Source organism: Coenobita brevimanus, unplaced genomic scaffold (assembly GCF_032717465.1).
Source record: "Coenobita brevimanus isolate Jiangsu-jjx unplaced genomic scaffold, ASM3271746v2 jjx.HiC_scaffold_1976, whole genome shotgun sequence".
Classification (NCBI taxonomy): Eukaryota; Metazoa; Arthropoda; class Malacostraca; order Decapoda; family Coenobitidae; genus Coenobita; species Coenobita brevimanus.
Window position 1 is genome coordinate 1 of NW_027642860.1, and position 70,000 is coordinate 70,000.

At 46.0% G+C, this 70,000-nt stretch overlaps 1 protein-coding gene across 1 annotated transcript; it reads right to left on the reverse strand.

Annotated features, from left to right (window-relative positions):
- Nucleotides 1–23,512: 23,512 nt before the first annotated feature.
- LOC145389718 (high affinity cGMP-specific 3',5'-cyclic phosphodiesterase 9A-like) lies at nt 23,513–42,805 on the reverse strand. The gene is made up of 4 exons (XM_080264918.1): nt 42,776–42,805; nt 42,350–42,439; nt 41,182–41,343; nt 23,513–23,555 (listed from the first exon to the last, which is right to left on the reverse strand). Exons 1-4 carry the CDS (start codon nt 42,803–42,805, stop codon nt 23,535–23,537), a joined length of 303 nt encoding a protein of 100 aa, XP_080121044.1. The 3' UTR covers nt 23,513–23,534.
- Nucleotides 42,806–70,000: the final 27,195 nt, after the last annotated feature.

Below are 70,000 nucleotides of genomic sequence, written 5' to 3' on the forward strand. Positions count from 1 at the left end.
CCCGGAGGGTACAGGCTCCTTCGCCATCTGCAGCCCTGGACGAGAGCAGACTCCTCTGTGAGTGATCCCATGCCCCCATGGAACGGCCCCTGGCGGTGCCTGAGCCCTGGCAGAAGTAAAGCAGGGTTGCCCCTCCACCGCACCCTTGCTGCCCCACGACCCATAGTGACAGTGACTGTGCCATTATAGTAGTAAAACAGTGACGAGGCAGAACAGTAAATTAATAGTAATAGACCTAAGTGTTAGTGAGCAGAATAGACAGAGTGGAATGATAATGGTCTAACAGTGATGAGGCAGAACAGTGAATTGTTTATCATGAACCTAAGTGCTAGTAAGAGATACCGACACAGTGTAACCATCATACAGAAATAAGAGAAACACCGAAGCCATGGAGTTTGTAATAATAATTAACCAAAGTCCCTTGCAAGTTGAAAATAACAAAGTGAACACACTACCAGTAACCTCCACCTCACACTACCATAATCACAATTAGACCCCGGTGACTTACACCCTCCCCTAGTGAAAACTATGTCAAACCTCTCCACGTGCTTACAAACCTTGGACTGTACTAATTCAGAATGCTCCACCTTGAGTGTTGTTTCCCTGTATTATCTAACAGTATCCTGCGAGATACTATTTATATTATCTAGATATAAGTGTTGATAATCACACAGTATATTGTGTTTATAAAATCTGCAGTTTCACCTGCCTGACTGAGTAATACATGTGTATGGTTATTGCCTGGAGTTTTTGCGAACTGCCTCTCTCTTCTTTGCCAAAAGCCCCTGTCTCGAAAGAGAACCCCACTACACGTTAAGCATTTAAGGAATGGGAAGCTGAACCTTAAACACCTAGAATTACAGTATGTACCGGGAAAGGGACGGCCACTGTACGCCCTTCTGGTGCAGCCACACCTGGAGTTAGCTCCGGCGTGAAAGCCACTGTACACACGCTGGCTGGCGAGTTAAGGAGAGGTGGAACCACGGAAACGGCCACTGTACACGCTGGGGAGGGAACGGCCACTGTATGTCCCTCATCCATCTCCTCCTGCAGGAGTAGCACCGTCGTAACGGCCACTGTACGTACCGGGGACGGAACGGCCACTGTACATCCCTCAACTACTTCCCGTCGGGCAGGCAGATCCGTGGCAATGGCTACTGTACGTGCCAGGGAGGGAACAACTGTATGTCCCTCATCTGTCTCTGCCTCCTTCGGGAGCATCACCACGGTAATGGCCACTGTATGTACCGGGGAAAGAATGACCACTGGACATCCTTCTGTTGCTACCTTTAGGATCTGTAGAACCACAGTGACGGCCACTGTATGCTCCGGGGAAGGGATGGCCACTGAAGCCCTTCATCCATACCCCCTAGGGTCCTCCCATCAGAGGAGGTCCCTGGCACGGTCCACTCACCATCCACAGGCCGTGTGGGACACCATTCTGTCTCTCCCTCCAGGTGTTGTTCACTGGAGAAGCTGCCATTTGAGGAGTGGTGGCAGGTCCCAATAGCCGAGGAGAGCATCCATGGCCTTCAGCCTGCCCCTAGACGATGCTCGGCCCTGATGGATACCCCACGGATGAGACGCCGCAGCCAACCCCCGATGGAGCCCCGGTCTAGAAGCAACCACAGTCCCCGTCTAGCCAGGGACACTCCCTAGGCCCCAGGGCAGAACCTCCCTGACTCCTCTCACAGACGGCCCTCCGCCCAGAGCAAGAAGCTGCAGGCCCGGCTTCTGACGCTGTTTGGCCCCAGCCCCAAGGGCCACTCACCAGGTCGAGGCCCCACCAGGAGAGTGCCTCCCTGCAACCCCGGCCAGAAATGCGAGCGGGCAGTGACACACCCAGTAGCAGTTCCATGCCTCCTACAGGAGAAGACACTCCTTCAGGCTTCCCTCCTACACCTGGGCACCCCTATGATTAAGCCCAGACTTCAGCAGCCCAAGAAGACGCCAGAGTGTAATATCAGTGTCATGTCAATGAACAGAACTGACAGTCCTCGTTCAGACTCAAAGTAGAGATACAGTGACAACTGATAGTGAATATAGCCAAGAACTGTGAGACTTTATGATACTGTGCGATGTACCACAATTGTAGAAGGAGAGGGCTGTATGGACTGTACATACCTGAAACTGTATATCAATTATTTAAGATGTTTGCCCTTGTATGTGTAGTGGCATATTCATACAATCCTCAAAGTCTGTCATTGTACCTATGTCTTGGTCTGTATACTATCATATGTATATTGTAGGGAAGTGGAATTGAGACAATTAATAGATGTATTAAGGTAGCCTGTCCAGTGCTTGTTCCTCGCTTAAGATGCTCTAGTTCCGGTCTCGAAAGAGGACCGCACGCAGTAGCTGGTGTCTTTAGGACGAGAAGTCGACCCAAAAAACACCCAGCATAACAGTTTCCTCCCGAAACTTCAACCTACAGCTGTTCAAGTCTAACTGTTGCAGATGTTTTATGAATGGAGGACGCCAGTAATCTGGTGCATGGATTATTTTTTTTTAATTTATTTGTTTTTCCTTCCTCTCTTCTGTAATTTTAAAAAGGTCACGAAGAAGTGCTGTAGAAAGAATGAAGTCTTGTCTTTCTACTACTGAGCAACCTGAAATAAACTGCACAACAGACGAAACTTTGGACCAAGTAGTATAAAACCAGTCGAGTTACCAAGCTTGTAGCTACGTTTTGTTCTAACTGGAGCATATTACCTGCTTAAGACTATAGTAACTGTCCATCAGCAGCCAAAATGTTGATAGCTGAAAACACCTGAGATCGCAAGTGTCGGGACACACTAGCGCAGTTATGATCAATTACCTGCCGTAACACTGGTTTTGATTTGCATGGAGGAGAAGTGGGCTGTCAGCTCCTCCTCTGTCTTCTTTTTCGGCTTCATAAATAAATCTAAGTTATGGAACGAATAAACACCAGGATGTCTTTTCAGAAGGAAGATCAGGGAAAGCAGTGCAAAATCTTCCCTTGTCTAGTTCTTCCTGTTAAAAAACCAAATTACTACGAGGAATCGATGAAAGGAATGAAAGGAAGGCAATGATTGATTATGTGTGTGTTGATGAAAGGATGCGAAGAGGTGTAAAGGATGCAAGAGTGTATATAGGTTGGGGGAGTGGACTTTCTGACCACTACTTGGTGGTGGCCGGAATTAGAATTCAAGTAAGATGGAGGAATAAAAGAAGGGAAAGACGAGAGGAAGGAGTAGTTGCAAGGAGAGTGGAAAGGTTACAAGAGGATGAGAAAAAAGCAGAGTATAAGAGAGAAGTGGAGGAACGATCGGGCAAATATGAATTGGAGCAGATGGGAGACGTGGAAGGTGTGTGTAGGATATTTACAGAAGAAATATGTGCAGGATGTGATGTGGTGTGTGGAACCAAGAGAAGACAGAGGTGGGTTCAAGGAACAGCGTGGTGGACTGAAGAGGTCAAACAGGCTGTGGCACAAAATAAGAAAGCATACGATGAATGGATGAGAAATAGGGGCATGGAAGAAGTTGAGAGGCGGAAGAGAGAGTTATATGTAGAAAGAAAGAGAGAGGTGAAAAGATTAGTAAGAGAGATTAAGAAGAGAGTGGATGAGGAATTTGGAAGGAATTTGAGTGTAAAGTGGAGGGACTGTAAGAAAATGTTCTGGAGAGAGGTGAAAAGAGTAAGACAGGGTGGAAGTGAAGTTAGCAGGGGAGTGAAAGATAAAATGGTAGATTACTAGTGGAGAAGGGAGAAAAAGTGAGCAGATGGAGAGAACACTTTAAGGAATTGTTGAACGTAGAGGATGGAAGTAATGCGAGTATAAGTGGCTGGGGAATGGCTGGGAGGAGGAGGGAGGTGAGAAGACAGGAAGAAATCAGTAGGATAGAAGTTGTGAAAGCAATGAAAAAAGTTAAATCGGGGAAAGACCCAGGAATTGATGGAGTGTGTGGTGAAATGCTGAAGCATGGGGGAGAGATAGTAGTAGAATGGATGTGGAAGATGTGCAGATTGGCCTGGGAGGAAGGGAGAGTCCCGGAGGATTGGAAGTCAGGTATAATTATTCCCTTGTACAAAGGAAAAGGGGAAAAAGAAGTGTGTGGTAATCATAGGGGCATTTGTCATCTTCTTATAATAGAAAAAGTGTATGGTAGGATACCTATTGACAGAGTTAGAGAAAGAACAGAGAAATTAGTTGGAGAAGAACAGGGAGGCTTTAGGAAGGGAAGAGGTTGTGTAGATCAGTTATTCATTCTTAGATCTTTAGTGGAAAAGTTTCTAGAGAAGGGAAAGAAGTTGTATGCGGATTTCATGGATTTGGAGAAAGCATATGACAGGGTGGATAGACAAGGATTTTGGAAAGTGTTAAGAATATATGCAGTAGATGGGAAGTTGTTGAATGCTGTGAAGAGTATGTACGATGGTGCGAAGGCTGCAGTGCGTGTGGATGGTGAACTAAGTGAATTTTTCTCTTTGAAAGTTGGGCTGAAACAGGGATGTGTCATGTCTCCATGGTTGTTCAATCTGTACATGGATGGGGTAATAAAAGAGGTACAAGGTAGGGTAGTGGATGTTGGAGTGGCCCTGGTGAGAGAGGATAGTGTTTGGAAATTCCCTGCAATGTTGTTTGCAGATGATACTGTGTTGTTGAGTGAAGACGAAGGGGAGCTGCAAGGCTTGGTGGATGAGTTTGAGAGAGTGTGTAAGAAACGGAATCTAAAGGTGAATGTAGGGAAGAGTAAAGTGATGGTCTTTGTGAGAGGTGAAGTCAGTGAATGTACACCGAGGTTGGATGGTGAGGAATTGGAAAATGTGAGCACGTTTAAGTACTTGGGTAGTGTGATGAGTAAGGATGGAGGTTTGGAGGGTGAAGTGCTTGAAAGGGTACAGCAGGGAAGAAAGGTTGCTGGTTCTTTGAAAGCAGTGATAAAAAACAGGGAAGTGAGCATGGAAGTGAAAAAGTTACTACTTGACAGTATTGTGATACCAACTCTAACGTACGGAAGTGAAGCTTGGACGTTGCTGGAAGGACACAAGTCAAGAGTGAGAGCAGTGGAAATGAGTTATTTAAGAGGAGCCTGCGGAGTCACATGGAGAGACAGGCTGACGAATGAGGATATAAAGGAGCGTTGTGGTGTTGATGTGGATGTGATAGGAAGCGTTATGAGGAACACACTGAGGTGGTTTGGCCATGTGGAGAGGAAAAGGGTGAAAAACTGACGAAGAGAGTGTATGTGAGTGAGGTGGAGGGGGGAAGAGGGAGGGGGAGGCCGAGGATGAGATGGAGGGATGGGATGGAGAGGTATATGAGAGAGGGGGGTATGAGTTGGGAGCAGGGCAGTGAAATGGCGGGGGACAGGGCGACTTGGAGGCGATATGTTTATGGCCACCCCAAACGGGATTGAGGCGTCTCGCAATAGATAGATAGATAGATAGAATCGTTCGTGGATATGTTTCAGTATCCCATCACGCTTACGTACTTTATCCTCGTAAGGAAATATTACAATTATTGTATTTTATTTTTTCTTCCTCTGTCTATCTTCTGTTAAGAAGAAAATTGATATAAACATAATGCAGCAGTTATACTTTTGACCCTGAACAAAGAAAAAACACAGGGACGCGAATATATAAATTTGTATGTATGTCATGTCAAGTAACACCATCATTGCATAAACATCTCATTCATACAATGAAACCTGAAACTGAAAGGAATGAAAAAAATAATAAAAGCTGTTATAAATTACCAAATACGAATTCAAAGAAGCAACTTCCATGCGTACTGAAATAATTCCACCATTGCATAAGGCTTTGAAAAAAACCCGGAGAGTGCAGGCAGATGGGTATGGTGTGGGTTAACTTATTACAGTGTTTGATGTAGTGCTGTTTTTCGGGTTATTTTTGTTGGTCTCTGCGGGGGGATGTCCTGGCACATTTCCTCCCTGGGACTCTATTATCGTTGAAGTTATGTATGGGATTTTACTACACCGCATAACACTAAATTATTTAGCATACAACTTAAATTATATACTTTAACAATCACAAATAAAATATCATAGAGGGAAGGAGCACAAAAAATAATGCATAACGTACACGATAACTATGCTAATAAACAGCAGGCTCACTGGCAACTCTGACTCGTACCAGAACTACGACAAACTTCGGAAATTCTCCAAAACAGTCTAGCTAGCAATCCAGCTCCTCAACAACTGGAATATTAAACAGCCATATTCCAGAACTTCTATCAGAATTATTTTATATTCGGAACTGCATCTCTGGAACTCACTTCCTGGAGTTGTTTATCAGAGAAGGTACGGCCACTGTACGACCTTCTACTGTTTCTCACCGCAGCACCGCGGTAATGGCCACTGTATGTAAAATACAGCATAGTGTCCCCTGGAATATTCAGCCACCTCCACAAGGAGTACAGCATAGTGCCCCTGTGAACTCCCGAACATCCTCACAAGGAGTCCACGGAGGAGCAGCAGCAGTGCACAGAGACTCGGTGCGACAACGGCCTAAGTCAGCCCAGGCCGCACGCCCCTATGACCCTGAGCCCGCCCGCCATCGCCATACCAGGAATACTGCACTACCTTCCGAGCGAGCCTCCACCAACCAATTTAGTGATAGAGCTGTCTGTCCAGCTCCTGCCAGCACCTCAAAGGAGTCGGCCTGTAGCCGCACCCACCTTCGTCAGGAGACGGCCGGTAGCCTCTCTGAAGGTTTCTTCCTCTTTGAGACGGCCTGCAGCCTCGCCCCTCGCTAAGGAAACGGCCTGTAACCGTCCTGAGAGTAATCAGATGGCCGGTAGCTTCTCCCGCCTTCGTCAGAAGGTGTTCTTCCAGAGACGGCCAGTAGCCGCTTCAAACGCCTTCCTGAAGGAGTCGGCCGAAAGCCGCTCCCGCCTTTGTCAGATGGCCAGAAGCCGCTCTGAAGGTGTTCCCACTGAGTCGGCCTGTAGCCGCTGTACACCCCTCCAAAGGGAGTCGGCCAAAAGCCGCTCCCGCCTTCATCAGACGGTCGGAAGCCGCTCTGAAGGTGTTCCCACTGAGTCGGCCTGTAGCTGCTCTAGACCCCTCCAAAAAGAGTCGGCCTGTAGCCGCTATACACCTCTCCAAAAGGAGCCGGCCTGTAGCCGCTCTACACCCCTCCAAAAGGAGTCGCCCTGTAGCTGTTCCCACCTTCGTCAGACAGCCGGTAGCCCCTCAGAAGGTGTTTCCCCTGAGTCGGCCTGTAGCCACTCTACACCCCTCCTACAGGAGTCGGCCTGTAGCCGCTCCCGTCATTGTCAGACGGCCGGGAGCCGCTCCGAAGGTGTTGCACCTGAGTCGGCCTATAGCCGCTCCCGTCTTCATCAGACGGCCGGTAACCACTTTGAAGGTGCCCCTGGGTTTGCTGGCAGTTACTCACCCTCTCAGGCCACGGCCAGTAACCAGGTCTTGGTGCCTTGTAGCCGTGCCCCTGGGAAGCCATGGCCAGTACATGGTCCCTACGGACGCGTGCGGCAGAGAGCCGCCCTGCCGCACCAGCTTGACACCAGTTCCCTGACCCCTGATGCAGAGGGCATAGAGGAGTGTTGGAGAAGCCCTATAGCTTCCCCCAGCCTCTGCTCCCTACAACTGGCTCTGGAGGAGACCCACCTGATGGACCCTGACGCAGACCAGTGCCGCAGCCCCTCCCTGTCGGCACTGCCCAGCCCTGGGGACCGCAGCCCTTGGGAACCCCGGACCCTCTCTAGAATGCCTGGGCAGGAACTCCCTACGCCTCGACGGTAGAGGAACTCCACCTCCATCAGGAGCTGGAACGAATGGTTCTGGCAGTTGTTCGGCCCCAGTCCTGAGGGCCACACTCCTGTCCCCAGCCCGGAGGGTGAGGGCCCCTTCACCATCTGCAGCCCTGGACGAGAGCAGACTCCTCTGCGAGTGATACCATGCCCCCATGGAACGGCTTCCCCTGGCGGTGCCTGGGCCCTGGCAGAAGTAAAGCTGGGTTGCCCCTCCACCGCACCCTTGCTGCCCCACGACCCATAGTAACAGTGACTGTGCCATTATAGTAGTAAAACAGTGACGAGGCGGAACAGTGAATTAATTGTGATAAACCTAAGTGTTAGTAACCAAATAGACACAGTGGAATGATAATGGTCTAAAAGCGATGAGGCAGAACAGTGAATTGTTTATCACGAACCTAAGTGCTAGTAAGAGATACTGACAGAGTGTAACCATATATACAGAAATAAGAGAAACACCGAAGCCATGGAATTTGTAATAATAATTAACCAAAAGTCCCTTGCAAGTAGAAAATAACAAAGTGAACACACTACCAGTAACCTCCACCTCACACTACCTTAATCACAATTAGACCCCAGTGACTTACACTCTCCCCTAATGAAAACCATGTCAAACCTCTCCACGTGCTTACAAACCTTGGACTGTACTAATTCAGAATGCTCCGCCTCGAGTGTTCTTTCCCTGTATTATCTAACAGTATCCTGCGAGATACTATTTATATTATCTAGATATAAGTGTTGATAATCGAACTGTATTTTGTGTTTATAACATCTGCAGTTTCCCCTGCCTGACTGAGTAATACATGTGTAAGGTTGTTGCCTGGAGTTTTTGCGAACTGCCTCTATCTTCTTTGCCCAAAGCCCCGGTCTTGAAAGAGAACCCCGCTACACGTTAGGTGTTTAAGGAATGGGAAGCCGAACTTTAAACGCCTAGAATTAAAGTATGTACCGGGAAAGGGACGGCCACTGTACGCCCTTCTGGTGGAGCCACACCTGGAGTTAGCCCTGGCGTGAAAGCCACTGTACACACGCTGACTGGCGAGTTAAGGAGAGGTGGAACAGCGGCGATGGCCACTGTACACGCTGGGGAGGGAACGACCACTGTATGTCCCTCATCGGTCTCCTCCTGCAGGAGTAGCACCGTGGTAACGGCCACTGTACGTACCGGGGAGGGAACGGCCACTGAACGTACCTCAACTACTTCCCGTCGGGCAGACAGATCCTTGGAAACGGCCACTGTACATCCCAGGGAGGGAACAACAACTGCATGTCCCTCATCTGCCTCTGCCTCCTTCGGGAGCATCACCACGATAATGGCCACCATATGTACCGGGGAAAGAACGACCATTGGACATCCTTCTGTTGCTACCTTAAGGATCTGTGGAACCATGGTGACGGCCACTGTATGCTCCGGGGAAGGGATGGCCACTGACGCCCTTCATCCATACCCCCTAGGGTCCTCCCATCGGAGGAGGTCCCTGGCATGGTCCACTCACCATCCACAGGCCGCGTGGGACGCCATTCTGTTTCTCCCTCCAGATGTGGTTCCCTGGAGGAGCTGCCATTTGAGGGATAGTGGTAGGTCCCAATAGCCGAGGAGAGCATCCATGGCCTTCAGCCTGCCCCTAGACGACGCTTGGCCCTGATGGATGCCCCACAGATGAGATGCCGCAGCCAACCCCTGATGAAGCCCCGGTCTAGAAGCAACCACAGTCCCCGTCTACCCAGGGACACTCCCTAGGCCCCAGGGCAGAACCTCCCTGACCCCTCTCACCAACGGCCCTCCGCTCAGAGTAAGAAGCTGCAGGCCCAGCTTCTGACACTGTTTGGGCCCAGCCCCGAGGGCCTCTCACCAGGTCGAGGCCCCACCAGGAGAGGGTCTCCCTGCACCCCCGGCCAGAAATGCAAGCGGGCAGTGACATCCCCCAGTAGCAGTCCCATGCTTCCTACAGGAAGACACTCCTTCAGGCTTCCCTCCTACACCTGGGCACCCCTATGATTAAGCCCAGACTTCAGCAGCCCAAGAAGACGCCAGAGTGTAATATCAGTGTTGTGTCAATGAACTAGAACTGACAGTCCTCGTTCAGACTCAAAGTAGAGATACAGCGACAACTGATAGTGAATATAGCCAAGAACTGTGAGACTTTATGATACTGTGCGATGTACCACAATTGTAAAAGGAGAGGGCTGTATGGACTGTACATACCTGTAACTCTGTATATCAATTATTTAAGATGTTTGCCTTTGTATGTGTAGTGGCATATTCATACAATCCTCAAAGTCTGTCATTGTACTTATGTCTTGGTCTGTATACTATCATATGTATATTGTAGGGAAGTGGAATTGAGACAATTAATACATGTATTAAGGTAGCCTGCCCAGTGCTTGTTCCTCGCTTAAGATGTTCTAGTTCCGGTCTCGAAAGAGGACCGCACGCAGTAGCTCGTGTCTTTAGGACGAGAAGTCGACCCAAAAAACACCCAGCATAACAGTTTCCTCCCAAAACTTCAACCTACAGCTGTTCAAGTCTAACTGTTGCAGATGTTTTATGAATGGAGGACGCCAGTAATCTGGTGCATGGTTTATTTTTTTAAATATATTTGTTCTTCCTTCCTCTCTTCTGTAATTTTAAAAAGGTCACGAAGAAGTGCTGTAGAAAGAATGAAGTCTTGTCCTTCTGCTACTGAGCTACCTGAAATAAACTGCACAACAGATGAAACTTTGGACCAAGTAATATAAAACCAGTCGAGTTATCAAGCTTGTAACTACGTTTTGTTCTAACTGGAGCATATTACCTGCTTAAGACTATAGTAACTGTCCATCAGCAGCCAAAATGTTGATAGCTGAAAACACCTGAGATCGCAAGTGTTGGGACACACAAGCGCAGTTATGATCAATTCCCTGCCGTAACACTGGTTTTGATTTGCAGGGAGGACAAGTGGGCTGTCAGCTCCTCCTCTGTCTTCTTTTTCGGCTTCATAAATAAATCTAAGTTATGGAACGAAAAAACACCAGGATGTCTTCAGAAGGAAGACCAGGGAAAGCAGTGCAAAATCTTCCCTTGTCTAGTTCTTCCTGTTAAAACACCAAATTACTACGAGGAATCGATCATGGATATGTTTGCGTATCCCATCACGCTTACATACTTTATCCTCGTAAGGAAATATTATAATTATTGTATTTTATTTTTTCTTCCTCTGTCTATCTTCTGTTAAGAAGAAAATTGATATAAACATAATGCAGCAGTTATACTCTTGACCCTGAACAAAGAAAAAGCACAGGGACGCAAATATATAAATTTATATGTATGTCATGTCAAGTAACACAATCATTGCATAAACATCTCATTCATACTAAAATGCGTGACTTACAAAGCGGTGCCCCCGAAATGGAAAAAGAAGAATACCGTAGTGCCCCCGACAATGGGGCAAATGAGATACAGCCCAGTATGCCCGGGAACGTGCCGACACCCCCACACGGATGCCCCAGGGTAGCCGCCACCACTCGGAGCAACCCCCGGCAACAACGACATATGTCAGCCCGGGCCGTGCACCCCTATGTCACGCAGCCACCATGCTGTCGCTGTCGCAGGAGAAGAACACTACCTTCACGAAGTGGGATTGTTGAACCAGGTAGGGGTGGAGTTGTTCTAGACACTCCAGACGGCGCCCCTCCTCGTGAGACGGCCTATTGTCGCTCCGAAAGTGTCCTGGTAAAGACGGCCTATTGTCGCTCCGAAAGTGTCCTGGTAAAGACGGCCTATTGTCGCTCCCGCCCTCGTGAGACGGCCTATTGTCGCTCTCCTCCTCGTGAGACGGCCTATTGTCGCTCCCCTCCTCGTGAGATGGCCTATTGTCGCTCCCCTCCTCGTGAGACGGCCTATTGTCGCTCCCGCCCTCGTGAGATGGCCCACTGTCGCTCCGAAGGTGCACGGAAGGAGGCAAGGAGTGAGACATCACCCCGGCAGGAGACAAGACCCTAGACCTCCCGTACCAGAGTGGCCCAGACAGGGCCTCACAGCCTCCCCTGGCCTCCGCTCCCTATGCCTGGCTCTGGAACAGATGCACCTGACGGGCCCCAGCGTAAGCCGATGCCGCAGCCCTCCCCTGTCGGCGCCCCTAGACGCTGGAGACCGCAGTCTGCAGTCTCTCCCAATCCTCCCCAGGACACCCGGGCGCGATCTCCATACGCCCCCACGACGACGTAGGGCTCCCACCTCCGGCCGAGACTTACGCCAGAGGTTCCTGAAGCTATTCGGCCCCAGTCCCGAGGGCCATACCCCTGAGCCCAGCCCAGAAGCCACGGGTAGCACGGGATGCGAGAGGATGCCCCTACGAGTTGTCCCGTGCCCTCTTGGCATGCCTCCCCTTGGCGGTGCCCCTAGCCCGGCAGGATTGCCGACGGCATGTTCCCGCCCCTGCCCCCACGATGAATACGTGTGATACTGCCCAGAAACAGTGCAAGTGATTTAGGTTAAGTGTGACTTTGCCTAGTGTAGTATGTGCAGTGACTTAATATAGTGAATATCGGGGCAAGTAAGATCACAATGAGAGAATAAAGAACGAGTGTGCGAACCAAGATCTGATGAACTGTATTTATGAGTGACGTCCCTTATATACAATTAGTAAGACTGTGCCGCCTGGAAATTCCTCCGTAGTAATACACCCCTACTGCTGTGAGCTCTAAAGAAGTAATACGAGAAGGTGTTGGTGATATTCCACCACTCACGCTACCCGTAAATCCTGTACGACACTCTCTCGTCCCAGTATCTAGTGTAAGTGTAAACCAAGAATAAAATGTTAATACTTGCCTCTCTCCAGTATTACCATAACTCCCTCCTAGCCGTCACAAGTCACTCCCCGCACCCCCCCCTTTCTCCCCCCCCCCTTGTGAGACTCACTCCCCGCGCCTCACGAACGCGCCTATATTCACTATACCCTAAATACACTAGGATTCATTGTGTTGGCATTAATATCAGATAAGCAAGTATCCTACATGATACTAATGTCCTAGATATGGTTTTATATTGCCATATACTATGTTGTGATATCTACTGATTTGTCCTGTGTCTGATTGTGGTAATATACGTGTAAAGGTGATTGCCTAGAGTTTTTGTGTCCTGCCTCTATTTATTGCACTAAGCTCCGGTCTCGAAAGAGGACCCTGCTCCACGTTAGGTGTTTTAGGAACGAGAAGTCGGGCCTACTTACACCTAGCATTACACATACAAAGAAACCTGAAACTGAAAGAAATGAAATAAATAATAAAAGCTGTCATAAATTACCAAATACGAATTCAAAGCAGCAACTTCCATGCGTACTTAAATAATTCCACCATTGCATAAGGCTTTGAAAAAACCCCGGAGAGTGCAGGCAGATGGGTATGGTGTGGGTTAACTTAGTGCAGTGCTTGATGTAGTGCTGTTTTTCGGGTTATTTTTGTTGGTCTCTGCGATGGGATGTCCTGGCACATTTCCTCCCTGTGACTTTGTTATCCTTGAAATTATGTATGGGACTTTACTACACTGCATAACACTAAATTATTTAGCATACAACTTAAATTATATACTTTAACAATCACAAATAAAATATCATAGAGGGAAGGAGCACAAAAAGTAATGCATAACGTACACGATAACTATGCTAATAAACAGCAGGCTAACTGGCAACTCTGACTCGTACCAGAACTACGACAAACTTCGGAAATTCTCCAAAACAGTCTAGCTAGCAATCCAGCTCCTCAACAACTGGAATATTAAACAGCCATATTCCAGAACTTCTATCAGAATTATTTTATATTCGGAACTGCATCTCTGGAACTCGCTTCCTGGAGTTGTTTATCGGGGAAGGTACGGCCACTGTACGATATTCTGCTGTTTCTCACTGCACCATCGCGGTAATGGCCTCTGTATATAAAATACAGCATAGTGTCCCCTGGAATATTCAGCCACCTCCACAAGGAGTACAGCATAGTACCCCTGTGAACTCCCGGACATCCCCACAAGGAGCCCACGGAGGAGCAGCAGCAGTGCACTGAGACTCAGTGCGACAACGGCCTAAGTCAGCCCAGGGCACACGCCCCTATGACCCTGAGCCCGCCCGCCATCGCCATAGCAGGAATACTGCACTACCTTCAGAGCGAGCCTCCACCAACCAATCTAGTGGTAGAGCTGTCTGTCCAGCTCCTGCCAGCACCTCAAAGGAGTTGGCCTGTAGCCGCTCCCACCTTTGTCAGGAGACGGCTGGTAGCCCCTCTGAAGGTTTCTTCCTCTCTGAGACAGCCTGAAGCTGCTCGCCCCTCGCTAAGGAAACGGCCTGTAACCGTCCTGAGAGTAATCAGGAGATGGCCGGTAGCCTCTCCTGTCTTCGTCAGAAGGTGTTCTTCTGGAGACAGCCAGTAGCCGCTCCAAACCCCTTCCTGAAGTAGTCAGCCAAAAGCCACTCCCGCCTTCATCAGATGGCCGGAAGCCGCTCTGAAGGTGTTCCCACTGAGTCGGCCTGTAGCCGCTCTACACCTCTCCAAAAGGAGTCGGCCTGTAGCCGCTCTACACCCCTCCAAAAGGAGTCGGCCTGTAGCCGTTCCCACCTTCGTCAGACAACCGGTAGCCCCTCCGAAGGTGTTTCCCCTGAGTCGGCCTGTAGCCGCTCTACACCCCTCCTACAGGAGTCGGCCTGTAGCCGCTCCCGCCTTCGTCAGATGGCCGGTAGCTGCTCCAAAGGTGTTGCACCTGAGTTGGCCTATAGCAGCTCCCACCTTCATCAGACGGCCGGTAACCACTCCGAAGGTGCCCCTGAGTTTGCTAGCAGTTACTCACCCTCTCAGGCCACGGCCAGTAGCCAGGTCTTGGCGCCGCGCCCCTGGGAAGCCATGGCCAGTACCTGATCCCTACGGACGCATGTGGCAGAGAGCCGCCCTGCCGCACCAGCTTGACACCAGTTCTCCGACCCTCGACGCAGAGGGCATAGTGGAGTATTGGAGAGGCCCTAGAGCTTCCCCCAGCCTCTGCTCCCTACAACTGGCTCTGGAGGAGACCCACCTGATGGACCCTGACTCAGACCGGTGCCGCAGCCCCCCCCTGTCGGTGCTGCCCAGCCCTGGGGACTGCAGCCCTTGGGAACCCCAGACCCTCTCTAGAATGCCTGGGCAGGAACTCCCTACGCCTCGACGGTAGAGGACCTCCACCTCCATCAGGAGCTGGAACGAACGGTTCTGGCAGTTGTTCGGCCCCAGTCCTGAGGGCCACATTCCTGCCCCCAGCCCGGAGGGTACGGGCCCCTTCGCCATCTGCAGCCCTGGAGGAGAGCAGACTCCTCTGCGAGTGATACCATGCCCCCATGGAACGGCTTCCCTGGCGGTGCCTGAGCCCTGGCAGAAGTAAAGCCGGGTTGCCCCTCCACCACACCCTTGTTGCTCCACGACCCATAGTGACAGTGACTGTGCCATTATAGTAGTAAAACAGTGACGAGGCGGAACAGTGAATTAATAGTAATAGACCTAAGTGTTAGTAAGCAGAATAGACACAGTGGAATGATAATGGTCTGACAGTGATGAGGCAGAACAGTGAATTGTTTATCACGAACCTAAGTGCTAGTAAGAGATACCGACAGAGTGTAACCATCATACAGAAATAAGAGAAACACCGAAGCCATGGAGTTTGTAATAATAATTAACCAAAAGTCTCTTGGAAGTAGAAAATAACAAAGTGAACACACTGCCAGTAACCTCCACCTCACACGACCATAATCACAATTAGACCCCAGTGACTTACACCCTCCCCTAGTGAAAACCATGTCAAACCTCTCCACGTGCTTACAAACCTTGGACTGTACTAATTCAGAATGCTCTGCCTCAAATGTTGTTTCCTGTATTATCTAACAGTATCCTGCGAGATACTATTTATATTATCTAGATATAAGTGTTGATAATCGCACAGTATATTGTGTTTATAACATCTGCAGTTTCCCCTGCCTGACTGAGTAATACATGTGTAAGGTTATTCCCTGGAGTTTTTGCGAACTGCCTCTCTCTTCTTTGCCCAAAGCCCCGGTCTCAAAAGAGAACCCCGCTACATGTTAGGCGTTTAAGGAATGGGAAGCCGAACCTTAAACACCTAGAATTACAGTATATACCGGGAAAGGGACGGCCACTGTACGAGCCTTCTGGTGCAGCCACACCTGGAGTTAGCCCCGGCGTGAAAGCCACTGTACACACACTGGCTGGCTAGTTAAGGAGAGGTGGAACCGCGGCAATGGCCACTGTACACGCTGGGGAGGGAACGACCACTGTATGTCCCTCATCGGTCTCCTCCTCCTGCAGGAGTAGCACCGTGGTAACGGCCACTATACATACCAAGGAGGGAACGTCCACTGTACATCCCTCAACTACTTCCCGTCAGGCAGGCAAATCCATGGCAACGGCCATTGTACTGCCAGGGAGGGAACAACAACTGTATGTCCCTCATCTGCCTCTGCCTCTTTCGGGAGCATCACCACAATAATGGCCACCGTATGTACTGGGGAAAGAACGACCACAGGACATCCTTCTGTTGCTACCTTTAGGATCTGTGGAACCACGGTGACGGCCACTGTATGCTCCAGGGAAGGGATGGCCATTGACGCCCTTCATCCATACCCCCTAGGGTCCTCCCATGGAGGAGGTCCCTGGCACGGTCCACTCACCATCCACAGGCCGTGTGGGACGCCATTCTGTCTCTCCCTCCAGGTGTGATTCCCTGGAGGAGCTGCCATTTGAGGGGTAGTGGCAGGTCCCAATAGCCGAGGAGAGCATCCATGGCCTTCAGCCTGCCGCTAGACGACGCTCGGCCCTGATCGATGCCCCATGGATGAGATGCCACAGCCAACCCCTGATGAAGCCCCGGTCTAGAAGCAACCACAGTCCCCGTCTACCCAGGGACACTCCCTAGGCCCCAGGGCAGAACCTCCCTGACCCCTCTCACCGCCAGCCCTCCACCCAGAGTAAGAGGCTGCAGGCCCGGCTTCTGACGCTGTTTGGGCCCAGCCCCGAGGGCCACTCATCAGGTCGAGGCCCCACCAGGAGAGGGCCTCCCTGCAACCACGGCCAGAAATGCGAGCAGGCAGTGACACCCCCAGTAGCAGTCCCATGCCTCCTACAGGAAGACACTCCTTCAGGCTTCCCTCCTACACCTGGGCACCCCTATGATTAAGCCCAGACTTCAGCAGCCTCTTTTATTACCCCATCCATGTACAGATTGAACAACCATGGAGATATGACACATCCCTGTTTCAACCCAACTTTCAATGAGCAAAACTCACTTAGTTCACCATCCACACGCACTGCAGCCTTCACACCATCGTACATACTCTTCACAGCATTCAACAACTTCCCATCTACTCCATATATTCTTAACACTTTCCACAATCCTTGTCTATCCACCCTGTCATATGCTTTCTCCAAATCCATGAAAGCCGCATACAACTTCTTTCCCTTCTCTAGAAACTTTTCCACTCAAGATCTAAGAATGAATATCTGATCTACACAACCTCTTCCCTTCCTAAAGCCTCCCTGTTCTTCTCCAACTAATTTCTCTGTTCTTTCTCTAACTCTGTCTATAAGTATTCTACCATACACTTTTCCTATTATACTAAGAAGACAAATGCCTCTTTGATTACCACACACTTCTTTTTCCCCTTTTCCTTTGGACAAGGGAATAATTATACCTGACTTCCAATCCTCCGGGACTCTACCTTCCTCCCAGGCCAATCTGCACATCTTCCACATCCATTCTGCTACTATCTCTCCCCCATGCTTCAGCATTTCACCACACACTCCATCAATTCCTGGGGCTTTCCCAGATTTAACTTTCTTCATTGCTTCCACAACTTCTATCCTACTGATTTCTTCCTGTCTTCTCACCTCCCTCCTCCTCCCAGCCATTCCCCAGCCTCTTATACTCGCATTACTTCCATCCTCTATGTTCAACAGTTCCTTAAAGTGTTCTCTCCATCTGCTCACTTTTTCTCCCTTCTCCACTAGTAATCTACCATTTTTATCTTTCACTCCCCTGCTAACTTCATTTCCACCCTGTCTTACTCTTTTCACCTCTTTCCAGAACATTTTCTTACAGTCCCTCCACTTTACACTCAAATTCCTTCCAAATTCCTCATCCACTCTCTTCTTACTCTCTCTTACTAATCTTTTAACCTCTTTCTTTCCTTCTACATATAACTCTCTCTTCCGCCTCTCAACTTCTTCCACGCCCCTATTTCTCATCCATTCATTGTATGCTTTCTTATTTTGTGCCACAGCCTGTCTCACCTCTTCAGTCCACCACGCTGTTCATTGCACCACCCTCCGTCTTCTCTTCCTTCCACACACCACATCACATGCTGCACATATTTCTTCTGTAAATATCCTACACACACCTTCCACGTCTCCCATCTGCTCCAATTCATATTTGCCCAATCGTTCCTCCACTTCTCTCTTATACTCCGCCTTTTTCTCATCCTCTTGTAACCTTTCCACTCTCCTTGCAACTACTCCTTCCTCTCGTCTTTCCCTTCTTCTATTCCTCCATCTTACTTGAATCCTAATTTTGGCCACCACCAAGTAGTGGTCAGAAAGTCCACTCCCACAACCTCTATACATTCTTGCATCCATTACACATCTTCGCATCCTTTCATCCACGCACACATAATCAATCATTGCCTTCCTTTCATTCAGTTCACTGCCCACCCTTCTCATCACTCGCCATGTATACCTGTGGATCATTTTATGCCTGAAGACGGTATTGGCTATCACCAACCCCCTCCCAGCACAAATGTCCACTAACGCACTCCCATTCTCATCTATCTCAGCAGGCACACCCCGCTCACCAACTATTCCATCCACCTTCACATTCCCAACTTTACCATTCATATCACCAATCAAAAACACTCTGTCATTCCTTCCAGACTTTTCCATGCACACTTCTACATTTGTCCAGAACTCTTCTCTCACTCTTCTAGCACGATCTTGCGTTGGTGCATACACACACACAATCGCCCACATTTGTATTCCAACTTTCAACTTTACCCACACAATCCTTGACCCAACTGATCCATACTGTCTTATGCTCCTCTTCCATCTTTTACTCACAACTATATATACTCCTTCCTTTGCCCTCTCATTCTCACCTACTCCTGCACATATACCCCATCCATACTCCCATTCTCACACTTTCTCCTCTCCATTTTGTTTCAGTTATTCCACATACATCCACTTTCGCACCCTCAAGCACCTGGACAATCTCTCTCTCTTTCACCTCATCATTCGCTCCCCTTACATTCCAAGTTCCAATTACCATGTCCTTTATTATAATGTATTATTATTATAATTATTATCGGGAGCAGGCTGTAGTATGGTACCAGCCTGTGAGGGCAGTACTGTACTCTCAAGGAAGGTGGAAAAGCTGGTGATAGGGAGAGCTGGAGCTCCCCCTTGACATTTTTCAGTGTCACTAACATAGAGGGTAGGCCAGCATACTCTGCCATACATTTTTATAACTACCTGCTCTTCACTACCATACATGCACTTTATGCATCATACCCCATACCCTACAATGACACAGGTTGGTGCCAGTAAGGGCATGCGGCCGGAAAAGAACATCTAGGGGTTAGAACGCCCAGTCAGAATGACATCCATGCATGGCTTTGTCCCCGAGAAGCAACTAGATTTTTTTTTTTTTTTAAACACCACCAAGGGATGTAGACAGGTCATCTACCCTTACATGTATTGGACTAGGTTAGCCTAGCCACAGGATCCTACACCGTGAAAGAAGTATGATGAGACTGTATTTTTTATCTATCTATCTATCGCCAGACGCCACAATCCCGCAAGGGGTGGCCATTTGACTTTGAGTTATTTGTTTTACGGGGAGGGGCACTAAGCCTCCACCAACCCACTTGTTGACACGTGGGGAGCACGTATGGTTTGGTTATATGGTTACCACCCAGCGTTGTAAATGGTTTCCTGGCTTACAGGAAACCATTTGGCTTGTCACTCAATGTAAAGCCACCTGTAAAGGAAAGAAAAGCAATTAGAAGTGACAGGAAAGATGGGAGAAATAGGAAGAGAGGAGGGCAGGCACAGAAAAAGAATGATAAAGACTAAGGAAGGAGTAGCCAGCACTACATCAAGAAAGTGGATGATGGTCGCCACCACCTACCACAATGATAATGATAATAGATATGTAAACTATTGTATCCATCTAAGAAGAACAGTAGTAGTAGATGTACAGTACAACCTTTCAGATCCAAAATGCCTAGGTCCAAAGGCTTTATGCGAAATGGAACATTTTGGAAAGTGGAATCATAATGGCAGCTGTGAGAAATGACTTGTGAAACAAATACTGTAGCCAAGGCAATTGAGAACAATAAGTAAACTGAAGCACTTGCATTAGTAACTTATTATCTGCTCTTAAACATGGCCACAAAAGAACTCAGTCTTCAGTTATACCTTGAATGTGTGAGGACATGATATCAACACCCCTCTATATCATGAAAAAATATTTTGGAAATTGGATGTTCGGATTTGGCAGGTTGTACTGAACCAGCAGTAGTAACCGTAGGCTTACCTGAATGTGAATTTGGTGGACTGCTGGCGCCAAAACTGGTCTGGGGGGAAAAGAGGGTGGTGAGGGACATAATTTTGTATTACCTTGTACTGTAGTTAAGCCACATGATTATATCAGTCCCACCACACGAAGGAGTCCCTCTTAGCACCATGTGTACAGTACGAAAGACTCCTTAGGCAGACTTGTGTTAAAGCGAACAAGTAATGATCAGAATACACTTGCAGAGCTACTAAACAGTGGACACCAAACATAGCCCAAAGTCCTACCCCTTCTTATTACAGCACCGATACAATACTCTTCAGTCCTGTTCTTCCTCCATTAATCCCTTTAATACAGTACTATATGTCTGTCTCAAGTTAGATATGATGGTCTGGTGGTAGAAATAGATAGTAAAATGAGAATATAACTACATCTTTTGGATTACAGGGCACAAACTGCTCCAGTGATTAGCCTTTATTCTTGCTAATTTAAGACTGTTATTCAGCTTGGGTAAGACTTTTCAAACTGGAAGGATCACATTACAACCTTCAGGAACCTGTTCAGTAGGAAAGTAATTAAAGGTTGCTAGGAGAGCTTTTGGACTGAAGGGGTTAGGGACAGGCTTCATTAAGCCATTCTTGTTACCTTTAAACTATGTTAATCAGCATAGGAGAGACTTTTCAAACTTAGAGTCCCATATGACATTCTTTAACATGTGTAGGAGAGACACTGGATAAAGCCTGATTGGAGATATAGTATATTGAACTGGAAGGACTGTTATACCTTACATCCTTCATTAGCCATTGCTGCTACCTTTAAATAAGAATTATCATACTGAAGGTAATTACTAGCAGCCTTCATTAACATATTACTGTACTGTAATTAGGAGAGAGGTTTCATAAGTTGATTGGAAGTCAGGAGTTAGCAGGAATATACCATTACTGTTCAGGGGGATGAATTTGTGTGTAGGCTATGATATAGGAAGCATATCTCAGAATATGGATGTACAAGGTTAATCATATCTTGTATAGTACTTACACTTTCAGATTTGATAGCTTTTCCTTTTGTAATCTTTACTGAATGATGCAATCAGTTCATGATTACACATTATATAATCTCAGACTTCATCTGTGTCATTGTAGTTGGCTCACCTTGACAAATTTTAGTCCTTCTGCTGCTTAGTTCCTGTATCTAAGTGGCAGAATAAGACAGTATTATGGTTTTGCATCCTCCCCATAGATCTTCATTGTGATTTGCATGATAATCTAGTCTTATCTCTAGAAACAGCTCAGCATTCAAGGTGGAGAGATGCCAGGTTTTTGTCAGTTTAGGGTGGACATGTAGTCTATATGGTTTGTCTTTATTGTTTTATATATTCATCATTATTATTATTATTTTTTTTACTGTGGATCAAATTTAGCGATTCATCTCTTCCGTTTATAAATCGGTACAACAGATAGGCTTTCATTCTCTCACAGAAGGTATGACCACTGAGTACTGTACTGTCTTCCTGTGCAGTGTATATTTTGTCATTTGTACTCTCATTATAAGTTTCATTAAAGAATTTGTATCATATGTTTAGTTTCTGTGTCACTCAGTGTGTTAAGTTTATGTAATATATGGTTAATCGTTTAAGTCCTGCCGTTAGATAGCAGACTAAGTTGCAGTTTTTACTTTCTCCCTTTATATAAGTAGCAACTGCTCTATATTCTTTCCATTGCACTTGTTCATGATTAGCATTAAACTGCAGGCTTAGGTATTCCAAGTAGCTCAGGAAATTTCGAAATATCTCCTCCTAAAGCGACATTAATAGGTACATGACAATTTAGCTTAGTCTGTGCATGATAGTTCAACTTCCCATTTTTTGTAACGTAAAGAAATAAAATACAGTAGAAGTTTTAGCCGGTATGCTAATGGGGGTGCGGTGGCATGGTCAGTATGGTGCTGGCCTGTTGATCAGGAGGACCCGGGTTCAACTCCCGGTGTGATAGAGGTTTCTTTAAAATGTGGCAGAGTGAAGTTTGCGTAGCAGGCTTTCCTTAAAACCACAAGGCCCCATACTTACACTTCAGCTCACACACACCAAGACACTTACACACACGCTACTACATACATACACACATCAAGACACACACACTACTACACACACCAAGACACGTACATAGCCACAGCCACCTTCACACAGTAGACACACCACACACACACACAGAGGGTGGGACAGACACACCACAGGCAGACAGAGAGGGACATATACAAAACACAGGGAGTGAGAGAGGAGGGGGTTTTATTAAAAAGTCCAATTTTGGTATACCTCCTGTGGCAAAATTGATATAGCCCCCCCCTTTAATATTTTTTGGATATTTTCATTTAGTGCCCCCCAGGCCCCAGACCCACTCGGCTGAACCAAATTGTCTGGCGTCAGCTGGAACATGATATACCAGAGTTATGCCGGTCATGTGGGGGTTAATGGTGACAGTGTAGTAACTGTCAGGCTCCTATGACTCACTCAGCCGAACAAAATCGTCTGTCAGCTGGAATGGAATACTAGAGTTGTCCCAAGCACCAGAGGGTTAAGAATCTTAACCCCCTGAGTGATGCTCGGGACAACTCTAGTACCCCATTTCAGCTGACTCAGACGATTTTATTCGACTGAGTGAGTCATAGGAGCCTGACAGTGTCAATACCGTCACCATTAACCCCCTCACGACCGACATAACTCTAGCATCATGTTCCAGCTGACGCCAGACAATTTGGTTCAGCCGAGAGAGGATCCTAGGATCCTGAGAGACACTATAACATCACAAACAAAATACAAAATGCCTTCCCTCCATCTTGAACGTACTATAATTCATTTACATTAAGTAAGCTCGTATTTTCGTATTTTTGCAGCTTATTTCATGTACCTTAGTTAAAAGAAAAAAATACTACGAGCTCTGTATCTTTTCATAGCCCTTCTTCGTGACTAGCATCGTATTCTAGTTATCTATAGTTACAACTGAGCATTCAAGTTGGAGGGATCACAACTTTAAGCAATTACAGTAAACAAACAAACAAAAAGCAAGTGTCGTCCTCTTGACCTCTCGTCTTCGCAGGAATGCAGCGGTGACGCCATCTTGTGCGTGGAATGCGTGAAGTGCAGGCTCTTGAGTGGAAGAAGCACGGAGCCACGAGAGACATAATAATATTCGCTAGTCAGCCAGTCTAGAAGTCTGGGACATTTGCCTGAAATAATAATAATAATAATAATAATAATAATAATAATAGAAATAACAACAAAACCAGTCATATACATAATTCAATATCTTAGTCACTCGATCTGTCCATTCCGCCCCTTCAGTACGAGGACGCATTTCTGTAAGCTATTTTTTCTAACATGGGAGGTTCGATACGTTTGATTGAGCCTATCCATAAGACTCCTAAAGCTGAGTAAATGCCTCTGAAAGTTGCAAAATATAAAATATAAAACGTCTATATGATATAAAAACCTTTGTTCACCTGCGGGACTCGATCTGTGGCGCCTAGACCAAGTGCTGACGTCATGTTTACACTTTGCTACCTTTAGACGATTTCCTGGAGCTTAAAGAAACCCTCTCGGGATGATGGGACAGACACAATAACCCCTTCAGACAGAGAATGACTTAGTTACTTTGTTCTAGGTAACCGGACGAATTTTATTCAGCTTAGTATATCCCCTCGTAGTGAAGGGGTTGATGGTGACTGTATCTAACCCCTCCAGTAGGAAATTTCCAGAGTTGAAGAAAATCGTCTGGAGGAAGAAAGATGAATATGGAAAATAGTGTTAATGTGGACAATGAGTTAGGTAAGACTGGTTTGGTTAAGGTAGGGTAGGGATGGGACGGTTGTGGCAGGGTGGGGTAGCGTTGGGTCGGTTATGGCCGGGTGGGGTAAGGTTGGGTTAGTTTTGACAGGGCGGCGTAGGATTGGGTCGGTTTTGGCAGGGTGGGGTAGGACTGGGTCGGTTTTGGCAGGGTGGGGTAGGAATGGGTCGGTTTTGGCAGGGTGTGGTAGGAATGGTTCGGTTTTGGCAGGGTGGGGTAGCGTTGGGTCGGTTTTGGCAGGGTGGGGTAGGATTGAGTTTTTTTGGGCAGGGTGGGGTAAGGTTGGATCGGTTTTGGCAGGGTGGGGTAGGGTTGGGTCGGTTTTGGCAGGGTGGGGTAGGACTGGGTCAGTTTTGTCAGGGTGAGGTAGGGTTGTGTCGGTTATGACAGAGTATAGAATAGGTTTTGGTTGGTTTTGGCAGCATGGGTTAGGATTTGGTCGGTTTTGGCAGAGTGGGGTTTGATTGGGTCGGTTTTGGCAGGGTGGGGTAGGATTGGGTCGGGTTTTGCAGGGTGAGGTAGGATTGGGTGGGTTTGGACAGGGTGTTAGGACTCCATATCATAATTACAAATCATAATGGTTCCGCCATAGCCAATGCCTATTTCACTCAGTTATACTACACTGTCTCATCAAATTTGGGGCGATCTTCTCTACGATTTTTGTTCTTCCCCGCTTAGTTCAGTCCTTTAGTTCATTCATGACCCTTGGCTTTCCTTTTTATTTTTATTTTTTTTTTTATGAGGTGGAGCGCAGGGGCACGAGGCTTGACCACCATTAGTCCAGAATATTTAATGGTAGGCCACCAAGCTACGCCCTGGTAACGTCTACACTTCAAAACATCTGTCCACCTCTGGGACTTGAACCGCGGAGCGCTGGACGCAGAATTCTCGGTTTGCGGATGTCACTTTTACACTTTGTTAGCTTCTGACGATATCCTACAGCTTCAGAAAACCCTCTTAGGATGACGGGACAGAATCATTTAACCCTTCAGACCAAGAACGATTTATTTACTTTGTCCTAGCTGACCGCACGATTTTATTCAACTTAGGAGATCCCCTGACAGAGAAGGGGTTGATGCTGGCTGTATCTAACCCCTCAAATTCAAAATTCCTCTCCAGAGCTGAAGAAAATCGTCTGGAGGAAGAATGAAGAAAACTGAAGAAAGTGTTAGAGTGAAAAATGAGTTAGATAAGATTGGTTTGGTTAGGGCAGGGTAGGGTTGGGTCGGTTATGGCAGGGTGGGGTAGGGTTGGGTCGGTTTTGGCAGGGTGAGGTAGGACTGGGATAGTTTTGGCAGGGTGGGGTAGGACTTGGATGGTTTTGGCAGGTGGGGTAGGGATGGGTCGGTCTTGGCAGGATGGGGTAGGATTGGGTCGGATATGGCAGGGTGGGGTAGGGTAGGGTCGGTTTTGGCAGGGTGAGGTAGGACTGGGATAGTTTTGGCAGGGGGGGGGTAGGACTTGGATGGTTTTTGCAGGGTGGGGTAAGATTGGGTCGGTTATGGCAGGGTGGGGTAGGGATGGATCGGTCTTGGCAGGGTGGGGAAGGGACGGGTCGGTCTTGGCAGGGTGGGGTAGGGACGGGTCGGTCTTGGCAGGGTGGGGTTGGAATGGGTGGGGTAAGATCGGGTCGGTTTTGGCAGGGTGGGGTAGGATTGGGTCGGATATGACAGGGTGGGGTAAGATCGGGTCGGTTTTGGCAGGGTGGGGGTAGGATTGGGTCGGTTTTGGCAGGGTGGGGTAGGGATGGGTCGGTCTTGGCAGGGTGGGGTAGGATTGGGTCGGATATGACAGGGTAGGGTAGGATCGGGTCGGTTTTGGCAGGGTGGGGTAGGATCGGGTCGGTTTTGGCAGGGTGGGGTAGGGATGGGTCGGTCTTGGCAGGGTGGGGTAGAGATGGGTCGGTTTTGGCAGGGTGGGGTAGGATTGGGTCAGAGTTGGCAGGGTGGGATAGGAATGGCTCAGTTTTGGCTGGGTGGGATAGGTATGGATCGGTTTTGTCAGGGTGGGGAAGGGTTGGGTCGGTTTGGCAGAGTATTGGTTAGGTTTCGGTTGGTTTTGGCAGGGTGGGGCAGGATTGGGTCGGTTTTGGCAGGGTGGGGTATGATTAGGTCAGTTTTGGCAGACTGGAGTAGAATTGAGTTGGTTTTGGTAGGGTGGGGTAGGGTTTGCTCGGTTTTGGTAGAGTGGGGTAGGATTGGATCGGTTTTGGCAGGGTGGGGTAGGATTGGGTCGGTTTTGGAAGGGTAAGGTAGGATTGGGTCGGTTTGGACAGGGTAGGGTAGGTGTGGGTCGGGTTTGGCAGGGTGGGCAAGGATTGGGTCGCATTTGGCAAGGTGGGGTAGAATTGGGTTGGTTTTGGCAGAGTAGGGTAGGGATGGGTCGGTTATGGCAGGGTATGGTAGGATTGGGTCGGTTTTGGCCGGGTGAAGTAGGATGGGGTCGGTTTTGGCAGGGTGGGGTAAGATTGGGTCGGTTTTTGGCAGGGTGGGAAAGGATTGGTCGGGTTTGGCAGGGTGGAATAGGACTGGGTTGGTTTTGGCAGGGTGGGGTAGGATTGTGTCGGTCTTGACAGGGTGCGGTAAGGTTGGGTTGGTTTTGGCAGTATGGGGAAGGGATGGGTCGAGTCGCGTTTGGGAGGGTAGGATAGGTTATGGCAGGGTAAGATAGGGCTGGGTGGTGGTGGACTGGGTAGGGTAGGGCTGGGTAGGGTAGTGTAGGGCTGGGTAGGGTAGTGTAGGGCTGGGTAGGGTAGGGTAGGCTGAATCAGGGTAGTGTAGGGTACAGAAGAGAGGTGGGTATAACTGCCGTTTAGTTCCGTCATATACAACGCCTATTTCACTCAGTTATACTACACTGTCTCATCAAATTTGGGGCGATCTTCTCTACGATTTTTGTTCTTCTCCGCTTAGTTCAGTCCTTTAGTTCATTCATGACCCTTGGCTTTCCTTGTTTTTTTTTTTTATGAGGTGCAGCGCAGGGGCACGAGGCTAGACCACCATTAGTCCAGAATATTTAAGGGTAGGCCACCAAGCTACGCCCTGGTAACGTCTACACGTCAAAACATCTGTCCACCTCTGGGACTTGAACTGCGGAGCGCTGGACGCAGAGCTCTCGGTTTGCGGATGTCACTTTTACTCTTTGCTAGCTTCTGACGATATCCTACAGCTTCAGAAAACCCTCTTAGGATGACGGGACAGAATCATTTAATCTTTCAAGCCGAGAACAACTTATTTACATTGTCCTACCTGACCGCATGATTTTATTCAGCTTAGGAGATCCCCTGATAGAGACGGGGTTGATGATGGCAGTATTTAACCCTTCCAGTTCGAAATTTCTCTCTACTGTAGAGGTGAAGAAAATCATCCGAAGGTAGAGAGAAGAAAACAGGAAAAGTAATGTAGTGGTGAAAGGGCTGTACAGGGGAGGGTAGGTTAAAGTAGGGTAGACTTGGGTCGGCAATGGCAGGGTAGGGTAGGGTAGGCTGAGGTAAACTAGTGTAGGGTTGAGAAGAGTAGGGTAGGGTAAATTGAACTGAATAAGTATATACAATAAAATCTGGCGATACAACAACCAGGGTCATATGCCGCCGGACGACAACGAGAATAAAAGCACTCGAAAAGATGAAATACACACACACACACACACACACACACACACACACACACACACACACACACAAAATACAATTCATAATTAAAACAAGAAAAACACTAAAACACTAAGAACACTAAAACCACTGTATACTAAATTTTACACGGTAGTGCAGCTGCCTACACCAAGCAAAGGTTTCCCCTCCACCACAACAAGCATCCTCTCCAAGTACCAACAGAAGACTACAATCCCTCTCCTGCCCGGTGCTCAGAGAGGTAACGATGGCGCAATTCCCCAACAGTGGACACCATCAGCAAAAGCCGAAGAGTCAGGGGGACGAAGCATTCCACACAGAAAGTAGGGGGAGAGTCCTCCATTAAAAATCAATGAGAGAACCAGGAAGGGCCCATTCGGAGCCAGCATAAAGCCGTCTCCCACCTGCATTCAGACCTCGGCAAATGAAGGGGCCCGTTTACCCACAAATATCACACATTTTGTTGGCCCCCACCGCATCCCACCTACTCTGCCAGTGGGAGCAAACAGTGAGTGGTTAGATGAATATCACTGAGCGAGGCAGGGGAGAGGTGAGGATGGGCGAGAGGCAGCAGCCTTTGCCAGAGCGTCAGCATGCTCATTGCCCACAATGGTACAAAACCACAAAGCAGTCCCTAGCAAGCACAGCCATTCTAAAACACTGTAGACAACAAAAGAGGATTGGACGGGAAAACACAAAATGGAGATCGGCAGTCGCTAAAAACTGTATAACAAACAGGAGGGAAGCTAAATATCAATTTGACTGCGAGTAAAATAGCAGTAAGTTCTGCGATAAAAGTAGATACGATGGGGAAGACTCCTACCACGAATGAAATCGGGAAATATAACACCCAAGCCTGTCCCCTCACGGGATTTCAATCCATCAGTACATACGAGAATCGAGACACTGTGAGAGGAAGCATGTTCTAAAAAAATAGCAAAGAGCCGCCTGTGAGGAAAGAAAGGCCCCTCTCTCAGGAAAGTAAACACACGGTTGCACCCCTGAGAGGAGCCAGGGAGCCATCCTTGGTACACGCACAGGACAAACAAGAAAGGTTGGAACATCCACATCCCCCATGGCAGCCTTCACCCTGTACCCAAACGGATGTGGATAGCGAGGATACGGCGAGGCAGACACTCCCTCCGGAACAGAGCCAACAAAATCTTCCTGAACTTTAGAAAAGACGGTGACACTAAGGACACTAGTTTGAGGCACTCCCTCCTCTTGAGGATATGAGGGAAACAAGGTGGCACCAATACGGAAAAATTCCATAATCAGTAAAGGCAACCTACTACGCAAACCAAGATGGTGACCTGCAATACCTGGCTTGTGAAACGGTAGGACAACAGCCCCCCGCCAAGAAGCAGCAGTGGACGAATCTCTCCAAATTCTATTTATAAGACTCAGGAGGAAGGACACTGCTTCATCATCCAGGTACCTCAGCACTGCATGGGGAATATTATCGACTCCGGAGAAGTGTCATGACAGGGAAAGGGTAGACCAAAGTTTACAACAAGACAAAGGGATGTCGTAAGTCTCTCCGCCCCCAGAACGGATGTCCAACACCTTAATCTCCTCCACCTCCCTAAGCCTGGCAAAAACCGAAGAACGAGTATCCCTACAGGAGACCTCAGCGGTAGGATAGGGTAGGGAACGCTAGGGCAGGGTAGGCTGGGGTAGGGTAGTGTAGGGCAGAGAAAAGTAGGTTAGGATGGGTTGGTTTAGGCTAAAGTAGGACAGAATAGGAGATGGGTAAAATGTGCCTAGTCCAGGAACGAAAAATATATCAGTTATCCATGTAACTAGCGTTTTCTATTTCGGTAGATTATTTTCTTGTCTGCCTAAAGTATCGTGATGTACGAACAATGAGATTAGATATCGAAACTGTAAGATGCGAATTAGTTACAAAGACGGTATTTTGTTTTGGCTAACGTTACATCGATACGTTCAGCTAAGAGCAACTCGGCAGAACTGAACAGTATATGACGTGCTAGATGAACGCTGTGACCGGAAAATAAATATATATGTATATATACTTCAGCATACAGTAAGCGATTTTATGTTAACTGAAGAGAAGCCACCACAGCTAATGGGTTAAGTTTACACACACACACACACACACACACACACATACACTCACACACACACACACACACACACACACACGTTGCGAAAAGTTTCACTGACGAAGTGGGTGGTTACTGTCCCCCTTGAGCAAGGGGACTGGTGTGTGCGTGTGTGGTCACAGCCTTGCCCTTAGATCGGACTATATGAGCTCTCAGCTCCCTTCCGGGAGGGTAAAAGCTGACGATCACGACCATCAAGTGATCCTGACCGACCCGGTGAATTACACACACACACACACACACACACACACACACACACACACCATTACTTGCAACTGGCTGGCCTATCATACAGCCATATCCTATATTCATGAAGTACAACACATCTTACATTTATGTAGTATGTAAAAAAAAAAAAAAAAAAAAAAAAAAAAAGATGGTTATATAATACAGAACTGGGAAATATGATGATGATGATGATGATGATGATGAGAGGGGAGTAAACAGGGTGAGATGTGGAGAATGAGAGAGATGGATGGACATAACAGTGAATGTATTATGTACATTAACCTGACAACTGCCGAAGTAAGCTGGTAAGGGTGAGGTAATATGTAGCCTGACCCTACCGTGACACCATATAATTACTGATTTATCCACTGATAGATCTATCTATCTATAGCCCGACGCCCTAATCCCGCAAAGTGTGGCCGCAGACAAAACGCCTCCAAGTCGCTCTGTCACCCACCATTTGCCTACCCTCCCCCCAACTCACCCCCCCCCTCATATACCTCTCAACTCCATCCCTTCACCTCATCCTCGGTCTACCCCTCCCTCTCCCTCCCTCCACTTCACCTACATACACCCTCTTCATTCTGTCCTTGACCTCCGCGGCAGGCAGACGTGCTTCCCAGAGCGCTTCATCACACAGTAATTTAACAACTGAGTTGAAACTGATCGGATGCACTACAAAACCAACGTGCCCTGAAATGGCTAGTGCCATGGCCATGAACGAGGGAAGGGAGGCCTCCTTGGGTGACAACGAGGAAGAAATAGATATGGATACCGGGTTTACGGAGGTCATCAGTACAAGAGAGAAGAGAAAGAGGATGATACGCGGCAGCGAGAGGGAAGCGAGTGATGAAGAAGAGGACAGAGACAACAAAAAGGTAAAGAATAAGTCGTGTGGGGTAGATGGAGGTGTTACTATACAATGTGATACGGGGAAGGCAGCTGGAGTGCAGCCGACTACACCACGTGGGTCAGGAGCAATGCCTAGCCAGGACCGTGACGAGGCCACCCCAAGGAATAGAGTGAGGCTTCTCTTCCCCACCAACACTGACCTAAATTATCGCCAAAAACTACTCTGGACGGTGAAGCTTGGACTTGCATATCGACGGTTCGAGGCCCTGTTTAAGGAAGGTAGGCAGAGACCTTACGTCACAGTAGGAAGTCAGGAGGCAGTGGAGATGCTGACCACGACTGGTTTTGAGGGTGTGACACTGCAGGTTCCGGAGAAGAGGGAGAGATGCACCAAGGTTATCGTGTTTAGATATCCCATAATACTACTGCGTGAGCAATAGATCATCTAAAGTAATAATGAAACTTTATCTAGCATTAGTAAGGCCACATTTAGACTACGCAGTACAATTTTGGTGTCCTTACTATGGAATGGATATTAATTCGTTAGAAAATGTACAGAGAAGAATGACAAAAATGATACATGACGTCCGGAACCTGTCACATGAAGACAGACTGAAAAGACTGAGTCTGCATTCGCTAGAGAGGCGTAGAGTAAGGGGAGACTTAATTGAGGTGTTTAAGTGGATGAAGGGTATAAATAAGGGAGATATTAGCAAGGTACTTAAAGTGAGCATACAGGATAGAACTAGAAATAATGGTTTCAAACTTGAAAAATTCCGTTTCAGAAAGGAAATAGGTAGAAATTGGTTTGGTAATAGAGTAGTAGACGAATGGAATAAGCTACCTAGTAAAGTAGTTGCTGCCTCTTTCATTGAGAGTTTCAAGCATAGGCTAGATACGCATATGACTAATAAGGGGTGGATATAGAAAAAAGAAAATCTTATAACTAATACTAATTCATAATTTTTCCTTTTCAGGTTACACTATGATAGTCTCTATTCTCCTTTCACACTTTCCTGTAAAATGTCCACGCCAGTTTTTCTATACGGCGTAGTGTTCTTTCTGACTTTTTCCTGCCGGCTTCGGCTGGAGGGTTTGGAGGGTGGGGGAGAGCCTTCTTCTTTGCTATCCTTATCTCATTCTAGAAGTTCAGTTACTCTTCTAGGAGCTGCCTAGCATGGGCTAACCGGCCTACTGCAGTTATCCTCTCTTCTTATGTTCTAGACCCAGAATTCCTCCTGAACGACCCTAGGTTTATCTGGGCCAAGCGACACATGAACAAGGGACAGGAGAAGAACCAAGTGATTGCCCTAATGAAAGGGGACATCCCAAGGCAAGTTTTTATTCCGGGTGCTGGATACAGAAGCTTACGGCCCTACATTGAGGAACCAGCATTTTGCCTTCGCTGCAGCAGGTGGGGACACAGGGCCTGGCGCTGCCAAGAGGACACACGCTGCAGATTCTGCGCTAGGAAGCACGAGTCCAGCGAATGCGGAGAAAAAAATCAAGATGGGGACACGTGTCGAACCTCGGTGCTGTAACTGTGGTGGAAACCACAATGCAAGGTCTCCTCTGTGTCCAAAAAGACCAAATTATCTGGCGCGAGGGTCCGAGGGGCAGGAAGAAAGGACAGCAGAGCAGAGGACAAGGGGAGGGAGAGAATCAACGGATGGAAATGGTGAGTTAATCATATACATAAAAGAACTGGGCAGAAAACTAGAAGCACTAGAAAAGAAAGTTAATAAACTTATGAACCCGACAGAAAATGCTGAATACAATAGTGAGAGCACAGACAACATAGTAAACAGCAACAGTGAGAGTAAACACGCCAAAAAGTCTCCAGAGCGTAAAATTGTAATAAGGGGAAAAGAGAAAACGCTCAAAACTCACAAGGTTCTGACCAGTGGTGTTGCAGGTATAGGAAGGGTTTTGGAAACGTGCCAGGATGATGAGAAAAAGTGTAAAGTGTTTAAAGGTTGGCTGGAACTGCATAAACATATGGACAAGTTCTCCAAGGAATTAGAGGAAATATCAAATATGGTATTAGAGACACCTATGGATAATGGGTCCCTGCGAACTTAGGGTAATATCTTGGAACGTGAATGGATTGAAAAATAGAATTACAGACCTTCACTATTATATTTTAAATCACTGTATAGATGTGATACTCCTTCAGGAGACGGGGGATAGGGATGGCAATCTGTTTAAACTCGGTGGATATACAAAGTATCAACTTATGGCGGGTGATGGTATACGGGGTGTATCTACATACGTAAGAAATTCCATTCCATCGGAGCTGTTAGAGTGTCCCCACAGGAGTGAAGGTGTGGAGTCAGTTTCCGTCAAAATTTATCTGAGTGAGGGTGTGTTGAACGTAATTAACCTGTATGTTTCTAAAAATTGCTTTGCCGTTAGCTCTCTGCCTGATACTGTTTTTAGTGAAGTGACCTTAGTAGCTGGGGACCTTAATGCTCGTCACAAAGATTTGGAGACAGAGGGAAAGACCAATACTAATGGCGTGAGATTTAGACAGTTTATATTAGATTACCCTGAATCCAAAGTACTGGGGACACAGGAGGCGACACATATCAAGGGAGGGAGATTAGACTACGCTGTGATTCTAAATGGTCAGGGTCTAGAGGGAAAATGTGAAATTGCACCAGACCTGCTAAGTGATCACTTCTCCCTTGTTATCACTATACCACTGGGAAAACGAAAAATCACACATAGCAGAAAACGATTAACACTACCCAAAGATAAAGTTGATTTCTTTTTTGATGGTGTGCGGGAATGGTATAGTGGCTATCATCCGAGCAGTGTAGACCAGTTTTACGAAGACCTAGTTAAGGTTATTAACGAATTACTCAATCATAAAAGGCGCGTGAAGAAAAATTGCTCATACCATACAGACAAATACTATAACAATAAAGAATTAAAACAACTGTCGCAAATGATGAGACTGCAGTTCCGGTCTAGCAGCAGTAGGAGGATCACTGCCGTCTAAGTGAAACTTGGCTAGCGGAACCCCTAGACTTTCCCAGCTATGCCCGACCAGCGATCTACTGCCACCGCCTATGACCCGTTGAGGGGGGCATCCAGCAGTAGTTCCAGGCCGCCGGGAGTCACGAAGATCACAGGTGCGGTGGTGTGGTTCAACGTGAAGTCTGGGTACGGCTTCATCAAGCGCCGGGACACTGGTGCTGATGTTTTCGTGCACAGACCCGGGATCGTTGCATCTAACCCCCGACACTTTTGGCGCTCTCTTGGCGAGGGTGAGGCTGTGGAGTTTCGGCTCCGTCAGTCACCCAAGGGTCCCGAGGCTACGAATGTCACTGGGCCGGGAGGTGCTGCTGTGCAGGGCTCTGCCCATGCACGGCGGCGCCCCACGGCCCAGAGACGCCCTCGTGATCCTGGGTGTTCTGGGGAGACTAATCTCCTGGTCTCGATGTGCGTCGCTACGGCACAGGCTTTCCGTGGGGGTGACAAGGCTCTGTTGCACGTTCTCCTCCCTCAGATCTTTGAGGAGAACGGGCTACCAAGACTTGTCATCTCCCAGCGCTTTGTCGGCGACGCACATTCAGCCCCTCGTCCAGATCGTCGTCCCCGGCGGCCTCCTGCGCAGCCCAAGTCCCGGCCACCTCCACCTCGGCCCTGCTGTACACTACGCAAACGACTGTGCCTGGATGGACCCCTCAACAGGGCGACTGGCTCGTCTGTCTCTCCCCCTACCGACCCGGCACCGATCACGGCCATGGAGCTTGACACCATCACCACCGTTGCTGAGATCCACTCCTTGCCGTCTGCAGCCGAGGAGGAAAGGGCTGCCGTCCCCGTTTCGCCCGACCACCGCGACGTCGAGGGCCCTTCCACCCCCGTTTCTCCACCTGCTGCTGAGGGAGTGGATCTCACAACTTCCGCCACCGATCCGCCGCCTGCAAGCCCCTCACCTGCCCTTGTTCTGCCATCCTCTGCTGAGTCCGACGATGCTGCGTGTACTCGTGAGCTCCTCGCCGCCAGGTTCGAACGCGGCATAACTCTAGCTCTTAGCCGGGTCCTTCAAGACTCCTCATTAGGCGTTCAACCTCGCCTTAGGGACTCGGGGGAGCTAGAGTTGTACGAGGATATAGATCGCGACTCCGAGTACACCGACATCTCGGACTCTGATGGGCAGACTTGAGGTGCTTTTTTTGCCCAGCAGCTTTTCTGCTTCCTTCCGCCTGCTGCCCCGTCGTGTTCGTCGATCATCGGGCAGCCGTTTTTCACCACCGACCATCGCACCTTCCCCTGCCCCTGCCGCCTTCCCCTCGTCCTTCCGCCTGCTGTTCCCGCTTTGCTCTGAATCGAGAGCTTGATTCCGCCTTTTCCCTGATGGGCTCTCTGTTTGCCCGTGCCCCTACATGTGCGGGGCGAGTATCAACACACACACACACACACGATGAGACTGGCTCACAGAAAATGGGTGCAAATGGGTAGGGGTGACGCAAGCAAAGCCGCAATGAAGGAACTGGCCAAAAGGGAAGTAAGGGGGGAGTATTGGGAACGCTTCACTAACAGGATAGGCAACAGTAAGAGCATAACCGAAATTTGGAAAGAAGTTAACAAAGTAAGAGGGAGAAAGGTGAAAAACGTAGCACACCCACACCCAGAAAAATTAGCTGAAGACTTAATGAAGTTGTGGGCATCTGCGGCGAGCAGTGAATGCCTGCCACACGACGTGAGGGAGGCATTAGAGGCATGGCAGGACAATAGGAGAAGCTTCATTGTTACTGCGTTAAACACCGAAGACATGACAGGCACAGACATAACCAGGGATGAGCTACTGCGTGCAGTTAAAAATGGAAGGTCTACAGCTCCTGGTGAGGATGGAATTAGGTATGAGATAATTAACTGCCTGGCCAGCATGGAGGACGGCCCGCTGTTAGACTTGTATAATATGAGTCTCAGGGAGGGCAGAATACCGAGAGCATGGAAAAAAGCAATTATCATCCCTATCCCCAAAGCGACTGGAGGAAACAGACCAGTCTCACTAACATCATGCTTTTCAAAAATGATGGAAAGAATCATGTTAGAGAGAATAATATTCCTCATAGGTGACATGCTTAGTGTGAATCTGTATGGCTTTATGAAAGGTAAAGGGACAAAAGACACCGTCATTAAGTGCCTTTCTAGCGATACTGACTACTGCAGGGTATTCATTGACCTCAAGGGTGATTTCGATAAGGCCAATGGAGAAGTAATTTTATATGAATTAGCTAGCTTGGGGGTAAGGGGAAGATTGCTGCACTGGGTGGGGGATTATCTCTTTGGGCGGCAGGCCCAGGTGTGGACCCAAGGGACACTCTCCCGGGAAAAGCATCTAGAGCTTGGTACACCACAGGGAGGAGTCCTAAGCCCATTACTCTTCAATCTTTTAATGAACAAAGTGGCGCGTGAAAACCTGGGTTTCGGGGTCAGTGCAGTAATCTATGCCGACGACATCATGATACAGTCCAAAACTTTTGATGTTATGCAAACTGCACTGAACAGGTTCGGCAACCTGATCAAAAGTCTGGGTCTTGTAATTAACGAGAGTAAGACAAAGTTCCAGTGCCGTGCGTTAGGGGAAAAACATTTAGTAATTAATGGCAAAAACATCGAGAGGGTGAGAATTTACAAGTACCTAGGTATGTATGTCGGCTACACAGCAGACTGTAAAGATGCCGAGATGACCCACATAATAACGCAATGCAAGGCACGATTGCAGCCCTTGAGATCAATGGCCTATAGTGGTGCAGGGGTGGGTGTACCAATACTAAAAATGATGTACCTCACTACTGTCAGATCGGTATTAGAGTACGCAAGCCCAGTCCTCTCTTGCCTTGGTGAAGGAAGGCTGGAAAAACTTGAAAAAATCCAGAATGCCGCAATGAGAATCCTACTTAGCTGCCCAAGGAACACCATGATAGATGTCATGAGACTTGAGCTAAATTTGCAGAGTATAAAAAATAGAATTCAGGAAGTCAATGTGGCGGCTGCAATAAGACACATGCGGTCAGAAAGCGGACTGGGACTCCGTAACAGCATCAAAGATGTTGTTAACGGAACCAGAACCTTCTGGAGGCAAGGCAAGAATGGCTATGTGAAAGACCTTGCGAGGAACGTACTCAAATACGAGGTACAAAACTTCTGTGAGGAGATACCGCAGGCACCTAAGCCTCCACCCTGGGAAGAGGAAGAGGTAAAGGTGAGCATATCTCCACTACAGAAAAAGAAAGAATGTTATGCTGTAGGTGTGTTAAGGACACATGCACAAAACCAAATAAATAAACTCTACAATGAAAACACTGCTCACGTCTACTGCCATGGTTCGGTCAGAGAGGATGGCAGAGCAGGGTGTGGGATCGTAATATTAGATAAAGCAGACAGTGCATGTGTACAGAGCGAAATAAATTTTAGAATAAGCAACAACGTGTCTTCCACTCAGGCAGAGCTATATGCAATATTATACGGCCTCAGGGAGATCACAGGAGGTGAAGGAGACGTGTGCTTCTTCGTAGACAGCCGAGGAGCACTGGAGTCCCTTAAGAGCACAGCACCTGCACTGGCAGACGTAGTCTTCCAGTGTAGAGCTGTCCTGCATCAGCTCAAGCAATCGGGTAGATTCATATCATTCACATGGATACCATCCCATGTTGGAATACCAGGGAACGAAAGAGCTGATGAACTAGCCAAAGAGTGCAGCAGAAAAAGAAGACATAGATGTAGTATGCCAACTAACCTTGAAACAGATTAAAACTATAATAAGAACACAACAAGGTCAAGAGGAAAATCAGAGAATGGAGCAGCAACATTCTAGTAGTGAAACTATGTATCACTATACTAACGTTGCTCTGAGAACCCACTTCACATATGGAAAATATAGAAATAAGCGGAAAGATTCTGTATGCACTAGACTGAGGTTAGGCTATAAATATCTGTGGCAGCTTGGAGTGGATACGCCAGATCATAAAACGTGCTGCAGACTGTGTAATGAACCCAGAGCCCACACCCTGCAACACTATGTACTTCACTGCTCAAAATTAGCGCAGTTTAGAAATCCTGCTGCAGACTCAGTGACCGAACAAGTCGTTTGGATGTTTAATAACGATAAAATAGGAAGTATACTGAATTGTAAAAACATCAAACACATACTTAAGTAGACATTGCTATATTGTGATGTAAGAGTAACTGAACAAAATATCTGAGTAGGGTGAAGAGTACATTATGCTCTTATGTAATATCTCAGAGCAGGGTGAAAATTACATTATGTTCTTATGTTAGTATGTAATATCTCGGAGTAGGGTGAAGAGTAGCTCAGTGTCCTCATCCTTTTGAGGTGATAATGTAATATATAGATATACCTGTATACGTATATGTATGTATAACTGTTTGTCTCAATAAACTGCCTAAATTCTAAAAATACACCCTCTTAGTCAGTCTTTCATTCTCCATTCTCTCCACATGTCCAAACCACCTCAGTGTATTTCTCCTAATCTTCTCAACCACATCCACATCTACCCCACAACGTTCCTCCACTTCTTCATTCGTCAACCTGTCCCTCCATGTCACTCCACATGCTCCTCTCAAGTAACTCATTTCCACTGCTCTCACTCCTGACTTGTTCCTCTCTTGCAAGGTCCACGCCTCGCTTCCATACGTCAGGGTAGGGATCACAATACTATCATGCAGGGACTTAACTTCCATACTCACCTCCCTATTTCTCATCACTGCTTTCAGTGTACCAACAACCTTCCTTCCCTGCTGTACCCTTTCACGTACTTCATCCCCCAAACTTCCATCCTTACTCATCACACTACCCAAGTACTTGAATGCACTCACATTCTCCATATCCTCACCATCCAACCTCACTGCACACTCTGTGACTTCATTCCTCTCAAACACCATAACTTTACTTTTGTTTACATTAACTTTCAGCTTCCTCCTCCTACACACTGTCCCATATTCATTCACCAAACCTTGCAACTCCCATTCATCTCCACTCAACAATACTGTATCATCAGCAAACAGCAACACCGGAAGCTTCCAAATCTCACCCTCATTCATTAGAGCCACCCCCACATCCACTGCCCTACCCTGCACCTCCTTCACAACCCCATCCATGTATATATTAAACAGCCATGGAGACATCACACAACCCTGTTTCAGTCCCACATTGAGATCAAAGAACTCACTCAGCTCACCATCCACTCGCACCGTAGCCCTAGCTCCCTCGTACATACTCTTCACAGCATTCAACAATTTCCTCTCCACCCCATATATTCTTAATACCTTCCATATACCTTGCCTATCTATTCTGTCATAAGCTTTCTCCAAGTCCATGAAGGCAGCATACACTTTCTTTCCCTTCTCTAGATACTTCTCCACTAAACATCTTAGAACAATTATCTGATCTACACACCCTTTTCCCTTCCTAAATCCCCCTTGTTCTTCTCCAACTAGCTCCTCTGTCATATGCCTAACCCTATCAGTGAGTATTCTACCATATATTTTACCAGTCACACTAAGAAGGCAAATACCCCTATGGTTACCACATACTTCTCTCTCCCCTTTTCCTTTGTACAGAGGAACAATTATACCTGATTTCCAGTCCTCTGGAACCCTTCCCTCTTCCCAAGCCAATCTACACAACTTCCATATCCACTCCACAACAATCTCACCCCCATACCTAAGCATTTCACCACATACTCCATCAATCCCTGGGGCATTTCCCATCTTGATCTTCTTCATTGCTTCCACTACTTCCGCCCTACTGATCTCTTCTTCCCTCCTCTCATCTCTCCTTCTCCCAGCCATTCCCCAACCACTTATACTCGCATTGCTCTCATTCTCTACATTCAACAAATCCTCAAAGTGCTCCTTCCATCTCCTCAGTTTCTCTCTCTTCTCCATCAACAATCTATTATTCCTATCTTTCACTCCCCTACTATTTCCCCTTTCACACTGCCTTACTTTCTTTACCTCCTTCCAAAACAATTTCTTACTCTCCCTCCATTTCACACTCAGATTCCTCCCAAACTCTTCATCCACTTTCTTCTTACTCTCCTTCACCAGTCTCTTAACCTCCCTTCTCCTGCTCACATATACCTCTCTCTTCTCTCTCTCGTCTTCTCACCTACCTCTGCTCACCAACCATTCACCATATGCCTTCTTCTTTTGTTCCACAGCTCGTTTCACCTCATCATTCCACCATGCTGTCCCTTGCACACCCTTGCATCTCCTCCTCACTCCACAAACCGCCTCACACGCTGCGCCTATCTCTTCCGTGAATATCTTACATACGTCTTCCACCCCTTCCATCTGCTCTAGCTCATACCTCCCCAATCTTTCTTCCACTATGCTCTTATATTCTGCCATTTTCTCACTATCTTGCAATTTCTCCACTCTTCTCACAGGAGCTGCTTCCTCCTGTCTTCCCCTTCGTCTCCTCAACCACTTTCTTTGCAGCTCTACCTTGGCCATCACTAAGTGATGGTCCGAGACTCCATTCCCCCACTCTCTCCACACTCTTGCATCCAACACTTGTCTTCTCATTCGCTCATCCACACACACGTAGTCTATCATTGCCTTTCGTTCAACAAGTTCACCATCCATCCTCCTCATTACTCTCCATGTATACCGGTGGATCATCTTATGACGAAAGTAGGTGTTGGCTATTGCCAACCCCTTACAATAATAATAATAATAATAATAATAATAATAATAATAAAAGACAATAGATTCAAACAGAAAAGACTGGAATAGAACCATCATCATCATCAACATCATAAGAACAACAGAAAGTAAATTTCTCTCTCTCTCTCTCTCACTAGCCTTGCTAAAATGCTTCAAAGAGTGGCAGAAGCACAACACCAAAGAAGACACACTGAAATGAAGGTCTGCATATTTAACTCCCTCTTACATCTCTCTCTGTCTTTCTATCTATCCCTTTCTCTCTCTATCTATCTACCAATCTGTCTACCTCACCTCAAGCTCCGGCAGAACCTTCCTTAGTGCTTCAAAGAGAGGCAGGAGCACAAAACCAATGAAGGAGCACTGAAATGAATGTCTGTATATTCTCTCTCTCTCTCTCTTAGGTCTCTCTCTGTCTATCTCTCTCTCTCTCACACTCCATCTATCTATCAATCTATTTACCTCACCTCAAGCTCCGGCAGAACCTTCCCTAGTGCTTCAAAGAGAGGCAGGAGCACAAAACCAATGAAGGAGCACTGAGATGATGGTTTTGTTACTTTGTCCCTATCCATAAACGGAGAGACAGGCAGCCCTTCCAACTTCTCGAGGTCACTTTGGTTGAAGAATTCCTGTTGAAAGAATGGCAATATAAGTATCAGTGTTTTTAGAAGCTATTACAAGTTTCTGTTTATCTATCTATCTATAGCCAGACGCCTTAATCCTGTAAGGGGTCGCCACAAAAAATTGCTTCCATGTTGCCCTGTCCTCTTCCATTTTATTGCCCTCCCCCAAACTTACACTCCCCCCTCTCATATACCCCTCTACTCCATCCCACCATCTCATCCTCAGTCTCCCCCTTCCTCTTCCCCCCTCCACTTCACTCACATACACTCTCCTTGTTAGTCTCTTAGTCTCCATCCCCCAACTTACACTCCCCCCTCTCATATACCCCTCTACTCCATCCCTCCATCTCATCCTCGGTCTCCCCTTCCTTTCCCCCCCTCAACCTCACTCACATACTCTCCTAGTTAGTCTCTTACTTAGTAAAAGGATCTTGAGATGGTCTGGCCAAGAGGTGTGAATGGGGAATGAATGACAAAGAAAGTGTATGTGAGAGTGGTGCAGGGGAGAGAGGGAGACCAAGGATGAGATGGAGGTTTTGATCTAGTCATTACCAACACAACATAGTACAGTACAGAGTATCTAGTACCAGTATATGGAATGAGGTCACACAGTGTTACCTCAGGGATAACAGACTGAATAGGGAGGCTGCCAGAGACTGAGCAGCATGGATAGCCACTAAGAGGTGACCAAGGCCGATGCATGTAAGCACGCTGAGGCAGGCTGCCAGAGATCAAGCAGCATGGAGAGCTGCCATTAGGTGACCAAGGCTGACGAATGCATGTTGGAGCCTTTATAAATGATATGATACAGTAGGCTCCTTGGACAACAGGAAATAATTTGGCTTGTCACTCAGTGCAGAGTCACCTGAGGGCTGCATTACATTGAGTGAATGGATGATAGGCACTTCCACCTTGCAGGGAAATAAAAAAAAATAAAAAAGAGGAATAAACAGAACACTACCTCCATAAGCCATCACCTGCAAAGAGAAAGAAGTAACTTAAAAACCATTACCTGCATGAGACACTCCAGCCAGGGCTCGGCAATGTCCAGCGGCCGCGCTTCACTGCTGATGTCTGCTACCTTGATCAGCACCATGGACAGCTGGGCAGGATGTTAAAACCAGTATTAACACTCTCAGGCTTCTATAATCCCTCTTAGAGTAATAAAATATCTGGGATTAGCTAAAATAAAATGCTAGAGTTGTCCTGAGCATTCATAATCAATCAGTCAATCCATCTATCTATCTATCTATACCCTGAAGCCATAATCCAGTAAGGGGTGGCCACAAATAAATCGCCTCCATGTTGCCCTGTCCCTTGCCATGTCACTGCCCTCCCCCCAACTTACATCCCCCTCTCTCACTCCCATCCATCTACCACCTTACCATGACAGCCTCTGTGGTACCAGTATTCACCTACTTAGCCTCTTAAGACTCACCTCTGGCACGTAAACCCTATTGGGCCACATCTGGATGGGGAACAGTAATCCACTAAACCACCAGTGATTCATCTGGTTGTATGACATCTGATAATCACCCCTTTACAGTCAAGCATTTTTCTTTTTACATAGTGCTGTGTCACCTTAAGGCAGCACTACATTGGGTGAGTGGATAGTAGTTGCCCCTACCTACCACTATTCCTATGACTAACTCTCAGACCATTTAGCACTAGCTGGAATTAAATACATGAGGCTGCCAGAGATCAGGCAGCATGGAGAGCTGCTGCCATTAGGTGACCAAGGTCGTTTCGTTTCTCATTTTCATTTTTGAAGGTTCCAACATGCTTGCATGTCTCAGCCTTGGTCACCTAATGGCGGCTCTCCATGCTGCACGATCTATTGCAGCCTCCCTGTTCAGTCCCTTAACCCTGAGGTCACACTTAATGACCTCGTTCCACGTCTTTCTCGGTCTACCCCTCACAACCCCACCCCCAATATTAACACTACTCACCTTCCTCACCCAATTATCATCCCCCATCCTCTCCACATGCCCAAACCATCTCAATCTACCTCTCCTCATCACAACACCAGTACACTCCAGTCCCATCCTACCTCGCAACTCTTCCATCGTAAACCCAGCCCCCCCAGACTTTGCTCGCAGGGACGGAATGCACGTCCACCTAATCATTGTCATTTCTGTATGTCTGATCCTGCAAATATTCTCCTCCTTTACTGCCCAGGTCTCACTGCCATACAGCATTACACTCTTAACATATGCTGCATACAAAGACCCCTTAGCACATAGGGAGAGTCCTCTCAATGTCAGGAGAGGCAACAGCTCCCTGAACTTCTTCCAATCACTTCTCACCCTAGCCACAGAGCTAGCTCCAGCCCCACCTCCAGCACATAACATATCTCCTTAATAAGAAAACTCTTCCACACACACAAGAGATTCACCAGCAAGTTCAATCCTTTCACGTCTGACAATCTCCACCTGCTCACCTCTGCACGCCGTACACATAAAATCAGCATTATCTCACAGTCTACCTCTGATACCACTACATCTCTTGTGCAATCTTTTATCACAAACACTGCACAAGATGGAATTACTTCCCACGCCCTTGTGGCAAACTGCACATGGCCACTCTCCCTCGTCTTTAACAGTACCGCCACCAACCCTAGATATCATCACTTTTGTTTTATCTGCATTTACCCTTAAACCCTTTTGCCCCATACCATCTCTCCACTTCTTAAATCTTTCCTCCGCCTCCCTTTCGTTCTCTGGAATCAACACCAAATCATCAGAATACAACATCTCCCACGGGAGTCCGTTTCTGAAGTCATTTGATAGGGTTTTAAGTACAATGATAAACAACATGGGACTCAAAACTGACAACTCATGCACACCATCATTCACGGAAAACCCATCACTCAAATCTCCATTCACTCTCACCTGGGTGTGAGCACCCACATACATGGCCATAACCACCCTAACCAGCCACTCCTCCAAGCCAAGCTTTCTCATTGCCCACTTCACCACCTCTCTAGGGACTCTGTCAAAGGCCTTTTCCAAATCAACAAAAACAAAATAAAGATCCCTTCTCCTACCAATATATTTTTCCTGAAGCTGTCGAACAATGAATATGGCATCAGTGGTCCCCCTACCTGGCATAAACCCAAACTGCATCTCATCAATATTCACTCTTTCTCTAATCATACCTTCTAAAACTCTCTCCATTACCTTCATTATCTGATCTAAAAGCTTTATACCTCTATAATTTCCTCTTTCCAGGGCATCACCCTTCCCTTTATACACATTTACAATTACACTCTTCAGCCAATCATCTGGGACAACACACTCATAAATAATCCTATTTATCAGGTCAGTGACTAACCTCACCCCTATATCGCCTGAGGCCTTCAACTTTTCAGCAGTCAACCCAGACACACCTGCTGCCTTCCCCACCCTCATCCTGCCTATTGCCTCACTCACAGTAGCAGTATCAATCAAAGGCCAAGGGCCAAACACTGGATCTGCTGGCTCCAAACCTTCCCTGTCCCAGTCAAACTCTTCATTCAACAAACGGCTATAATGCTTTCTCCATGCATCTTTAATATCCTCACTGTTCACCACTACCCTTCCTTCATCATTCTTCACACACTGCTCACCTATAATATCCTGATTATCCCTCTTCATCCGATTTGCCACCTTAAATATCATATTTTTCCTTTCCCCATGATTTAGGTTATCAAGTAAAAGTCTCTGTGACTCCGATTTCACCCTGTATACCTCTCTTCTAGCCCAACGCCTGGCAGCCAAATATTCCTGAGAAAGATGAGAGAGTTGCTGACAACTACAGCCAAAGTGCCCATCACCTGGATGCTTTACAAGTGGGCCAGCAAGTCAGGATTCAAGACCCTGCCACAAAACTTTGGGATAAAACTGGCATGGAGGTGGAGGCTAGCAGGTTTTGGCAGTACCACCATGTGAGGCTACTTGGTTCTGGCAGGCTCTCAGTGAAGAATCGTGTCCACCTCAGCCCTGTAAGCATGTGGAACCCAACAACGCCCCTGCCAGTAGCCGACCTGCAGCAGCAGCTCTCTCCTCCACATACACCTCACCACCTTGCCATGCCTCAGCCCCCGTTGATAGAGTCATCGAGTAGGGGACGTCCTCAAGACACACAGAGAAAACCAAGGTGGTGCCATTATTATGAACTGTGACCGCATGTAATATCCTCATGCATAAGATAGGTGATACTCCATTGTCACTGTATGCCACAAATATGTTATGCTGTATATTTTAATTATTGTAAACTACTGCATGTGCCCCTGCATTCCACAATTTACTTTAGATTTTCAGAATTATGTAAGTTAACCTTCTAAAAACCTTGGGGGGGGGGGAACGTATGATACTGCCTGTTTATAGGCCCATCTGTAAGATATGCTGGGCATTGCTGGAGCCTTTTGAATCACAGCCTCAGGTGTCAGTCACTCTGGTCCCTGCTGCTTGGAATAAAGCCAAGTGCTAGCGGCTGTGTTTCTCTTGACCCCCACACCATGCTTCTTTTGTTCTCTATCAATTCTAGGATTAACTTCTCTAAGCCAGATTACAGTGAACATACTATAGGAACTCACTCAAAGATAATGGTACTCCAGATCATGATGTTTTCTGTGACAGCAGCACAGACTCCTGCAGGGGGTCTTGTTGCAACCTGAAAAATTGATGATTAGTTGCATGATGGCAATAATATGGATGATGATGCTAACAATAATAATAATAATAATAATAATAATAATACAAGGGGTTCTGATGTTATGAGCGTTACATTTATGAAAACCAACTCATTAAGTGAAAGCTTGTATAAAAGAGAGAAGTATGTGGTAACCATAGGGGTATTTGCCTTCTTAGTGTGACTGGTAAAATATATGGTAGAATACTCATTGACAGGGTTAGGCATATGACAGAGGAGCTAGTTGGAGAAGAACAAGGGGGATTTAGGAAGGGAAAAGGGTGTGTAGATCAGATATTTGTTCTAAGATGTTTAGTGGAGAAGTATCTAGAGAAGGGAAGGAAAGTGTATGCTGCCTTCATGGACTTGGAGATAGCTTATGACAGAATAGATAGGCAAGGTATGTGGATGGTATTAAGAATATATGGAGTGGAGGGGAAATTGTTGAGTGCTGTGAAGAGTACGTACGAGGGAGCTAGGGCTACGGTGCAAGTGGATGGCGAGCTGAGTGAGTTCTTTGATCTCAATGTGGGACTGAAACAGGGTTGTGTGATGTCTCCATGGCTGTTTGATATATATATGGATGGGGTTGTAAAGGAGGTGCAGGGTAGGGCAGTGGATGTGGGGGTGGCTCTAATGAATGAGGGTGAGATTTGGAAGCTACCGGTGTTGCTGTTTGCTGATGATACAGTATTGTTGAGTGAAGATGAATGGGAGTTGCAAGGTTTGGTGAATGAATTCGGGACAGTGTGTAGGAGGAGGAATCTGAAAGTTAATGTAAACAAAAGTAAAGTTATGGTGTTTGAGAGGAATGAAGTCACAGAATGTACAGTGAGGCTGGATGGTGAGGATATGGAGAATGTGAGTGCATTCAAGTACTTGGGTAGTGTGATGAGTAAGGATGGAACTTTGGGGGATGAAGTGCGTGAAAGGGTTCAGCAGGGAAGGAAGGTTGTTGGTTCACTGAAAGCAGTGATGAGAAATAGGGAGGTGAGTATGGAAGTTAAGAAGTCTCTGCATGATAGTATTGTGATCCATACCCTGACATATGGAAGCGAGGCATGGACCTTGCAAGAGGGGAAGAAGTCAAGAGTGAGAGCAGTGGAAATGAGTTACTTGAGAGGAGCATGTGGAGTGACATGGAGGGACAGGCTGACGAATGAAGAAGTGAAGGAACATTGTGGGGTGGATGTGGATGTGGTTGAGAAGATTAGGAGAAATACACTGAGGTGGTTTGGACATGTGGAGAGAATGGAGAATGAAAGACTGACTAAGAGGGTGTATGTGGGTGAGGTGGAGGGAGGGAGAGGTAGACTGAGAATGAGGTGGAGGGATGGAGTTGAGAGGTATATGAGGGAGGGGGGGGTGAGTTGGGGGGAGGGCAGTCAAATGGTGGGTGACAGCAACTTGGAGGCGTTTTGTCTGCAGCCACCCTTTGCGGGATTAGGGCGTCGGGCTATAGATAGATAGATAGATTGTATAAAAGAGTATATAATCTAAGGGAAAAATGGAGATTTGGTGTTTGACCACTGCCAGTATACATCTATAATGCTATGTAAAGCCATTTTAAACATGAATTAATGTTAGTTATATATATCTAAAACATACACACATCATTAACATAATAACCTAGAATAATACATATCTACTGTAATCCCCAAGAGATGCCACTGGAACTGTACAGAAATCCACAATCTCTGGTTAGTGACTGTGTACAACTTCTGTGGTAAACATGAGTGGAATAAGCCTGAAGAATAAACATGTCAACAAAGCAGTATAAATATGTATGATAACATAATTCACAAAAACATAACTCAAGTATCTTATCTAACTTCTTACGTCAACACATAAACTCGTCACATACTGTAAGAACAGATTTTTTCTTACTCCGTAAAAAAAACAGTCACAAAACTATTTCTACATTCACTGCACTAAGTGTGAAAACTCATGCATTTTACTGCTCCCTCACCATTAACCTCTTTAAGGATGGGAGAAATAGGAAGTGAGGAGGGCAGACACAGAAAATGAATAATCAAGGAGAAAGATGATGTAGGCAGCACTACATCAATGAGTGGATGATGGTCGCCACCACCTACCACTGTTTACACTTACTGGTTTTAGATAATTTAATTCATTTTGGCATAACAGACACAGCCAGGATTCCGGGGGCTTGAATGATGAGTGAATGGAAGCGTGGCCCACTGGACTGGGTAAACTTGAGCTGTTTGGACATTGCCACTCCTCACCCTGCCGTAGGGTGGGAAAGGAGGTCCGGATGATGATGCTGCAGCAGTGAAGTGATTAATGAAGGCTATACCTAATCCCTGTAATAAGTCTCTCCTATACCAAACAAGATCATTTGGTGATGGCAAGAAAAAATACAAGAACAGGTCATCACATTGAGGGAGTTGAAAACCATACAGTGTGTGACCTTGGGTTGTGTGGGTGACATGGGCCAGAGGTATAGGCTGACTCTCCATCACCTGTGCATCCCACCACTGGCTTGAACTACAGCTGTCACGGATAAAGACAGTAAATCATCATCATTACAATCATTATTACTATCATCATTGTCACAGTTTCCCAAGTAACTGGCAGTAGAATATTAAGCTACTATGAAGCAATTATGGAAGGAGTGGTAGGCAGCCTGCACAGCTTTTGATAAAACAAGCTTGGAACTGACCTGGACACATGCCTGGCAACAAAGGTGTGATGCCCACAGATGTGCCGTTCTTCTTCCAGTTACTCCTCGGCAGGAAAAGAAAAATTAAGATTTTTCTTTTCCTGCAAACTGGTCAAATCATAATTAAACTTCCTGGAAATGCATATTGGCTTATCTGTTGTGCAAAATGGTTTTGTTGTCTTTATCTAATGCAAAAAAATGTGGAAAATATTCTCACAGAAAATGGCATGTAGATAAAAACAAGAGTAGGCCTATGTGATTTACATTTCTGGGAGCAAAGGTATTGAAAGTTGGAAAAAGAATGACACCAAAATGATTATAAGAGTAGATGCAAAATAGAAGCTTGAAATAGTATGTTTTGAGAAAATAGGCATCAAGGTCGACTTAATTGTATAGGTCTGTAATTAATATAAAATGCTGTATGATGGATGAATGAAGTTTTGTGCATGCTGTGTTGCACAGACTGGGTCTTTACCGATTTGTAAACCTCATTGCTGGAGCTTTTTGGATAGTGTATCACTGACGGGGTTTTGTCTGTGCCAGCGATGGACTTCTTCTCGTCTCTCAACAACTATCTCTAGCCAATAACATACCAGGTACAGTCCGGTAGCTTTTTGGAATGTGGATGTATGGTTCTTGCCTTGAAAACAATGCTAATGACCGACACTACTCCCGTATGCACGCCAGTGTTTTGGTTGACAACTTGACTGACAGTAGGCGAAATTGTAGCAAATTCCGCCAGCTGCGGGTTATCACTCTCGCTGCTTATACAGAATGATGCCAAACACCACCAAACAGGAAGAGAATACAATATTATTAGAAAATCACGCTGGCGCATCAATCACCTGATCTTTGTTGACATTTGGCGGGACAGGCCTTGAAGAATTCGCAACGTCCCTTCCTCGGCGACTTATTTGGCCTGCTAAACCTTAATATCCCCTAATATGGTGCTAATAGGAACTACGACTATAATAAAAAATACCAATAACGTCAGGGAGGACAAGAAGGTGTAATATACCAAATAAATTGCTCAGGAAAAGGTGCTAAAAATCATTCCATTTCAACGAGATAACGGCTTAATTTTCAACCCCGACTTGGGGGACTTGGTAAGACCTCTTCTTCAGCGATTTATTGTTCACATCTTAATATTCTATTGCATGTAACTGATGCAACTGTAACGATATTTAAATTAAGCCGTAATCTCCCATGTAATAGATTTCGTAACATTTCTTTCTCGGCGAATTATTTTGCACACTTGACCTTAATATCATCTTATGTGTTTTTGATGCAAACTACGGCGGTATTAGCAAAGTATAAATATCATACAAGCCAACAGAAAGGCCAATGGAATCTACGTCGATATTAAAAGTCACAGACTACATGAATAATAACATTAATGTGTAATATGCAAAATAAATTGCCGATGATGAGGTACTACTAAATCTCGCATATTGCGGATGATATTAATTTATTTCTATTTACTTAATCAGTACAGTAGTTTGGAAAGCAAATCGTTAAGAGGGGGTGTTAGGGAGCGTCCTTACAATTTATTTCTAATTCTGCTCCGTTACTGTATTCTTGTGTGTAATTCAGGCAATCTTGTCGATACTGACAAGAGATAAGAAGCCAACCAGGGGATATATATATATATATATATATAACAGAGGAAGGAGAAACGAACGAATTAAAAATAAATAAATAAGCCATACACCAGATTACTGGTGTCCTTTGAGTAGTTTGAAAAAAAAAATCGTTAAGGGAGAGGTGCTTGGGATCTTACTTGCCCGACGAGAATGCGGACCAAAGATTGTCATTTTCAGGAGGTTGCAGTGCTAAGAAACATACATACGGGTAAGGAGGCTCCCTAACACCTCTTCCTTAACGATTTATTTCCCAAACTACTCGCTAATATGTCACCACCTTAGCATGGGGCAATATCACCTTGGAGGAGACGGACAGTTCGTAATGACGGCACTCCACGCTGCTTGATCTCTGGCAGCCTCCCTGTTCAGTCCCTTACCCCTGAGGTCACACTCTATGACCTCGTCCCAGGTCTTTTTCTGTCTGCCTCTCACACCCCTACCTCCGACGATTACACTTCCCATCTTCCTCACCCACTTGTCATCCTCCATCCTCTCCACATGCCCAAACCATCTCAGTCTACCTCTCCACACCCAACTGTCATCCTCCATCCTCTCTACATGCCCAAACCATCTCAATCTGTCCCTTCTCATCACAACACCAATACACTCCAGTCCCATCCTTCCTCCCAGACCATCACAATCTACCCCTTCTCATCACAACACCAATACACTCAAGTCCCATCCTTCCTCCCAAACCATCTCAATCTACCCCTCCTCATCACAACACCAATACACTCCAGTCCCATCCTTCCTCCCAAACCATCTCAATCTACCCCTCCTCATCACAACACCAATACATTCCAGTCCCATCCTTCCTCCCAAACCATCTCAGTCTACCCCTTCTCATCACAACACCAATACACTCCAGTTCCATCCTTCCTCCCAAACCATCTCAGTCTACCCCTTCTCATCACAACACCAATACACTCCAGTCCCATCCTTCCTCCCAAACCATCTCAGTCTACCCCTTCTCATCACAACACCAATACACTCCAGTTCCATCCTTCCTCCCAAACCATCTCAGTCTACCCCTTCTCATCACAACACCAATACACTCCAGTCCCATCCTTCCTCCCAAACCATCTCAGTCTACCCCTTCTCATCACAACACCAATACACTCCAGTCCCATCCTTCCTCCCAAACCATCTCAGTCTACCCCTTCTCATCACAACACCAATACACTTCAGTCCCATCCTTCCTATCAACTCTTCATTCACACCTCTCACTCTCCACACCCAGTTGTCATCCTCTATCCTCTCCACATGCCCAAACCATCTCAGTCTACCCCTCCTCATCACAACACCAATACACCCAGTCCGTTCGTGATGCTTAAGATGTTACTTTTCACACGGGCAGCGATGTCAGCGAGTTACGTTGCGGATGTTGCGATCAATTGTATCACTGGAGCCATGGAAGACAGTAGCCAGTGGTCCTGTGAGGAGGTGGAGGACGAAGAACAGCTGTTATTGCTTAGTTTAGCCATTTCCGATAAAATTAAAATGAAATGGGTACATGAGGCAAATATGAAAAGACTAGGAACTTATAAGTGATGAGGAAAAGTTCAGACGGTATTTAGACTGTGACAAATGAGGAAGAAGCGTCGTGGTGTGGATGTGGATGTGATAGGAAGCGTTAGGAGAAACACTTTGAGGTGGTTTGGGCATGTGGAGAGGATGGAGAGTGAGAGACTGACGAGGAGAGTGTATGTGAATGAGGTGGAGGGGGGGAGAGGAAGGGGGAGGACAAGGATGAGATGGAGGGATGGAGTAGTGAGGTATATGAGAGAGAGGGGTGTGAGCTGGGAGCAGGGCAATGAAATGGCGGGGGACAGGGGGACATGGAGGCGATTTGTTTGTGGCCACTCCTTACGGAATTGAGATGTCTGGCAATAGATAGATAGATAGTGCCACTCAGCGTAATGAAGCCTGACCGAACCAGACATCCAGAACAAGCTACAAACTACAGGCAGGCCATAAGTACCAAGGACAGGCTGGCCAGTACCTTTACACAGATTAAAATACAAACATACTATTCTATTGCCACACGCCTTAATCCCGTAAGGGGTGGCCACAAACAAATCGCCTCCAATGTCGCTCTGTCCTCCTCCATTTCACTGCCCTGCTCCCAGCTCACACCGCCTCTCTCATATACCTCTCCACTCCATCCCTCAATCTCATCCTTGGCCTCACCCTCCCTTTCCCCCCCTCCACCTCATTCACGTACACTCTCCTCGTCAGTTTCTCACTCTCCATACACTTGCAGAGAAAGTTTATATAAGAAGGAACAAGTGACTGTGTATGTCCATATGGGAAGGGTAGAGAGGAGGGTGTGTAAGGTGCTGGGAAGGGTGTGTAAGGTGCTGGGAAGGGTGTGTAAGGTGCTGGGAAGGGTGTGTAAGGTGCTGGGAAGGGTGTGTAAGATGCTGGGGTGTGTAAGGTGCTGGGAAGGGTGTGTAAGAGCGACAGCGAACTATTAGACAAATCAAGACACAGGCATAAGTATATAATCTGTGTCTTCTTAAAAAATCTCGCTACCTAACTGCACCTGCTATTTGTTACTGGATCGCGGTATCTCTGTCATAGTACATTAGGCCTATATTCGTCTAAGGGAAGCAAAAGAAAGTTGTACCGTAATTTCCTCTCTAAGTCTCTAAAAAGGTAACATTTAGTACTGCTGAGGTTTAAACTAATTTCAGGGAGAATTTGAAACTAGAAAGGAAATGTCAGGTTGTGGGAATTTTGTTCGTAGTTATTGACCAGCTTCATCTTATCGTCAGCAAACCCAAAATATCCCGTAAGAGCGTAGTATCCATGCAAAGAACGTAGCATATAAAAATCTTTCACAGCTAACTCGATCATAAGTTCAACGATACTAGCATATAAACCAGCGTATTGATGAAAACTGTGATACCAATTTGAATCTCGCGGGCATCACATCAAGGAAAAGGCCTGGGTTCCAAAATTATAAATGTTTTGAGCGTCAGGTGCACGTGCATAAAATTGCTTGTTTATTTTTTAGTTTGCACGCAGCCAAGCCAAAAAATATATAAAAATCGAAATAATCGACCAAACAAAATTATTTCTAATACTTTTAAAATGCTGTGAAGACTTTTTAAATCTCGGAAATTGGTTTAAGATCTTTATGAATACTGCCGAGGTTGGCGATGGGAGTGTAAGTGTAACCGACGCCATGTTTAAACAGAACATTCAGGAGTGATGAGGCGAGTATCCTGCCTTGATTCCACATTTTCAAGCGGTTACAGTTAATTTACTTGTATTATTGTGTTTGTGAAAATTAGATATGGCATTGGAGATAACTTAGAGGTGAGCATTTCTAGTGAGTATTCGTGTTTCGTGATCGGAAAGGGCGACAAAGTCCAAGCAGATGGTGATGAAGGCTGGCTTCGTGAGTATCTTGGTCTACTTCCATAATTTTACCACCAGCATCTGATTTACGTACATAAGTCTGCGTGTTAATATTAATAATTAATGGAGCTTACTAGAGTATAGGTATGTGATGGAAATATTCATGTTTTGAGATGGTTTGTGGAATTGTAAATGGAAGAACAGACGCCGAAGAAGGCCAGCTAAGGTATCCTGCTCCGATTCGTTTTTCGGCAGCTTCCATCTAATTTACTTACACAGTTCTACTCACTATTGTTAGATAGAGATTATCAGGGTGTAGAGATTATTAGGGTGTACGCGTGTGAGGGAAAGTGGCTGTATTGAGATGATATTTGGCATTCTTGTAAGATTTGACGTCGAAGATGGCTGGCGTAGTAAGTTAAGTATCCTGCTCTGCCTCCACATTTACCTTACTAACAACAAGTTTCCCCACTTAATTCTGCTTACTGTTGTTATGCAAGGTGATGGAGATAAATAAGTGTAGTTTGGTGGCAGAATATTGTTGTTTGCAGATATTTAAAGGATGTCGGTGTTTTTCGTGGCCTTGCCGACATTTTGTAAACATTCTGCCCCGACATTTTTAAGATGTTCGTACGTTATGTATTTCCGTCGATTTATTGTTTATTATTTATTATTGGTTATTATTTATTGGTTATTATTTAGTGGTGGTTGGTAGTGGCGACCATCATCCACTCACTTGATGTAGTGCTGCCTACTTCTTCCTTGGCCTTTATCGTTCTTTTTCTGTGCCTGCCCTCCTCTCTTCCTACTTCTCCCATCTTTCCTGTCACTTCTTAATGCTTTTCTTTCCTTTACAGGTGGCTTTACATTGAGTGACAAGCCAAATGGTTTCCTGTAAGCCAAGAAACCATTTACTACGCTGGGTGGTAACCATATAACCAAACCATACGTGCCCCCTACGTGTCAACAAGTGGGTTAGTGGAGGGTTAGTGCCCCTCCCCGTTAAACAAATAACTCATAGTCAAATGGCCACCCCTTACGGGATTATGGCGTCTGGCAATAGATAGATAGATAGATGGAGTTATTGGGTATTGTCTTTTTTATTATGTTGTGGGTTTGGGGGTATTTTTTGAAGATTCCACGTAAATAGTCCCTTCAAGCCGATGACGTGTTGGAGGGGGACGCCTGCAGGTGGTGGCACTGATATAACCACGCCAGTACCACTATTAATATATACGTTCCTCAATCCCTATCCCATGACAGCAGGATGTGGCACTGCAGAGAGGTAACTTCATCCTGCAAACCACCGGGTTCACGTTTAGATCAGCAGGGAGCCACAGTAACACTTTTACTACCGCTGTCTGTTGACGATTTTATCTGTACGTTTAGATCAACATGGATAGGTCATAAAGGGAACTGTGGGCTTAAAGTTGGATGAGGTTAATCTATCTATTGCCAGACGCCATAATCCCATAAGGGGTGGCCATTTGACTTTGAGTTATTTGTTTTACGGGGAGGGGCACTAACCCTCCACCAACCCACTTGCTGACACGTAGGGAGCACTTATGGTTTGTTTATATGGTTACCACCCGGCGTTGTAAATGGTTTCTTGGCTTACAGGAAACCATTAGGCTTGTCACTCAATGTAAACCCACTTGTAAAGGAAAGAAAAGCATTAAGAAGTGACAGGAAAGATGGGAGAAATAGATAGAGAGGAGGACAGGCACAGAAAGAGAATGATAAAGGCTAAGGAAGAAGTAGGCAGCACTACATCGAGTGAGTGGATGATGGTCGCCACAACCTACCACTATGAGGTTAATACTTACTGATATTCACAAAAAAATCCTGCACAGTAATCGGTAAATTTTTACTTTAGTCCCACCCTGCCATATTTTCTCAAGAGTTTCAGAATGTAATGTTTTATAGAGTTTCTCATGTGAATCTGATAGTCATTTCTGTCGCAAATCACTCGTTTTCCGTAACCCCCCCCCCCACTGTACCAAGGTTATTGGGGGAATACGACGAAAACGAGTAATTTACACAGAAAATGACCACCAGAATCACATGAATAACACTAAAACATTGCATTCTGAAACTCTTGAGAAAATAATGGGGGACCTGTGGGAAAGCGTGGTTTTGGGTGGGGGAAACACGGAAAATCGAGTGATTTCCGACTGGAACTGGTATCCAAATCAAACGAAAAACACTAAAATCCTTCGGAAAAATATAATTTGCAGCTCCTTGAGTTCGTGTTTCCTAACTGGGGGGCTTTGCCCCCCAGACCCCCCAGCCCTGGCCGTGTTTCCTAACTGGGGGGCTTTGCCCCCCAGACCCCCCATTACATTAACCTAACTTATCCTAGGGGAATGATTACCTAGAGATCAGAAACGGTGAATTTGCACTGCACCTTCCCCTTACTCTTCCTACTTTCGTTATTACTGTGATAGTCCTTGATAATCTGCCAGTAGTCCGTCTTACACCCGATACAAGCTTTGAAATCGACAACACGTTCTTCAGCACCGGAGGCCATGACTGTGACTGACTTTCAAATCTCGGGCGTACTTGCGTCACCCACAAATACTTCAAGCTGATTGGCTGGTATTACTTACGACTGTTGTGATTGGCTGATTTCAAAAGTCCCTTATCCTTTGCGACGCCTGATTGGCTGTTTCTAAAGCTCACATATACGAAATTACCAGCCGAGTACACTCGAGTCCAGCCGACTTAGACCGAGTGAACGTGCCCGCACCAAATGTTTACTCCATGTTGGCTCCTGGATCCTTCAAATAATTAAGAAAAATAACATATACCTCGGAAAGTATTTATTTGCGACGGATGTTTACTGAGAAGAAAATGATGTACTCAATACACCCGACATATAGAGATAAGTCACATTTTCCAGCGACCGGGTGGGATTAAAGTAAAATAATACCCAGTAATCAGGCAAATTGCTCTCAGCACTGCCTGGATGGGGCAGAAATTGCAAAGTCTGGGCAACGTGACTGTGTACTCTATTTCATTTAGTTGTGTGGCCTGTGTGAAGATAGTGTGGTGCATTTATAACGCTGCTCTGCTACTCCACCTGGCTATTTCTTGTGTGTTGCAACGACGGCTCAGTGTTGTCAGTGTCAGTTGTGTTTCATGTACTGTATATTCATTTCCTATAACACACACACACACACACACACACACACACACACACACACACACACACACACCAATATATCTTGTACTGGTATTCATTTCCTACTCCCACTGCTACACACACACACGCACACACACACACACACACACACCAGTGTATCATGTACTGTGTATTCATTTCCTACTCCCACTGCTACACACACACACACACACACACACAGCTGTGGCCACAACACATCAGATATTGCAGGGGAGTGTCTTGTGAAGGTCTGTTTACATACTGCCTTGTACAACAATTTTGGCCCCTCTTGGACTCTTCATGGGGTACAGGCTCAACATGTGGTGTATTTTCTTTGATAATAACAAGAGTAATATTGGTCACTTTCTCCCCCCACCTGCAACTAATTGTTCCTTTCACTTGCAGGTACGATGTTACTTGTTACTAGTGCGTTACTTGGGTTACTTGCAAGATGGCAACATGAATACAGAGTCAGGCAGCGGTACGTGGCAGCCTAAGTTACAGAGAACCAGTGGCCCCAGTGTAGTGGCTTTCGAATTAAGGTGAGTCTTTTAGCCTTCTTAGTGCACTGACACCTTAATTTAGTCTGGCAGGCTCCAAGTGATTTTAGTCAGTAGGTACCTACATGAAAATTAGTGTCTGAATGTAGTGTGTTCTCAGTCCAGGTCAGCTTCTTCTTTGCCACTTCACTCCGATGATGTCTTAGTTTATTCTTGCCATCTCCAGGTCATTTTATTCAACTTAGACCGAAAATTTGTTTCCATAAGTGCTGTGTCTTGGTATGTTAAGCTGAGGTCATTCTGACCTCTGTTGAGACATATACAGTATACAGTAAATTTCATTTTGTTACTTCCATTAACTTCTGAGAGGACGTTCACCCCTGGAGCTGGGGATTTTAAAGTTGGTGGTACATCCGCATGAGGATATTGTGGGGCAAAGTAGGTCTTTCACGAACACTTATATTCTTACAATATAGTTAAACAAAATGCCTCTCCATGTTTGTATCAGTTTAAGTCCATCCACCCTTGTTAGACTACACCTGGCCATCACCAAGCTGAAAAGGGTTGGGAATCTTGGCAAGTTAGAACAAATGTTGTTAAGTCACATGGATGTCAGGCGAGAAGAATACACTAATTCCTTGTTATATGTTGGCCTTTTTCCCGTCTTTTTGGTTGTTAACTTGTTGAATCCAGTGACATTGTCAGTGTTATTCTTGTCATCTTTACACCACTGTGTACTTTAAGACAGCATTAACCCCTTCAATCCAGTGACATATTGTCAGTGTTATTCTTGTCATCTTTACACCACTGTGTACTTTAAGACAGCATTAACCCCTTCAGTCCATTGATGTAGTTAATATTTTGTTCCTGGTGTCTCTGGACCACTTTATTCAGTTTAAAACTACTCGTGAACAGTTGTTGAGTAGCCCTGATCTGTCTGGTTGAGCAGACCTATCAATTGCAAGCAAGCAGCTCCCCCTGCAGGGCTGTGCCATGCAGTGAACCAGTGTTTCCTTGCAGTGGACAGCACCTTGCCACTGCCAGGTGCGGGCAAGAGTATGGAGGTTGGGTTGCCAGACGGAATTTGCATCTGCATCCAGTAACAGGGACGCCATAGTAGGCTGCACATCATGCTGCTGTTTGGTGTTATGGTTACCACCCAGCGTTGTAAAGGGTTTCCTTGGTTATAGGAAACCAGTAGGCTTGTAACTGTAGAGCCACCTGAAGTGGAAAGAAGATTAATTAAAAGCTACGGGAAGGATGGGAAAACCAGGAAGAGAAGAGGGTAGACACAAAAAGGGAACGACAGGTGAAGGAAGAGGTAGACAGCACTACATCAAGTGAGTGCGTGATAGTGGGACAGATACAAAAAGGGGATGACGAATGAAAGAAGAAGTAGGCAGCACTACATTAAGTGAGTGGATGATAGTGGCCAGCAGCCACCACTGCACCCGGGTATAGTATAGGGATTAACCCTGGAATAGTAGCGTTGTCAGCATCACGTGCCTACTAGCGATGTCCGGAATCCCGGACAGACTTTGGGGGTAGAAATATACATATAGGAATGGTACAGTTTATTTTTATAAAAAAAATCACTTAAATTAGATGCTAATCTTAACTCTAGGAACTATGAACTAAATGTATTTAACTAAAACAACATTAAAAAAAAATGTGTAAAAATGACAAACAGTGCTACATCCTTGTAATCTTTTCACCACTGCCAGCTATAGTGTTGCCTGATGGTGATGACTTGTGCCACACATGAAGTCCAGACGTCCCCCGATATGCTCCAGCCTCCCTAGACAAAATTCGTTATACTTTATCTAACCCCGCCAGTTTGAAGTCTCTCCTAAGCTGCATATAAACATCTAGAGGTAGCAGGAATAATCTGAAGCATATGTTTGGTCATGTGGAGAGGATGGAGAATGAGAATGACTAGAGGAGAGTATATGAGTGAGGTGGAGACCAAGAATGAGATGGATGAATGGAATGGAGAAATATATGAGAGAAGGGAGTGTGAGTTGGAGGGAGGGGAGTCAAGTGGCAGAGGACAGAACAACGTGGAGGCAATTTGTCTGTGGCTACCCCTTACAGGTTTAAGTGATGTGATAATAGATAATGTCAGTGGATCGAAAGGGTTATATTTTCAATAATTTACAGAAAAAAGCCCAATACAGTTCCATTTCTACCAATAAAGCTGATTTGCCACTTTGCTTTGGTGGTGGAGAGGGACGCCTTCATGTGGTGGCACTGATATGTCTTGGCGGCTACACTACATGGTTAAATAACACCCCCAGCTACTGCCCTTCCCACCTGAAAAGTGGAGGGTGGACTACGGCAGGACAGCTTAGGCCATCAGTCCACCGGTTTGACGTGTCTGATGAACCGGGGGCTACATTATTATTAACTTGTACTACCACTACTACTACTACTGCTGCTGCTGCTGCCACCACCACTACTGCTACAACAACTACTTACCTACCGTACCATCACCAGTCTCCTCTGATTTTCAGTACTTTTATTTTTCCACACCAGACTTACTCGTACAATGAAAGTCTTGTGTAGGGAGTCAACAACTTTTAGTCATTATTCTCTCCCTTACTGTCTTCTCTCCAGTGTTTTGTTCCTTTGCTTATCATGTGTCTTGGCTGTGAATTACTGCCATATGGTGTTTGACAGGCGCTGGGAATGCAATATTGAATTCATTTTAGTAGTCAGCATCTTTTAGTACCGGGTAATTATTCTCTCCCTTACTGTCTTCTCTCCAGTGTTTTGTTCCGTTGCTTATCATGTGTCTTGGCTGTGAATTACTGCCATATGGTGTTTGACAGGCGCTGGGAATCCAGTATTCAGTTCAGGTCCAGCTTATTCTATCTGTTGGTATTTGTCCCCAGGTGGCATGGTGGTTGTGTGCAGCAGTTTGGTGCAGAATAGTGGCGATACGTGACTGGTAGAGAAGGCCAGATGGACCTACTGGTAGAGAAGGCCAGATGGACGTACTGGTAGAGAAGGCCAGATGGACGACTTGCTACCATGGCAGCCACCTGATGCTTACGGTGAGCATTTTCTTTGTAATAGACTTTTATTTTTGCTTTTGTTTTTTGTAAGCTTATTGATGTACTCGACAGATTTTATTATTATATACTAACGGTAAAATAGGTCTTTGCATTTTGTCAACTTTTTTTTTTTCCATCTATCCATCGCCAGACGTTTTCATCACGCAAGGGATGGCCACAAACAAATCGCCTCCATGTCATTCTGTCCGCCATTTCGCTTCCCTGCTCCCAACTCGCATCGCCATCTCATATACCTCTCCACTCCATCCCTCCATCTCATCCTTGGCCTCCACCTCACTCACGTACACTCGTCTCGCTAGTCTCCTGCTCACTGTCCTCTCCAACCTCTTGATAATACTGGCAGGTCATGATGGTTGGGTGGGTTGCAGTGATGTAAGTGGCTGCCCTTGGGTTAGAGAGAGAGCAGAACAAACTGCAGCATGGTTAAGAGATGTTATTTAGAGAGTGAGAGAGAGTGCCCATGAGTTAGAGCAGAAGAAGAAACTGCCGTATAATTAAGAGATATTATTTAGAGAGAGAGAGTGAGTGAGAATGCCCATGAGTTAGAGCAGAAGAAGCAACTGCCGTATAATTAAGAGATATTATTTAGAGTGAGTGAGAATGGCCATGAGTTAGAGCAGTGGTTGCCAACCTTTTTTCCAGGCGACCCCAATCCTGCACATGTAGCCATGACCGCGACCCCACTGGTTTTATACACTGTATGTAATGTATTATTGTATATTACTGGTTGTACGCTGTAACAGTACAGGGCAAGTGTAATTAATAGCCGTGTAAGAGAGGTACTGTAAGGTTGAAAAAGACAAAATTAACATCATTAAATGTTATTTTAGTTACAGAAATTTAAAGGCTTCATTTGAACCAAAACATCCACTTATGAAACAATATTTTGTCACATTCCACAAACTAAAATAAAAATGTTTTTTTATCAACTGATAAATTGATTTTAATGGGAGCCTTGGGCCTGGATCTGGCTGGTAAGCTTCTCCACTCGTGGCTCAGTCGTAGAAAGTGCTGCCCTCAAATCATGTTCAGGTTGCAGCTAATTTCTGGTTTTCGTTTTGATGGCAGCCAGATATGCAAACCCTGATCCGCACAAATAGGTTGTAACGAACGGCAACAGCACTTTCACAGCCTCACTGCCGAGGACTGGTTTCTCCTTCACAGTAGTCCAGAACACTGCTAGTGACTGTTTCATCATGTTGCACCTCGATGAGCTCCTCTTGCAGATTTGGGATGGAAGACTCTTCTTCTGAGAGGTCTCTGACGTGGACATCGAAGGGTCTGCGCACCCATTTGTATTTCTCATGCAACTCTTCATCCGGAATATATCTGTCAAACTCCTCACTCAACTTCTCAAGGTGCTCAACAATGACACTTTGTTCATCCACAAGCGTGACGTCTTCATCTTCCAGAAAAAGGTTCGAAAGTGGAAAGGATGCAGTTTTCCGCCGCTCAATCTTTCCCTTCCACGACCTCAGTTTCGCCTTGAATGCCTTGAGCTTTTCTGACACAAAGAGATGAGTTTTTTCTGTTCCTTGCATGGATATATTCAGCAAATTTAACACTGTAAATATGTCTGTTGATTATGCCAGTTTAAGCAACCACCTTGGTTCTGGAAGCCTTGATGCCAGTGCATGTTTCTTCTCGTTCAAGAAGATTTCAACCTCTGCACGCATTTCAAACACTCTCTGGAGCACTTTCCCTCGGGACAGCCACCTGACACAAGAGTAGTAAAGCAGGTGTTCATATTCCGACCCCATGTCAGAGCATCTCTGACTGAACAGCCTGGAATTCAGAGCTGATGGTTTAATAAAATTCACTATTTGAATCACATCTTTTATCACAGAGTTAAGCTCAAGTGACAGTTTCCGGGAGGCAAGGTTTTCCCGGTGGAGCAGACAGTGAGTTATTATCACTTCGGGGTTGACTTGTTTCACCCTAGCGGTGAAACCCCTGATGTGCCCCTAGCATTGCAGGTGCACCACCCGTGCACACACTGAAGCACTGATCCCAGCTGAGGCCTTCTTTCTTGATGAAGCTGTCAATCAACTTGAACAGATCTTCTCCTGTTGTTGTCGTCTCCAGTCGTTTACAGAACAGGAAGTTCTCTTACATGTCATTCTTCCCGTGGCACCGCACATATACCAAGAGCTGTGCAGCGTCACTGACGTCAGTTGACTCATACAACTGCAAGCTGAAGTTTCCGCTCTCCTTGATGGCAGCCACTACCTGTTCTTTTATGTTTTCCGACATCCCTTGAATCCGTCGGCTAATTTTGTTGTCTGACAGTGGAATAGTTTTTTTTTTTTTTTTTTTTTTTCACCGCATCATCTCCGCAAATATTACGAACCACATCAAGGACTGCTGGCTTCACCAACTTTTCCCAGTTGTATGTGGCTGTTTACACTTAGCAATTCTTTTTGCAGCCAGATAGGATGCAATTGTTGCTTGTCGAACAGAATACACTCCTGTGTTCATAGGGTTGTGTAACCACTGACGCTGCAGTTGTTCTTTCCTCTTCAAATACTGGCGGTCTTTCCCCGCCAGCGTCGGGTGTTTTCCGTGGAGATGGCGCTCGAGCTTGTTTTCTTTAAGCGACTCATGGCTGAGCACTTCCCCACATCTAACACATCGAGGTTTTTCGACCCCACGATCGATGAGAAGCGTAAACCCAATGTCAAGGAATTCTTCTTTGTACACCTGCTTTCTGGACATCACTGAAGAATCCGAAATGAAATATATACTTGCTTAATAATAAATCAGACAAAAGATGCTGTTTGGTACCGTCCGCCAGGAGGGAAGGGGAGGGGGCCAAGGAAAGAGGAGGGGAAGGAGCCAAGGAAAATGAAGGAGGGTAGGAGGCCAAGGAAAGAGGAGGAGGGGAGGGGGCCAAGGAAAGAGGAGGGGAAGGAGCCAAGGAAAATGAAGGCGGGCAGGAGGCCAAGGAAAGAGGAGGAGGGGAGGGGGCCAAGGAAAGAGGAGGAGGGGAGGGGGCCAAGGAAAGAGGAGGAGGGGAGGGGGCCAAGGAAAGAGGAGGAGGGGAGGGGGCCAAGGAAAGAGGAGGAGGGGAAAGGGGCAAGGAAAGAAGAGGAGGGGAGGGGGCCAAGGAAAGAGGAGGAGGGGAGGGAGCCAAGGAAAGAGGAGGGAGAGGGGAGCAAGGAAGGAGGAGGAGGGGAGGGACAAGGAAAAAGGAAGGGGAGGGGTAAAGAGGAGGAGGGGAGGGGGCAAAGAAAGAGGAGCAGGGGGAGGGAACAAAGAAAAAGGGGGGGAGGGGGCAAGGAAAGAGGAGGAGGAGGAGGGAAGAAGGAAAAAGGAGAAGGAGGAGTAAAGAGGAGGGGAGGGGGTCAAGGAAAGAGTAGGAGGGAGAGGGGCAAGAAAAGGGGAGGGGGGAGAGGAGCAAGGAAAGAGGAGGGAAAGTGTAGGAGGGGGAGGAGACAAGGAAAGTGCCCCCTGCCCCTCCTCCTCTTCCCTTGCCCCCCTCCTTCTCCTCCTCTTCCCTTGCCCCCCTCCTTCTCCTCCTCTTCCCTTGCCCCCCTCCTTCTCCTCCTCTTTCCTTGTCCCCCTCGCAATATTTCGTCGGCAAGTGAAGTAGTTTCTTTCTCATATTTACTTAGGAATTTTGAAGAAAGAAAGACTGAGTGAAAGCTATACAGCACATTGCAATTCAATATACGGGTAAAAATACATCAACTTACCGACAGAAGATGAACAAGTTGGTAAAAAGTGTTTGCCGTTACGACCGTACAGCTCGAGTGGTGGCCTGAGACGTGCCTCCGCCCACAGCCATACAGCGTGTTAGTAAAAACATCAGTGGAAAATCCGTAGACTTGTGGCGGAATTCGTAGTAAAGAAAAATATATAAACAATTGTTGATTCTTGTTTATGTATTTATGTATATATTTATATAAAATTATAAGAATATATATTCAATGTTGGTATCCCTGAGTGCCGTACGCGTTTGGTACGTGAACAACATCTTGTGTCCTACAAACGTGAACCGTCCACGTTCAGTCGGAGCCAGGACTGGCCACTTTATCAGCAGTATATAACACGATCTCCAAATCCTCAACCAATATGTGAATATATGCTGCAAACATCTCAGAATCGGGAATTGAACATGTTTGATATTTTGAGGGCTTGGCGACCCCAGGGTTGGGAGAGGGGGCGTTGGAGAGTAAAAGAAACTGCAGCAGGGTTAAGAGATGTGATTGTGAGAGAGAGTGAGAGGGCCCATGAGTTAGAGTGAAGAAGAAACTGCAGTATGGTTAAGAAATATGAGTTAGAGTGAGTGAGTGAAAGCGTCCATGAGTTAGAGTGAAGAAGAAACTGCAGTATGGTTAAGAAATATGAGTTAGAGTGAGTGAGTGAAAGCGTCCATGAGTTAGAAATAGTAGAAGAAACTACAGTGTGGTTAAGAAATATGAGTTAGAGTGAGTGAGTGAAAGCGACCATGAGTTAGAAATAGTAGAAGAAACTACAGTGTGGTTAAGAAATATGAGTTAGAGTGAGTGAGTGAAAGCGTCCATGAGTTAGAAATAGTAGAAGAAACTACAGTGTGGTTAAGAGATGTGATTTGGAGAGAGAGTGTGAGTGGGAGTGCCCATGAGTTAAAGAGAGTAGAAGAAGAAGAAATTGCAGCATGGTTAAGAGATAGCCTATGATTTAGAGAGAGAGAGAGAGAATGGCCGTGAGTCAGAGTAGAAGAAGAAGAAGCTACAGTATGGTTAAGAGATGTGATTGATGGACAAGTGACGATGGCAGGTCCAATAGTTACCATGGCCACCAGTTCACAGTATAATCAAGCCTGTTGTTTATATATCATGTTGGTGTTGTCATTGGCCATACTCCTGTATCTAGTGTTGTAAGGTATATTTGGCAACACAATACCGGGTATTTCTACTAGCACGATTTATGTTTAAATACCATCATCATTATTATTACCGCCTTCACCACCACCACCACCACCGTCACCATTATCGTCATCATCATCATCATCATCATCATCTCCTCCTCCTCCTCCTCCTCCATCATCATCATCATCGGCGACGCCTTGTTCCCCCTGGCCATTTGAATCTGGCATAAATGTTTCTGGATGCTGCCTCATCCTATCGCTAAGTAGGATAGTTAACATGATGGTTGTAGTATAGTATAAGCTGATTTTCATACAGTTAATGTGTCGTGCAGTATTTATTATTATTATTATTATTATTATTACTATAGTTAGTTACAGCCCTAATAATTAGTTGTGGTTATTTAAAATTCGAATGAGTCTCCTTGGTTACTAGTCAGATCAAACCCCCCCCGCCCCCCAACCTGTATACTAGGTCGTGTTTACGTGAAATTCGATGAGCCTTAGTTATGGGGTAATGTGAATCTCCTTGGTTACTAGTCAAATCAACCCTCCAAACTAACTACACTTGGCTCATCCAAACTGAAATGGGTTAGGGATAATTATCAGGTTAGAATTGGGATAGAGATCATTATCTATCTATTGCCAGACGCCTTAATCCCGTAAGATGTGGCCACAAACAAATCGCCTCCACGTCACCCTGTCCCTCACCATTTCGCTGCCTTCCTCCCAGCTCAAACTCCACTCACATATATGCCTCTCCACTCTATCCCTCCATCTCATCCTCGGCCTAAACCTTACTCACACACTCTCCTCGCTAGTCTCTCGCTCCCCATCCTCACCAAATGGCCAAACCACCTCTGTGTATTTCTCCTAACGCTTTCTATCACATCCACATCCACATCAGTATCTCAGGCGACAGGCAAAGATAAAGTTACCGTAGATGATCCCTGTGAAAGATGACTGTAGGTGGTTCACCTTAACTTGGTGCAAAATGTTGTCCAATTGCAGCTTATTTCACGTAGCAGGTGGCTGAAAAAGTGTGTGTGTGACTACCATAATACAAAGATATAGAAGACATGGTGTAGTGCTGGTAGTGGACATCTACATACATACATACATACATACATACATACACACACATACATCCATTATACATATATACTGTACATACATATACATTCACACATACTGTACATACATAAACATACATACATACAGATACATGCACACACACACACACACACACTGTACATACATACTGTACATACATATGTGCAAACATACATATATACATATATACATACATATACATGCACACACACATTGTACATACATACACATATACATACATAATACATACATACGTACACACATACTGTACATTCATAAATACACATACATACATCGTATATACGTACATACATACATACTGTACATTTATACATACATACATACGCGTATACGTACATACATATATACATACATGATTCAGCAGCAGTGCAATCAGTTTGTCTCCTGCGTCAATACTGTTCTGTTCATAGTACTCTGAGATGGGTTGGCCTGGTGCACAGAATAGGGTAACAGATTGACAATATGTACGTATATACATACATATATACCTACATACACATATACATACATATACTATACATCTATCTATCTATCTATATACCTAGGCTGCTTCCCCCAAGGAAAGGGAGGTAGCCGAGACAGGACGACACACTCCCCATTTACTCATCCATTCAAACACATTCATTCGCATCTTAGCCCCAAAGGGGAGAACGGACAGATCCTCACCGCACCACACCGCACAAGGGTCAACTGCGCAATGCAATCAGTGACATCCACAGCAGGGCCCAACAGCAGAACTGGTTTACCCCTGCCACATCATAACAGACCCATCCCCTTACCCGCACCTGACCTGACTAGCTGATCAGACCAAATGCGGGAGAGTATCCCCTCAGGGCTGCGTCATTACTTATTCATTCACAATTTCTCTCCATTTATTTCTGTCACGCACAGCCACTCTTCCTTGCTCAACAGACATCCCTCTCGCATCCAGCGCTCTCTTCACACTGTCCATCCATCCTATTCGTGGTCTTCATCCCAGCCTTACACCTCTCACATCAGATCTATACATACATACATATATAAGCACATGGTTCAGCAGCAGTGCAATCAGTTTGTCTCCTGCGTCAATATTGTTCTGTTCATAGTACTCTGAGATGGGTTGGCCTGGTGCACAGAATAACACATTACCAATAGTTCTTTCACCTTAACGTGGCCCAAATTGTCGTCGTTGTACAGCTTATTTCAAGCAGCTGATTGGCAGAAAAAGACAATGCTGTGGCTGTACATCACGCATAGCACTTCTTCGTGACTAGCTTCCTGACATTGTTTCACCATAACTTAGCCCAGGTGTTGGTTATCTTGTAGCTTATTTCACATAGCTCAGTGGCAGAGAAAGACTGCTATGGCCCTACATCCCTTCCGTAGCACTTCTTCGTGACTAGCATCATACTCTAGTGGGGAACTATAATTATTACAGCCTGGCATTCATGATGGAGAGACGGCATTTTTAGGTGCAACCTGTGTTCTCTTAAGCCATTCCATAGCACTTATTCGTGACTGGCATCATATACTAATGTTAATCTCTGGCTACTAGTCACAATTCAGAGTAGAGTGATGGCAGTTTTTGGCCAAGTTAGTGTACAATGAGTATAGCATCACTGACATCATTCCTCTCAAAGACGGTAATTTTAGTCGTTGCTATAATTTAGTTTCAGATTTTGTTTCATACACTAACTTCCAAACTCATTAACTAGGCCTAATATGCAGAATAAATCGCTAAGCAAGATGTATTGGGAATTCTCACATGTTCACTGCTATAAGACCGTGAGTCTGCGTTGCCATGGAGATATTTGCTTTCCCGTCAACTTCATCTCTCCTTACTGGCTAACGAGAGAGAGAGAGAGAGAGAGGAGCGACGTTCCATCCTCCCTCCGCGGTGACCAGCATAGAAATGGCGATATTTCACTAAGTTCCCCTGCCAGCTGTGTGTTTTTGGTACAGGCGGGTGTGTATATGGTTATTACAACACTGGATCACTTATGTATCGCCTGTGTACCTGAACAACATTATTTAGGCCAAAAATAATAGTCTTTCAGTATTGCCAATATAAGGAGGAAACGTACCATCCCAGTTACACTCTTAAGACAAATAAAAACAGCTTTACTTCCTAGTTTGTAATAAAGTGATGGTTTGTATGGTGTTAATATTACAAGTAACACTATTTCCTATGGTATATCTCCTTTATTTTCTTATTATCCTGGTGGTAAAATCCACAGCTGGTCAACAGGTAATGCAGTGCTGATGTGGGAACTGTTGTGTGTCAGTCTGTGCTGGAAAAGGTTCAAGGTTTGGGTTGAACTGCTTCCTTCACGTCAGGTATTGTGTGTTTAAGCTGCAGTTATCATTGATGCGGCTGTCTGGCTGAACCCAAGTGAACACATGCCATGTAACAACATTAATTGCACCATCAGTTGGGTAAATTAAACCCGAGTATTTAGGAAAATGTTGGAGCACTGGCAGGTTCGAAGCATGGTTGGTGTGAAGTGGTTGGTGTGGTGGATGAAAGGAGGGTGTAGTGCAGAAAGGGAAAATAGGAGAGGATAGGCCAAGACTGATGCTGTGTGAGAACAGAACATTTGTTAGGGTAGGACAAGACAGGCCAGATGTCAGGCTAAGTCTGACTGTACAAAATATACCAGGTCAAGTGATTGGAAAGGCTCAGGTCAACTTATACCTGCTGTTCTGTTCTTGGTATCCAAAGCTGGCAGTCTTTACTACAGCACCACCAAGCAATGCAACTTACTGTTTTAATGGTAATAGTATTTTAGCTGCCTTGATTTATTTCTGTGCTATTACTGTTAATTATGTATGCAGGAAGGAGGCAATTTATTGGGTAGTTATGTAGTGTGATTAAAACAGAAAACCTATCTACACTACCAGCACATTAGGCAAACCCGCTGATTTAGTTCAGCCAAAACCTGTGCTGTATTTATAAACTGTTCTAAACATAAACTGTGTGTATAACTGCCTGTATAGACGCTTAGCATCACTCAGGCAACTAACAAACACTTTACAAACTAATTAGTCAATATTACAGTGACAGAATATGACAAACAAACCACCTGTCATACTAGATAACTTATGGCGTTGAGTTTATGCTGTAGATTAGTTAGGATCCTTTATAAATGCCAGCCTGACGCTCTCACAACAGCCACGGGCCATAGTTATAAATCATCCCAGGCCTTAGTGCCGTATAGGATTCTTGGACGTACGGTAATATTTTGATCGCTATTCACAACGCCACCAAACCCTTCACAACGGAACTAAGAGTGAATATTACAGTGATAAATACAACACACAATTGTACCTATTATAAGTCACTGCTACAGCAATGTGTATATGGTGAGAAAGGCCTCTCTCTCTCTCTCTCTCTCTCTCTCTCTCTCTCTCTCTCTCTCTCTCTCATACCAGCAAGGAGAGGTGGTCTCCATGGTGACACAGAATCACTGTCTTTTTCCAGCATTTATTTCGTAACACCCCTACCTTGGCGATTTATTCTGCTCATTACACCTCAGTCTCCCTGTTTATGTTATCGATGAAAACTGTTTGATGTTAGTGATGGGAAGGATAAATATTA

Bases quoted from the DNA above. Each gene is read 5' to 3' on its own strand.
- LOC145389718 (XM_080264918.1), bottom strand. From the start codon at position 42,805: ATGTGGCCCAATAGGGTTTACGTGCCAGAG. The intron at 42,440-42,775 runs GTGAGTCTTAAG...CATCCTGCCCAG, and splicing joins ATAGGGTTTACGTGCCAGAG to CTGTCCATGGTGCTGATCAA. The intron at 41,344-42,349 runs GTAATGGTTTTT...TTCTTTCAACAG, and splicing joins GGCTGGAGTGTCTCATGCAG to GAATTCTTCAACCAAAGTGA.